General features: G+C 37.0%; 2 protein-coding genes and 1 long non-coding RNA gene across 3 annotated transcripts; all 3 read left to right on the forward strand.

The window, feature by feature from the left end:
- The first annotated feature begins 9,013 nt into the window (after positions 1 to 9,013).
- Positions 9,014 to 28,795, forward strand: LOC121386282. The gene is made up of 3 exons (XR_005959624.1): positions 9,014 to 9,362; positions 22,307 to 22,421; positions 23,449 to 28,795. It is a non-coding gene; the product is annotated as an uncharacterized LOC121386282 (long non-coding RNA).
- Positions 28,796 to 30,924: 2,129 nt separating this feature from the next.
- LOC121386088 lies at positions 30,925 to 34,986 on the forward strand. The gene is made up of 3 exons (XM_041516887.1): positions 30,925 to 31,250; positions 31,730 to 33,442; positions 34,954 to 34,986. Exons 1-3 carry the CDS (start codon positions 31,236 to 31,238, stop codon positions 34,984 to 34,986), a joined length of 1,761 nt encoding a protein of 586 aa, XP_041372821.1. The 5' UTR covers positions 30,925 to 31,235.
- Positions 34,987 to 36,489: 1,503 nt separating this feature from the next.
- LOC121386280 lies at positions 36,490 to 45,919 on the forward strand. Its single transcript, XM_041517133.1, has 4 exons — positions 36,490 to 36,578; positions 39,915 to 40,238; positions 42,511 to 42,622; positions 43,286 to 45,919. The coding sequence occupies exons 1-4, from the start codon at positions 36,491 to 36,493 to the stop codon at positions 43,392 to 43,394; spliced, it is 633 nt and encodes a 210-aa protein (XP_041373067.1). The 5' UTR covers position 36,490; the 3' UTR covers positions 43,395 to 45,919.
- The last annotated feature ends 26,170 nt before the right edge of the window (positions 45,920 to 72,089 follow it).

Raw genomic sequence — 72,089 nt, forward strand, 5'->3', positions numbered from 1 at the left:
GAGACATTTTGCTCAGACGTAAAGCTTTATTCCCCTTGTATTCAAGGTGTAAACCGTTAAGTGTGAATTGTAAAACAATGTTGGATCTTTTCGATACATATGTCAGTAGTAGTTTATGTTATTCAAGTGAAGTGTGGGGTTTTTGTAAAGGATGTGAGATCGAAAAATTGCATTTAGAATTTTGTAAAAGGCTTCTTTGTGTTAAAATTTCTTTTTGTAATATAATGGTATATTTCGAACTTCATAAGCGTATGAGACATGAGGAAGGGAGTGGGGAAAGTGCTGGAGCAAAACCTCAAATTCGGGCAAAAATTACAGATAATCGGGAATATGTGCTAAACTGATACCTTTTTACCATGTATTTCCATCATTCTACACTCAAAATTAAATGTAATCCATGTAGAAATGCGTAGAGTTTCGTTTGCATCCCTATATAGCTGTTTGGTAGTAATGCTAATATGTATAAATGTTGTGCAGATTCTGGCATTTTCGTTTAATTCGGAGAAAAGTCAGCCTGCCCCTGTAGAAAAATGGGAGCCCGTACTCCTATGTCAAAGTTAGGTTTGTCTCCATTAAGATATTATCTAGTCCAGAACTAGTTTTTGCTACACAGTTAACATGGAACCTGATTCTTCTTCTTTTTTGAAAGCTCAAACCGGATCCAGAATCTAGATGGCCTTAGGTTGCCTAATACTAAATTAATGATTACCATACTCGAGACAAAACTAGCATGGGGCAGGATGTAGCCCAGTGGTAAAGTGTTGGCCTGATGTGTGGTCGGTCTAGGGTAGATCCCTGTCGATGGGCCCATTGGGCTATTTCTCATTCCAGAAAATGCACCATGACTGGTATATCAAGAATTTGTTTTGTTTAATGACACCACTGGAAATGTCAAACATTTGGTAGTTTTGACGTGTGGTCTCAGACCTATCTAGATTGGGTTTTGGGTTTTAGGGGACAATATTTCAAAATTGTAGGTAACAAAAATTGGTTCACTTGAATTTTACCTTGGTGACGTATATTTGGTTACGTGAATTATATTTGCATAACCTATAGTCCTTCTCAGCCTCTATAAACATTGCTTTTTTTTGTAAACAATTTCAGTTGAATTTTTTATAAGAAAAAAAAGTAAGTGGTTTGGAAAACTCCCCAAACAAAACCCCCACTATATTTGTGTGCAACTTAAAAAAAACAATCGTCTTAGAACTAAATAACGTGTGGCACAGACCATAGTAAGAAAACGATGTTCCCTGGTGTGAAGAACTATAATAAATTTTCTCGTTGAAAATTAGGAAACTTCTGAAATTCGCAGAATATGTAATGTTCACAAAATAACCGACTGGCAGTTCATGTTTTAAAATTTAAAGATGTGACACCGACACGAAAGAATTGTAGCTAAGTTTAACTGTAGTGACTTAAGGTGAGTTTTACAACTGGCACCGTACATTTTTCAGCCATCCACAAAGCAACCTTACGGTAGTCGTAAGTGCCCCTTTAATGAGTAAAATCTTTGCAAAGAATGCGAATTAGTTAAATAATAAATTGGTTACCGACTTTTTGGAAAATCTTGGGTGTATTCATTGGTATCGGACATCCATGAATTAACTTTATCAGTTTGTGTCCTAAGCGAAAATTGCCGAATGCATAAGACATGAGAGTTATATCCCGTATTTTCGTGTGAATGTCGTATGGCCTAGAATGTGTTTCTTGGAACGCCGAGTTTCATAAAAGGTATTTCGTATTTATTAGATCTATTTTACACAATAACTTCGTATATTTCTTAGAAAATTATCAAATCATCATCTAACTGCCATTTGACATCTACCTTAGTGGCTTACAACTGCCTCGTACCTATTTACGGTGATAGTACTGCTAAGATAGCTTCGTGGAACGGGCCCCTGGTGTTTCCAAGAAACTGTCCTGTATACATACGTCTGTAACCCAAAGAGAGTTCTCCATCTTCTCGCAGAGAACGTTGTACTTTCCTATCACAAGACATATTTATAATTATGACTTATTGCTCCAGCTAGCAGATAAATGTGATCCTGGCTTAGACATATAATGTTTTTATAATCAATCTCTTTCCACAGCCTTATCTGCAGAATGGCTCTTCTTTTTTCAATCCACAGGTTTATTGGTTGTATATTTTCATACATATGATTATTTGGCTTGTCTTTTCATGTTGATAGTGGAATTGGACACCTCACTACCTAATAAGGCGTCAGTATGGCTTTTTTTTTTTTTAGGTTCTAGATAAATAATGTGTCATCTCTATGTTAATAGAGCATCTTTTGTAAGCTAATTGGTGATAATAATTGTAAAAATAAGCTTTGTAAGGAATGAAGGAAGGAAGAAATGTATTTAACGATGCACTCAACACATTTTAATTTGTAGTCCTTATATGTTGTCAGACATATGGTTAACAACTACACAGATAACGAGAGAGGAAACCCGTTGCTACCATGCAGTGTGCTACTCGTTCCGATTAGCAGCAAGGGATCAGATATATGCATCAACCAACAGGCAGGATAGTACATACCGTGCACCCTTTATAACACCACTTACCGACCACTGGCTGAAATAGTTCAATGGGCTCACTGATGGTGATCTATCCTAGACCGACTGTGCAATAGGCGAGCGCTTTAATACTGGACTATGTTCCATCCCTTAATAAGCTACATGTATGTGAGCACTCTACTTAAAGCCTGGTTAATATTGCTCTTTATTAAACAAATGTGATAGGTACTATTATTGATTATTTGGGTAGTATATCAAAGGCTGCATTATGTGCTGCCCTGTCTGTGGGATGGTGCACATATAAGATCCCTGTGTGTTGGAATTGACAGATGCTTCACATCCAATGCATGGTTGATGATTAGTGGGTCGGTGTACTCTGGTGGTGTCGTTAACCAAAACAAACTTTTATATGTTTTAGAAGAATAATAAGGTGCTGTCTTAAGACATGTGGCTACTTTAGCAGCTTTAACTATACAAAACAATATCTATGCCTGCCAGAAAAAGATAGTTACGACAATATATATATATATATATATATATATATATATATATTATGACTCATTTGTATTACAATGTAGGCCTTTACCCATGGGGCTGTAATGAGTGCATTCAGTGATCCTCATGGGAAATTAACAAATAAAACAAAACGAAACGAAACCACTACCAAAAAAGATCCACTTGACATTTGTTTTATTGCTATTGAACTTCTCAAAAAACAAACAAAACAACAACAACAACAACAAAACACAAAAAAACAAAAAAACACAACACACCCAGTGTCTTGCCTACAATAGACATGCAGTAATAGTATTAAAAAGTTTTGAGTTAAACATGACATTTTTAAAGCCCATGTGGTGCGTTCCCTGAATTATATATTTCCTCATATAAATTTAGTTAAGTTGCGTAATAAGTAATATCCTGCTGGAATGGTTTTATGTTGTATGCCTTTAATTGACAGACGGTCATTTTTGCTTTATGCTTTTCCTTGGGACTCATGCAAGGTCTCTGTTGGAAGGGCAATTATTCAATGACACTGTGGGGGTGTGGGGGAACGTATGTGTCAAAAAAAGAAAAAAAAAAGAAAGAAAAAAGAGAAATACATTTTTGGCAGGGTTTATTTCTCGTGGAATTTCACTGTAACTGTTATTGTTTGTGATAACAAGGAATTATTGCTTCTAGAAAAGAAATTTAAAAAGGAAACTGAAAAACATGTTGAAGACGAATATCATGTCCTACTTATGATCACATTAGAAGAAAATATATTAAAATGTATTATTGGAAGGAGCCATCTCTACCTATAAATTAATAACATTATTTAGGGTACAGTATCTTAAAGAACTAAATAAACAAACTAAATACATCTTTGCATGTTATAAACTAAGATCCACTTTATTGGTACAATAAAACAATGTATTTAACAAATGTTTTGTATTTGAAAATTTATGTATGCCATTTTAACTATGTTTCTGTTCTTCTGCACTATAATGTACTGTTAAAAGTGTGCAGCCTTCTATACATTATATCCTATGTATGTTGCGCTGATGAGCCATAAGGCTCAAGGCAAATAAAGAATTGAAATTAAAAAGACTGAAAGATGTTGGATCATAGAACTCGATGAGCCAAGTACTGAGCTAGTTTGCTTGCGACTTTCAGACTGACGTCACTCTGACGCAATGTTCGGCTTTCCATTGGTCAGTTGGTAAATTCAGCCCAGCTCATAGCTCACGCACACAGTGATATTTTTGCAGTGATATTTGGCCTCAGTCAGAACAAGTTACGCCCATGGGCAACTGAAAGTTTTACTTACATTCTGCACTGTAGTAGCTGTCTGTCACTGACCTTTGTGGAAATTAACAAGTAATTCGTGCAAATTAATTTCTGCTTGGGAGTAATCGAGAGTGTTCTTCTTTTTAACATCCACTTTAATTAACAAAGAAAGCGATTCAGCACTTTTTAGCAAATCACTTTTGAGAAACCTTTTCATCAACAATGGAATCATGGCATGGTCTGTCTGATAGAGTGTGAGATATGGTTCTATTTGTTTGACAATGGAAACAAGAATATGGAAGCATGGAACAAGCAAGATATCACTTGTAGCATCAGGGACCATATTGTTTTCAAACTTTTGATTAGCGACAGTTGCTAATCAATCTGAAAATTGATTAGCGATTACTAATTTTACGTAGCAATGTTTTTTTTAAACATATAGCATGATAAATTAAATAAGAACACAGCACCATAAATAATTTTTATATCATTTATTTATTGTAATTTTATTTAGTAGCTACAAAGAACCAATAATTCCAGGTACAGTCATGTTTGATGTACATAATTTAGTAAGTTATAATCGCAGGGCTCAAACTTAATGGTGGCAGTGACAGCAATTGCAGTCAGTGAGATATAAACTGCCGTCAGTTGGGGGCATCAACGATGGCACTTTTGTGACACCAGGTAATAATTACTTACGTCGGTAAAGCTCCACACTGACAGCAAAATGTATACACGTGTATTAACATTATCTGCCAGTATTTAATACCGCTTATTAAAACAACGGAAGAGGTAGTGTGCAATATTAAAACCACCCTGATTTCATTTTTGCCCAGCGAGAACACTGGATACAATTTAGTGTCATCTATAGAACAATTTGCATGTCATATTCAGCGAAAACTTGGGCAATTTTATCTCAGAACCACCAGGTTCTGTTAAATTTTAGCTTATGCTAGTAGTCCATGATTTCATTTATAATAAATTCTTATTTATTGAAATTTATTGACATATGTTGAAGAAATGTATCTACATGTACATACAGAAAAATGAACTTTAAGTCAAGTTTATTTGCTGCAAAAGTCAGTTTAATAAAATTGCTGTTAGCATACTCAAAATTGCTGTTGGTGGGCCCTTTCACTGACGGCAATGGGTTTTTTTAATTGCCGGGAATGTTAAATTTTTAAGTTCGAGCCTTACTGTTTATCTAAAATATTGGATAAAGCTACAATTAAGCATTAACTTATTTGAAACAGCATGTTCTTACTTCATTGAACCATGCCAAGTGGGTTGATAATAAGGACTGTGATGAAATTGCCAATCGGTTTGATGATTTTGTTGATAAACATGCCTCTAGTTCGTACTCTCGTGTTTTTACCGAGTCGCCCTTATACACAAGCTGTGTTATCAAACACCGACCACTCAGGTTTACAAATCACTCAGTTACCAAGGTAACCAGCTTTGACATATTGAGGAAGGGTAGGGATGTTAAATGTGAAGATGAAGTATTCGTCGGTAACAAGTCATCGTTGCGATGAACCTTTATCCTCCTCACGGCAGTAATACCCTGTGAGCTAAGATTTTGACATTTCTTCTTCACTGACTCCTTCCAGAGTGCTTCTGGTCACTTGAGGGAGGTATGAGCAGTTACCTTAATTACAACATTGCAAAAACACCTGTTGCTTCGAGAAGACAGGCTGAGTGTTTTTCGGTTAAACACACAACCAGCAACCCATTCTTGATTTTCTTGACAGATTTTGGTTCACCAGCCAAGCCAATAATTGCCTTTTGATTGGCAAAAGGAGAAAGTCTATTCAAGGCCCCGTCATCAGTGGAACCGATGACGAAACCTTGGACCATTTTGTGAAGAAATCACTTTGAATTTCTTCACATTTGTTCTTGATTTCATGGACTCCTTGTCTGAAGACAAGAAGTCCGAAACTTCGGTGTGGACCCCTTTTCAGGGTCTCATCAGAATATGGAATTACATTTTTGATTTGATCCATATTAAACAAAACAAAAAATGTATGGTCTCGAACTTGTCGTGACCAGCCAATTGATCAGGTCGGGCCAAAGTGATGTATTGTCAGAAGTCATACATGCTGGTATGCCCCAACTTAATAACCAGGATCCCATCATCCATTTGTACGGGTTGCACCTCACGGCAAAGAAGGCACCCCAAAAGGGTGTACTGTATTAGCTATTCTCAAGGAGAATGTTTCACCCCTGCACCACGATGAGGTTACAGTACAAGCAGGGGTAACAGGTTCAAACTGATACGGCATTATTTGTTGTTTTGCACAAATATTAGTCATCGAAAGGAGAAAAATCACATGATAATTGAGCCTGGCAGTCGCTGTCGGTCCCGCTTTTGCTTGTGCTGGAAGTCGTTTTGTGGTAAGTTTCGTGAAGCGAGTTCCCTTTATGGCGTCACAGCTATTTACAGCCAAACGTAATTAATAATATGTCTTAAATGCAGGAAATATGGGTTTTGGAAAACACTTCGACCAACTATTTGTGAAGAATAAATCCCACGTCCCAAAACAAAACAAAAAGAACAACACTTCTGAAACTTTCATGAATAATAAAAAAGTATGCACTTTGTCGTTTAAAATCGTGTAATAACACAATGGAAGAGTTATTATTATTTTATTATCAATGGTCAAACTACAAGTAGCTATAAACAAAGCAAAAAGTCGTGGCATGTTATATCTACGTAATCAACTAACTGGTGGGAGAATTTTCCAACAGTAGTAACAGCCGAAATTACCATAACTCTAGGCTAAATAACATTCAAAATTTATTTTTGCAAAACCATGTGTGATGCTCAATGAAATAGGAGTTAACTGTCCAACGTGACCTTTACAATTGACTATTCATTATTCTTATAAAAAGAAATAAAAATCTTTTAACATAATTTTGGAGATTTTACTATTTGTTTATTAAATGTTTTGGTTTAGCCGATATCTATCTTCGAATAGTTACATAATCTATCTGACTCCTTAAATATATGCTAGCTAACATTCAGTTTGTGATCTTGCAAATGGTAACGATTAGAAAACAATGACATCCAGTTATTAATTAACGACGTGATTTCAACATGTATAGGAACAAAGATCTGCAGTTTGTTATTGAAACTTTATCTGAACCATAGTAAAACAAATTGGCAGAAAATTAACCGTTTTTCACATGACCTATCCGTTTCAAAACATGTGCTTGTTTAAGGCTGATAGCAACTGTCCCAAGCTGGGTATATGTCACGCTCCATGATAATCTCAGAATGCACGTATAGTCGCACAGATTAAACACCATATGATCGCAGGCAAGTAAATCTGGATGTAAATTTGTGAAAAAGAATGGAAACTAAACTGCAGTTTTGTGTACCCATTTCAATATTTGTTGATTTTGTGCATGTTGTCAAGTGCACACGTGCATTTCAGTCATGTGAAATGAACAGTATGTGTATGTTGGCAAACTGCAGTTAAACATATATACTGAATAAAGTTAGTTTGCAATGATCATGAGATAAAATATTATATTCATAAGACTGACATCACAGATCTGTCAAAGCTAGTTGATGTTAAATATACTGTGAATTTCAATTTCATTATCCATAATATACGTAACAAGTGTTACCGGTGTAAATGGAATGGTTCTAATACAATGTGTAGCCAGAATCAAGAAGCTAAAATCACAGCTATCATTGATAATCATGTATGGCTGAATAAAATGAATGAAAATCACAAAATTGGTGGGTGTGCAATACATCACCACAAGAAGGTACAGTGCAGGTTCGACTCTCATAGGGGTGTCTGGTTTCTTCGTGTAGCGTTGGTACTGGTTAACAACATGTAAGTTTAAAGGGACATTCCCGAGTTTGCTGCATTGTAAGATGTTTCCGATTAATAAAATATTTCTACGATTAAACTTACATATTAAATATATTTTCTTGTTTAGAATATCAGTGTCTGTATATTCAATGTGTTTCTGGTCGTCTTAATATTTGTAAGAAACCCAAACTGGAGTTTGTCTACAAATAATTTCGTACGTACAAAAAAATAGATTTTTAGGAAATAAAATGAAATTTAACCTAGTACAAATATTATAACGATCAGAAACACGTTTAATATACAGCCACTAATAGTTTATGCAGAAAAATATATTTGATATGTAATTACAATCATTAAAAAGTATCTGTTAGTCGACAACTTCTTAAACATTGCAGCAAACTCAGGAATGTCCCTTTAATGTCATGACTGGATTCGAGAATAATCAAACTGTGGTATCAGACTTAGGGAAAACAATGTGTATTTTAGACACAGTAGCTTGCGACCATTTTGGTTGTCGGCGATTGCCAAAACATTATATAGAGTTTTCTCTAGCCTTCTCATATATATCAGTATCAATAAGGGGAGGGCTGGATATGACTTGTGCTATCTTTCATCAAGTGTTGTATCTATGACGTAGTTACTAGATAGTTAAATTTTGTGTCATTTAACCCTACCTACAGGTACAATGTACATGTAGTCCCAAATACACCCATAATTTTGACTGCATCTATCCCGTACCTCAACTATTTGGAATTGAGGGCACTTTGTTCTACTACTAGGCATATTTGTAGAATTTTTTTTTATTATTATTATTAAATCCGAAGTCACCTAAGAGCCACTAGTCAAGTTAGCATTTAATGACCCTCATGTGAGGTAATAACATTGTGATTTAAAATTTTATTTAAAGGTGCATCACTGACGTTGATTGGCTCTTCAGAATATGCTGTTCTTGGCAGGCCCTTTACACTAACATGTACAGTGACAGAGGCTGATTATTTAGATGATAGAGTAATATTTTCAAGAACGATCTTGAGCACTCCACTTGCAGCACTTTGGCAAAATCTGGCTTCATGTTCTATGTTCAGTGATGCACCAGGTTACACTGTATCATGTGGAAATGGAACAGACAGCAGCTCGTCCATCTCTAAGACGTATACTCTGCGGATTCACAATGTTGCACAAATTGATGTCACAGTTTGGGCATGTTGGCTTCAAACACCCAAGATATACAGCAACAATATTACTGTACAAGTAAGTGGTTACATGCATAGTATACAGTGTATTTATTTGCAGTGCTATATATTTTTTTTTAATACTACTGAAGTCACTTCATACCTATAATCTATTTCATACTACAGTTATTTCTTGCCATTATACTTTTTTTTATATCCTCCGATTACTAGTTTCCGAACAGATAAGCTTAGATCGCAGATTTCGTGAAATATACAAAACAAAACTTACCTGTAAATTGAGTATTTAATCCATGAAAACAAACCAGCCTCGGTGGCGCAGTGGTTAAGCCATCGGACTACAGGCTAGTAGGTACTGGGTTCAGATCCCAGTCGAGGCATGGAATTTTTAATCCAGATACCGACTCCAAACCCTGAGTGAGTGCTTCGCAAGGCTCAATGGGTAGATGTAAACCACTTGCACCGACCAGTGATCCATAACTGGTTCAACAAAGGCCATGGTTTGTGCTATCCTGCCTATGGGAAGCACAAATAAACAGATTCCTTGCTGCCTATCGTAACAGAGTAGCCTATGTGGCGACAGCGGGTTTCCTAAATAAAAATCAGAATGACCATATGTTTGATGTCCAATAGCCGATGATAAGATAAAGAAAAAAAAATCAATGTGCTCTAGTAGCGTGGTTAAATAAAACAAACGTTACTCTTTTTTTTTTATGAAAACAAAGTCGTCGGTAAAACATATAGCCGTCATTACATAGCTTGTCAACATCCCCTAGCCAAATGTTACGTCATTAGTTTACGAACACCTGATTGGCTAGCACACATGGAGCTTTCCTGGAATGTCACAACCGTGTATGGTGCTCTGTTCACGCCAGAAATAGGGCAGTTAACTATCAAACGGAGTCAAATGTATTTAACTATAAACAAATTGTTGTGAAATCGGATCGAAGTTGTTAAGATGCACATAGTAGATTTTATTGTCACAATCTAGATCCACTCTTCCTTTTCATTATGACAAGGGCACCAAAATTCAGAATTTCAGCGGACAACTCGTACAGGTGTGCAAAACTTTAAGTGTGTCCAGTGTTGGCACGTGGGATGTGTACATTGTGTCCAAGTGACAAAGATAATCGATTTTGATTTCAACAGGTTGGAAGAGATTGCAGTGGCAACACATCTCATTATCATCAGTGTTTGAATCTGAGTCTGTATCCACCTGTGTGGGTGGTACTTTGCAGTACCAGATGTTGATGGTTTGGGAGAATCTTTGGACGATCTTTTCACCATAGATGACTTTCTCTCATTCTGTTTCTTTGGGGGCGGATGTGATTTCTGGTGGTCCTTCATCTTTTCGAGGGTACTGTCATCGGTTATTGCTCTACCACCTACAATAGCACACATCACTTTTTTTTCTTTTTTTTTTGTTGGATTTGCAACCCCGAACATAGTCTCATCAAGTTGCGAGAAGAATCCTGTTGCAGACGATGGCAAAGTGACATTGGTGACTTCTCATGATTTCCTTTTGTTCGTGTTGTTGGATTCTTCTGGTAATATTGCCGGATCTTCAGAAGACTTGAACAACTGAGCTGGCACAAAGTGCGATTAGTTTACCGAATGTCTGTCAAAAGGGAAACTTCTGCACTTTCTAAAAGACGCCTGCAGATTGGCTTGTATCAAATGCCCTTGTGTATGCCTGACAACCCAATCGACATATACAATGCTTCTTGATGCCCTTTGTTGAATGCTCGTGCATGTACTTGTGTCTAAGGTTGCAATTGATTTTCTCAAACGGCCCAAAGCAACCAACATCCATTAGTTGAAGTACATGCGAGGTATGTGCTGGAAGCACAAACAGGATGATGTGTCTCTCTCTCGCCCATTCACTCAGTGCTATGGAGATTTGAGACTTGTGACCGTCGTACAAGATCATCACTGGTTTCTCTGCTGTTGGCTGGACAGAGTACCTAAAAAGTGCTCTGCAAGATACTTCTGGAAGATTTCACTGTTGGACCAGCCCGAATCACTGACTCTTCCATTAGCTCCTGGCAAACAACCTTCCAATAGTCGTCTCGCATTCGCTTCCCTTTGAAAATGAAATATGGAGGGATGGCATGTCCAGTGGCATTGCCACATCCGTTCACTATCACCGTGCTCGACCTCGGCAGTGTTACTGCAACTGGCACCAATTTACTGGAGGCAACAACGTTTGGAGGCTTGTGATTCTCCATTTCTCCTTTTTCATCTTTGTTGTATATATGCTCAGGACTGTTCTTCAAGTTGTTGTCACCCAAAATCTTTTCCAAGTGGGAATATTAGCACGAAACTGTTTCCTTGGACGTTGCTTTTGGCCCTCTGGATATCCAGAGATCTCGGCTTCTGTACCTTTAACTCAGGGTATCTTCTCATAAGACCATGAAACCAACCTAAGGACACTGGCTTATCGGCTCTTGTTTTCTTCCCTAAACAGATGGCAAGATCAGTTGCAATGGTCAGCACGTCTTGTCTGGTGTAGTCATAACCGGAGGCTGCCATGCTCTGTACATGCGACACCAGTTTTTTCTCTTCATGGGTAGACAAGAATGGTTCAGATCCGGATTTATGGCAGGCCGCATCAACTTTCCTACTGCATCGATCATGCAGTATACTAAGGGGAATACCGAATGTTCTTGAAGTTTTCCGGATGCCCATGCCATCTTCCACAACAGCTACATATGCCTTGGACACTGTCTCATCCGACTATGATCTGTATCTTGACTACAGTGAAATACTCTAAAACACAAAAATAAAAATATATTAAAAATCACAAACTACATACATCATAATTCTACATAAGAAATGGCCCTAATGGGCTTCCATACTTCTAAAAATTTGACAGCAGTTCCCTCCCTTTGGTATTGTAAACCACTAGTATAGATAGTAAAAAAGGTAGACGATGCTTACTTGTGAGTACTGAACTTTGTGTGTGTGTGTTATTGGTGACTTTGTAATGATGTTGTATTTACAAAAAGTGTCACAAAGCAAAATGGCATACGATTACAAGATATAGATGTCATACTTACGCATGAGAGTTTTACCCGAAGCATTTTTGTAGGGCTAGCGAAAATAGGTTGGCTGTCAACTTGCGACCCTTGATGATGTCACATCTCTATTTGTATCACGAGAAATCACAAACGAAATGGCCGTTTGAAAACTAATGATGTTCGAAAATTAATAGACGGACGATATATATATATATATATATAGGTTATTACCAGAGTGTTTTCCGGTATCGTCAATATCATATATTAGGAATACATTTTTTATTTTTATTCCTAATATAAGATATTGACGATACCGAAATACACGAGGGTAATAATCTCTTTATCATATAAGCTCAAGCTTAATACAACATGTTTTTGTAAACTGAACAGGCAACTTTAATTCCAGTCCGCCATTACTAGATATTCAAATGACGTAAGAATATGTGTCGCGGTGTATTTTTGAATGGAAATGACGTCAAACTCAAATGACGTCATTTTGGATGTCCTTACATCAAAATAAAGTTATGCCTAACGTTTTTTGTTTTCTGAACGCTGGAAAGCTTTCAGTGTCAAATTGCCATTGGAATTGTTTTGTTTGATGACTATGAATGCACACGTCAATCATGGAGTGTCACCCAAGTACGTTTGCTTAAATGTCAATAAACCTAGTGCCGAGACCGCGACTAATTTACATCTAATTTGCAAAGTTATCAAATCCTTAAAGTATGTGATCTGAAAAATATGACATACTTTGATTCCACTGAAAATGTAAGATATTATATGATAAATAAATATATATATATATATATATATATATATATATATATATATATATATATATATATATATATATATATATATATATATATACAAAACTACATATATGTGGTTTTCTGATTTCTGTATTCCACAAGTGTATTTCCTGCAGGAATCCCCGATGGAATTTTTTTTCCAACTAATAATTCAAAAATTGTAACACTGCTAGCTAATGACGGGGATTTCAAAATTTACACAACTAGGTCAGCTGTGTTACTACGCGGACCGAATAACCACCAATTATTACACATAGGAATATAGTTCTATTAAACAATGAACAGAAATAAGAAAGAACGAGTGAAAAGTTACCTATAATTTTAATGACAATGTAATAGCTAAAATTCACGAACAATATAATATTTAATTTCCTCGTAATACGTCAGAAAACCTTCAGCGTGCCAGTTTTATCAACGAAGAAAAATGTCAAGAATTGTTCACTCATTGTCCGAGTCGTCATCGGTTTGTTTTCTTTTATTGATGTTCATGGAATTATTTGTTGCTGAACATTTTAAGTTTATATTAAATGTGCCTCCATAAATCATCGCTCCACTGAATAATCCGGTTGACAGTTCATTCAAGTTTTCTACTTGAGGAGACGGTGCATGCGACGGCATTGTTGCTAAAGTCGACGACAGTCACTTTTCGCACCATTGTTTTGGCTTTGTACACACTAAATATAGCATATATTACCGTAATTTCACTAGAAAACCAATTTTCGTAAAAGGTAAAAAAAAAAAATCACTAGATTTTGTTCAAACACACTCAGGTGCATTAGTAATGTTAAAAAATAAATAAATTCCATAGCAATTTTACACTGGAATTTTTCCAAAAAGGAAACGTCATGCACCCCGTTTATGGTTAATGTAAGGAGATGCAAAGTGACGTCATTGGAATACTGACGTCATTTAAATTCAAAATTAGCTGTATTATTACAATGCTGCGCCACATTAAAATAAAAACTAATCTACTAACCTTGACCCCTGTCAAATTCCTATAACAAGCAGACAACGCTGTTTACAGGTCAGTACTTTTTTTTTATTTATTTTTTTATAATTCTTGACAAAATATTAATTTGAAGTTTTGAAAGATGAAATAAATGAAAGGTACCTTTTGTCAAATATATCATATCACAAAATTACGGTTGGAGACCTTTTATTTATTGAATAAGAATAAGAACTGTGTACGAAGCCAAAACAAGGGTCCAAAAAGTGACTGTCGTCGACCTTAACTATCGTGGATTAAAAGCTCGTTGGTTAGTAGTGTTCCCGTCTCAAGTTTTGGTATCGCGCTTGTCACGGGGATCGTATAATACCCGTAACTAAATGAAACACGATTATCCAAATATCTCTCCTAACTGTATATCTATTAGATCTCTCTGTAACAGGCGGTATATACCCGCTTTGGCTTGTCTAGGTATGATCAGAGATAAGATCTTATATAAAGTATATATTATTATAGCACGTTTAGTTCACTAGAAAACACAACAAAAACACAATACACTTTGGAATCTGTATTAACCTACACTGACAAATGTACTGCCACAGTAGTTAATTAATAACAACAATAATAACAACCCAGAACTTATCACTTAATTAGTTAATCTCTAGGTGTCTAGTTTACACAATATGATAATCACTGCACCGTGACACAACACCCACACGTGTGATAATTGAGAAACGCTGCCAGGGGAACTTAATTAATAAAGGAATTACAGCTCTATTCCTAACTGGTTAATTTTTAATTAACCCTTACTACTCGTTCAGTAACCTTGTAACACAGAATTAATACTGGTACCTATCACAATAAAGACAATAACCTACAGTTTACCTAGGTCTTCTAGGATGACTGGCTAAGCTTTATATTACCAAATACTCGTATAAATATAGAACAGTAAGACTACGATTTACTTCGTCAGATGACCGAAGACACTGTCTAAAGATTATTGGTATAATACAGTATTAAAATATTTAAAGCCACATCAATCACATCAAGGTTATACAACAGAGCAGAAATAATATATTTACCAAAGTCCAAACGGACTAACGTTCCCATGGGAGCTCTCCTTTTTGGTTCTCCTAGATATCTCTAAACCCTAGCTATTTATTCAAAACTCTCAGACAGCGAATATCGCCTGGGGGCACAACGCAGTACCTCACCTATCATCCGATATTCCACCTCTCCCAGAGTCGGTATATTTTTCTCTGATCGTCAGACTGGCTGACGCCGATCGTCGCCAAATCACGGCTGTAAAAACCGCACTCGCGGAGGTATTACGTAACTACTCGCCACATGGCCTCCACACCTGGCTGGGTGTGTATTAGAATGTACAGCTCGACCGTCGCGCAGATGTATTACTTAACAAAGTTGCCCACCTGGGCTAAGTGCAATTGGAACTGCACACGGCCTTCTAAAACAATTAATATCGCCACAGGCGAAAACAAAATTAAGAGCATGTTCCGTCACAGCGCTCATTAAATTGTAAATATTTGTCACCGTTTTCGTCTGTTTTTAGTTCAAATGTTCCACAAAATAGCATTTTAAACAAACCAAGCACAAACTTTGTTTACATATCGCGAAGGGCATTCCCGGTAACCATGTGCTATAAATAGTAGCGTTGAATACGGTATAGTTCCGGAAGTTGAGTTGAATACGGAAAAGTGTATTTCATTTTTGTATTTAGGGCTGTATTTATATAGTAAGATTTAATGGGTATGTAATAAATAAATAAATAGATATATGTTTTTTTAACATTTCAGTCAAGTGCTGCTGTAGAATAATTTTACAATAAACATTGTGATAGCCGTTAAAAAGGTCCCTGTCAGTATTAAAAGTGACCTTTCGATTTTGAATTAAAATGGTCTGTTCCCCTCATCCAAGCATATTTTCTTGTTATATGTACCAGGTTTTTACCATTTCAGTCAAGTACTGATTAATGCAAAATAATTTTACCACAACACACTATATCTTGTGTTTGACCTTGAAATAAAATGGTGTTCAGTCCTCATCCATTAGAAAATTCCACCCTCATCCAACCATTCGTAAAATGTGCACCACGACTGGTATATCAAAGGCCATGGTATGTGGTATCCTGTCTATGGGACACAGTATATATATATATATATATATATATATATATATATATATATATATATATATATATATATATATATATATATATTGTGCATATAAAATATTTTTGCTACTAATGGGAACATGTTGCAGATTTCCTTTCTTAGACTATAAGCAAAAACATTTTATATCCAATACCTAATGAATAATGTAACAGAAATTTTCGAAGTTGTTAGTTATGTTAATTGTTGTGTTGATTGTGTTTAGTTAAAGTGTACTGATTACAAAAATGTCACAACTTCTTCTAGAGTATTAGTTTTAGTCACATAATCTCACTTTCACTATTTTTAGGAACGTTTTAAAAATTTGTGAGATTTTTCATTTCGAGTCATCTCATACTAACCCCACAGATAGTCACCCATCATGTTGCAGTCCCATTTCCCTTGATATATTCTTTCCATAGTTGATATACCTTGGTGTAATTTTTCGCTGTGTTCTTCACCCATATTTTCAGTGAAGGAATTTAGTTGGGAATGTAGGAAATGCAATTTCAAAGACATCAGGCGTCCAGGTTTTTCATAAGTCTTTATCAACTTTTCTATTAACTGTTCGTAATTCCCACTTTTGTTTCTCCCAAGGAAATTTTCAACAACGACCTCCAAGTGTTTCGTTCCTTTGATGTAATTGTTTCTTCAAATTCTTGTGACTGAAGCATGATGCGAACATTTGGCAGGGCTAAAAATTCTGCTTTTTTTTTCACGAAAATCCATGTGGATTCTTTTTCACAGAACGTTATCAAGTGTTAGTATATAGAATTCTGTGTCATATGCTACTAACTGTATATGGATTGAAAAATACAACAAAAAAACTTACTATTTACTGAAAATAATAACTAATTTGTCAGTAACAGTTTATCCAATCTTAAAGCAAAATCTTGCAGTCAGTGTTTTTTTAGGTTTCTGTCCAGCCCCAAGTTGAGCCAGCATACGTTTTATAATGTTCACAAACTATTTGATTGGTTTCCAATGTGGCCTTTTGGTTTACTGTGAACCGCACAAAGCAGTTTTTCCGCTCGGTCTGGCTGAACGCAGCCTATTACTTTTCGAAGATTGCTTATTTATAAACAGCACATGGAATACTTTTTCCGATGTATTTTTCGCATTGGTTCAATGTTTGTATGGATATTACTGAAGGACATTTCCACAACCGACAAAAAGATGTATTGATTAAAAGAGCAGATAATTTAAGGTTAATAATATACATGTGATATCAGCGAACTAACATAGAAATGTTTGATGTATTACTAAATTAGGGAACACTTTATTACTGTCTATTGTTATTATGTATGAACGTAACAATCATGTTCCTTTCGGTTCTCTTCATTGGCAATTTGGTTCATAGAAATGAGCCAACCACCGCTTGGCTCCAGGCCAGACTAGTCTTGATAAACCACTATGTTTCGAACATGCACAGATTCAAATGTATGCTATGCTTTTGAAGCCAGTTTAAACTGAAGCTTGATGACCTGACTATTTTTTTATTTTTTTATTTTGTTAATTCGGTAACGTTTTACTCACTGATTATTCAATTTAATAATCTTTTTGGAAATATTTCACGCGAATCCACATAGATTCAAATATTTAGCCCTGTCTGGTCTGGTGAAAATAGCACCTTTGATTTTTTGCTTTTGACAGATGTGGAAACATGTTAGAAATGTATTTGAAAGCTTCGCGTTCTTTGTTCAGTGCTTTCACAAACTGTTTGACAACCCCAAGTTTGATATGCAGTGGAGGCATAAGGACTTTCTCTGATTCTACTTCACATTCTGTGTGCCTGGAATAATGTTCTCTCTGAATGGTTCTGCAGGTAGCAGTTCTCATTTATGGCAGAATATTACCTTGGACGAGTCTCCGGGTTAGTTCAATAGTTGTCAGCAAGGTACCTTCACTTCAGCTTGTGTTGCGTTTTTGACAAATGCCAATTAAGCAACCAAAATTAAAAGGATACTTTTATTTTAAAGTAAGTAAAGTACACCGTATTCATTATATTTATCACTAGCTTTGTTATTATAAAGCTATTTGAGTTGTGAACGTGATTGAAATTCGTTTACATCTCCTAGGCCTTTCCGCAGTGACCGGACAATCATGAATTTTATGTTTTAGTTGTTACATTTTTAACGTGTCTTTAACAAAGTAAATTCTTTGGCTTGGATTCATGAAAAGATATCGACTGTATTTCATTTTTAACTTATCTGATGATGAAAACGCAAGTGCTTATAAAGTGAATAAATTTATTCACATTTGATTGTAGTACTTATTTGACAGTTTTATTACTTTTTCCATATTTAATAGTGAACAGAATACAACAATGATTTTTACCTCAATTCCCCTGTAAACTGGATACCCATCGAACTTACTTGGGCCCAATTTGGCACATAGGTTTAGGCTACTGTTTAGAAGAGATTCACTGCACATGTAAACTTGTTCGTGAGATCTACTAGTATATGTAACAGTACATGGATAATAAAGGACAGCAGTAACATTATTTTAACATGTATTGACAGGCACATTTTCATTTATAACAGGTCATTTCGTCAAGCACCGCCAAACAATTAATTCCAGGCCTTCAGCTGAAAGTGAAAGTTGAAAACCAGTGACGTGTTCTGAAGGGAATGTGCTCGAGAACAATTTAATTGGCTTTCACTGAATCCTAAACAAAAACACAGTTTGTTTATAACTTTTGTTTCACGTTAATATTATCTCGACTGTAAAACATTCTACAATTTGTTCCAATCACCTGAGTCACGGAATTACATGCAATCTGAAGTGAAAAAGAAAAGGTAAAAGGGTTTAACTTGTCCTTCTGCATCCACCTCCTGCCCCACATAGATGGACAAGTGGAAATATTGGCGGACAAGTAGATTTTGTGGTATACCTTTTTTTCTAATTTGTATCACTGTAGACCAACCTAAATTAAAGTTATTCTATGCATTGCATCAGCATTAGTATGCTTAGTTCCACAACGATGTTCAATTTGAAACTGAAAAGTGTTCAAGTTCTCTATCCACCTGGTTATTTGTCCTTCTGGATTTTGAAGTTTGTTAACCATTTTTAGGAAATATGATCAGAAAAACATACATCCAAGTAATATTTGAAATGTTTGAGGACCTTAATCACAGCTAATAATTCCTTACATGTTATACTGTAATTTCTCTCTGGTACTGAATGAGTGGTATTAAAGTAAGCAATGAATTTTTCTTTTCATTCATGAATTTGAGATAATATCACTCTTGTACTATGTTCACTAGAATCTGTGTCCAGTACACCATATTCACAAATATGTTTGCAAATAAAATATACCGCGAAAATCGCGAAGACGTTGATAGCATCGTGAACTTAATTAAGTATTTCAGATTTGGTATCATTTTCATTGATACAAAAAACGTTAAGGTACATCACCCTTCAGTATGTACAGAACACTGTATTACGTTAAGACAGTCAGAGGTACCTGTTAAATTTATACCGAGTTTCGTATGCACTTTGTCTTTACTGTCAAGTTATTCACAAAATCACGTGGTCCTGTAAACCTGCATGGTTCGTGGATTTGATCGAAGTGACAAACAGTTGGGTGTAAGTCTTTTGTTACGTAATGTCAGTTTTGTTTGTTTTTTGTTCATAACCTTGAATGGAAGTTTGTTTTTTGTTCATAACCTTGAATCGAAGTTTGAGGGTACCACCAATAATTAAAAGCTATTTCTTCTGATATTTGCGTTTTTCAATTTTCTGTATCACATGTGCGTGTTCCATCCATAACATCTCTTATCAGACATACATACAACACTGACATCTTGCTGACAGCATGGTGAACATGTCCAAGTGTGTGCATGAAATCGTCATTGAAAAGAGGTTGGCAAATGAAATATGGGTAATTTTGATTTTATTATATGGGAAAAGTCGCGAAAATATTTCCTCACGCAAATGTAAAATGAAAGCCATATCGCATAATATTTTAGCCGACCGGCCTCGGTTGCGTCGTGGTTAGGCCAATGGTCTACAGGCTGGTAGGTACTGGGTTCGGATCCCAGTCGAGGCATGGGATTTTTAATCCAGATACCGACTCCAAACCCTGAGTGAGTGCTTCGCAAGGCTCAGTGGGTAGGTATAAACCACATGCACCGACCAGTGATCCATAACTGGTTCAACAAAGGTCATGGTTTGTGCTATCCTGCATGTGGGAAGCGCTAATAAAATATCCCTTGCTGCCTGTCGTAAAAGAGTAGCCTATGTGCTGACAGCGGGTTTCCTCTAAAAAAAACAGTGTCAGAATGACCATATGTTTGACATCCAATAGCCGATGATGAGATACAAAAATCAATGTACTCTAGTGGCGTCGTTAAATAAAACCATCTTTACTCTTTTTTTTTTTTTTAACCGCGAACATATTTGGGTATATGGTAAAGGGCTTAGAAAAATCTGGATATGCGAATATAGGAGATTGCTGCAAAGCTAACTTCAGTTTATCAAAAGCTTCCTGGCATTCAATACTCCAACTAAATTTAACATTTTCCTTCGTAAGCTCAAACACTTCCTACGATAGGAGCATAACCCAATGAAACTTCTAACATAGGTAACACTTTTTGGAATTGTTCAATACCTTAACTTTCCTGATCTTTTCAGAGTCTGACTTTACTCCCTCTTTTTCAACCATAAATCCTAAAATCAAGTCAAGTAGAGTCTGGTAACACAAGGGAGCTAACTGTGCACTGGAATCTTTATTAAGGTAGCCATGGTAACCACCATGTTTTTTAAAGTCCTGGTTTTTAAAACATTACTACATTAGGAATGCATTGGCACCAACCATTTCCGCATTAATTAATAATTTTTTGTCCAGTTGATTCAGCAAATGACACAGGTGAAGCTAAACAGAGCAGTGGAAATCACTACAGATGCAAAAGTGGTACTGTAGGCCTACCTTTAAGAGGTTCCTCCCATTAACTATATACATGGGAAGTGGTACCTAATGTCCTGTTTTATTGATAACAGTCTGTGGGTGTTGTTGGATTTAAAAATAAAAAGTGGAATCAAAGCATACTCAGAACAAAAAATATCTAAACACCATAAGGTAGCAGACCACAGTTATTTGTGAATCTTCACCGACCTCGATGGCGCAGTAGCTAAGGAACCGAAGTTAAGGCTGGTAAGTACAGCCTGTCAGGGTTCGCAGACCGTTACGGGGGCAAACCCAGAACGAGTTCTTAAGGGTTCAATGGGTAGGGGTAAGGCAACTAAACATGAACAAAATGTGAATATTGAGCTGAGATTTATGCATACCAACCCATGGCATCCTAAATGCACATCTATGGTTTAAAAACAGAAACATACAGGATTTTTAGTTGCAAAGAAATTAGAAAAAGGGTCATAATTATAAAGGGGACTTTAATTTTGCTCAGCTGACCAATAGCTCTCGTGTGCCAGTGGTTGAAATCTAATTTGTTTTACCACTTTCCCAAAGGAATAGTGAATTTCAAAAAACACTATTCCGTCTACAAATGTACTATCTCTTCAATTATTAATGTACCACTAGTTTTCCTGACTGTGCTACGTCGCCCTGTACAAAATTGCGAACGAACAATTGTTTATATACAAGTCTATGCATTACTGCGTACTAGCTGGAATTACAAACGAACTCACTCCAAACATTAGTCTCGATCAAAAAGACGTGTATTTTGTACCGGTAAGTGCATGAGAAAGGTCATAGTAGCGCGAGGATTTGTTCTGCAGAAAAATGTTGCTGAAGACAAAGCGTAAGAGGAATAGTCGCAGGCGATTTTTCGTATTCTGTGCTTTATTTTCACTTTCATGACGGAATATTGGAAGAATTGTTCTACTATTCCGTTTCGAAATTTACTATTTGCGGAATAGCGTAAAATTCGACCCCTGTGAGCGGTAGGATTTACGGATGTAATTATGTAATAGAAATGCATTGACCGTCATTCAGGGCAATATCAGGTTTTATTGACCAAAGAAATTGATACTGACCTGATATTGCCCTCAACGACGGTCAATAATTAATAAGTATTACTTGTGTTTCTTTTTAAAAGCTTCTCCAGTTCCCAGTCCAGAGAGTCAGGTTTCAGAATCGACCATTAGCATAATCGTAGTGGTTGCTGTTCTACTGGTCGTCGCCATTGCAGTATCTTGGTTCTGTTACAAGAGGTAATCCAATCTCTTCAATATTGTTGATGATAGCCTTTAAAACTGTGGGGTTGTATTTCTTTTCTTTGTTTTATCTATATTCAGGCCCCTCCCCCTTCACTACCCTTAAACCAGCCAGAAAACATGACAATTTAAATATAACTACATTGTGGAAGGAGATAATACGGTTTTAAAGGGACATTCATGAGTTTGCTGCAATGTTTAAGATGTTATTGACTAGCAGAGACTTTTTAACGATTATATTTACATATCAAATATATTTTTCTACTTAAAATATCAGTGGCTGTATATTAAACATGTTTCTGATCATTCTAATATTTGCACTAGGTTAAGTTTCATTTTATTTCCTAAGAAGTGTTTTTTTTTTCGTACATACAAAATTATTTGAAGACAAAATCCAGTTTCGGCTTCTTATAAATATTAAAACGATCAGAAACACATTGAATATACAGACACTGATATTCTAAACAAAAACAGATACTTAATATGTTAGTTTAATCCTAGAACTATTTTATTAGTTAGAAACATTTTACAATGCAGCAAACTCAGGAATGTCCCATTAACACGTTTTCAATAATATTTACTCGTAAACACAAAACAAAAACGTTTAGAATACAAAACAAAACCAAAACATTAATTATATAGTTATTATACAGAGGTGTTGGTACAGGGTAATATTACTTAAGGCTGTGTAAAGAAACAAAATCTACTTTCAAGGTTTATCTTGTGCACGTTTGGATTCTTTAAGAGCCTTGGGAGTGGCAGTCCTCCAACAGGCGGTGCAAGAGGGAGGAATCATCCTGTGACTTTGCCTAACATGCTTTCGACTGCCTTGTGCAGAGATACGATTTTGATATGGGAATACGGTTTTGTCGTCTAGATTCACAGAAGAACAATAGCTTTCCGCAGTGTTTGATTTTGTTGTCCTGCATATAATATGTCTTTATTGAGTTGAAACAAAAATGAAATAAACATTTTACTATTCAATAATTGCTGTCTAATAAACTTAATAATTTAATCTTAACAGAATGAAGCAGCAACCAAAATCTGAGGAAGAGCAAACTGAAAAACCCCCTCAAGAGGCTGAAGATGAAAAGGGCCAATAGATTAATTAATTGTGACATTACTTTCATGGATTTCATCAACCATTTGACCGATTAATTGAGTACACGTTTTATGATCGAGTATAGTTTTCCATCATTAATGATTTTCTGATTAATGGATCCATCAACAGTTTGACCGATAAATTACGTACATGTTTGGTAATCGAGTACAGTCTGTCATACTAGTAACTATTGTTGTACTGATTAATGGCGCACACGGAACACTGCCCCCACGTGATCCATTTACCTAACTGATCGAGTACAGTCTGTCATACTAGTAACTATTGATCTACTGATTAATGGCGCACACGGAACACTGCCCCCACGTGATCCATTTACCTAACTGATCGAGTACACTTTTCATGATCAAGTACAACACAGACTATTTCAAGTTGTTTCTCTTCTGGTTCTCTGGTGGTCAATGCACTAACAAATATGTTCAGTGTTTGTTTAAATTACTCATTATTCCAACATTGCAATTAACAATGTCTTTAAAACATAGCTGGGGTTGAAATACTATTATAGAGAATCAGGTGCCAACTGGTGACCATGATGAGTTACATTGGGGCCTAGTTAGGAACTATAGCATAATAGGTGATTAACTAATTAATTGTCAACTATAATCGATCATTGGCAGGGGCAGAATCTCGATCTTGTAAATATGATATCACAATCCCAAAAAGGGTATATTTGTGTGTCACGAAGACAAATGAGCCCAGCTCACAAAGGTAGCGAAATCTATAATTGTTCAGGGACATGCTCCCCAGAGATTTTAAAATAAATATGCTTTCAGGGCAATTTAGTGTTGTATATTGTGGATGATTTTTGAAAAATGTTACTGAAAAGGGTAGTAAAAATGCGAGGGTGGTGGTCATGGGACTCCCTTCTGGAGCCTTCTGACTGGAACATCACTAACTAATAGTAATAAAATACTGTAGCCACATTATGTAGTATCCAGACATCATTACTGGGGTTTTTTGTTACGAATCTTATGCAGTGTTGACTGAATTATTCTTAAACTTGACACAGAGAAGCTTTAAGGTGGTCCGTACAAATGAATGGATTATCATCTACTATTATGGTCTTGTAGTAATACAATGCAATCATGTATGTGGTGTACTGTCAGGGTTCGTATGGCCATGGAAAGTCGTGGAATTTGATAACTAATTTTCTCAGGCCTGGAAAGTCATGAAATTTGAAACATGCTTAAAACGCTTAAAATCGAGGATATACATTTTCGAAGCTATCTTAGAGCTACGGTATTGTAAAACCGTCCTAAGCTATGACCATAAACGTACTCCCATTTTTCTAGGGGTAGAGGAGGGGGGCACGCCGATTTTTGCCCAAATTGAACGAAAATGCCAGAATCTGGATAACAACATTTATTCATATTAGCATTACGGCTGCAAAGGAATCACTGCACACTTGTATCTGGATTATAACCAATATTGTGGGTAGAATGTTACAAATACATGGTGAAATTTTCTCAGGCCAGCTGATTTTGCCCAAATTAATATCTTAATCAGGTGTTTTTTTCTGAATCTAAATATTTATTCAAACGGGGTGGGGGTGGGGGGGGGGGGGGGGGCAATCTCGTACGCTTATGGTTATGATGTCACAACGGTTTTACGATACCGTAGAGCTATTTTCGCTTCACAAATCTGGCCTTTATTTTTAATGATGAGCCACTATTGTTTGAGATAGCGAATAGAATAAGGTGGAGAGTGGTTCAGAACCCTTACATTATATATATAATTTTGTTATTTTAGAGTTCACATATAACTTTAAACTTACATGTGTCTGACTAGTACAAACGCTACAACCTTTTTTTTCAATCGGACACCACTACCCTGAACACGGGGATAGGGCCTGGGGTGTCGGGTTTCTTCTTGTAGGTTTTGTACTAATCACTAACATGTTAGTTTAATGTGAGGAAACTGAGACCAGATTTGTAAAAATGTGTGTATTTAAGATACAGTACGGGTAGGTGGCTACCATTTGGTTGTTGAAAATTGATGATCTGTTACATAGAGTTCGCTCTAGCTCTGGCCCACATATAAACAGGGTAAGAGGACACTCGAGCTAATCAGATATCTGGATTGGTCTTTGTTTTGTTTGTTTTTGTTTGCTTTTTCTTAATTAAATTCTTGTTTATTGGCAGAATAAATTATATATATATATAGTCTTTATTCCTCTAAACAGAGAGTTGTAACATATAAATACATTTCATCACATGCATACAAACATACAATAGGTTAATAAATTAAACTATGATAAATGTGGGTAAGTTGATCATGCATCGAACCATGAGTACATAGTGATTCAAATACGAGCATATAAAGTTTATGGGGTAATACAATTATTGCTTGCTATTGGTAGCTTCAAAGTATTGTTTGCTTAGTAGATGAATATAATAGATAACGGTTTCACAGTAAGTACTTTCTATCGAGTCATCAACATTAATTGGAGGTTCACAAGATAATATCTTAGTAATAAAAACAGAATTGGGAAGATTGTGAAGAACGACACTGCGTTCCACTGGTCCGATGTCTAGAAGAGATGTCCAGAATTCGTCTCTAATTTCAGATATAGATTGACAATGACATATAACATGTATAATCAGAATAGTTTAAGTGACAGAGGGGACACACTCCTTCACATAACATAGGTCGCCACGAAGCGCATACATTAATTACATGATGTGCGTGTTCTTTTAACAATGGGTTCACATGAGACATTTGCCATGCTTTGTGGATATTTAAATTGGGATGAAGTTGCAGAAAATGGCTAATGTCTGGCGAAGACGAGATTTGTGTTTGCCACTTTAATTCCTCAAAATCAAACACGCTTTTCTTAACTAGTCGTTTCCATATATGTTTCGATGGAAATATTGACGTATTATAGAAATCAATCAGGTGATTTCAAAGTTTGTATTTACACATAATCTTGTGTATATCTGTTATAAAACCTAAATGAGTTGTAACACATTTATTTTTAAAACATAGCAGCCTACTGGTTATAACTTTATGTACCAAGGTCCAAGTTGGGGCCCGTAGGAGGTGACCCAGAAAATATAACTTGTGCGTGTCTATTATTGCTTCAATAGAAGTGATACCAATCAGTCCCAGGCAGATGTCTGTTCGAGTTCGTTTGGGCAAACCCTAAATATTCTTAATAGAGAACCTAAATGCACGTTCTAATGCTAACAGTTCATTCCTTGAAATATCGTTCCATAATTCGCATCCATATAGAGATGTTCCCAGACATAGTACCTTTACGAGTTTTACACTTGTGATTGGGCTGAGACCAGATGGATGACAGCCGGATTGCAGGAGGGCCATGCTTGTAGATTTTATTGTTTTACATGATTCCACGTGATAGGGTCGACTTTGAATCAGGAGGAACTCGTGTGGAGGGCGTAATCAACGGATGAAATGGGGGTCATCCCTCAGAACAAAATTGGAATATTGATCCTTCTTAAGCGCTATTCTAGCCTGTTTTCTGCTGCTTTCGATGGATTTTTAAAATCTTGCTTTTTCTATTACTTTAATATGAATTTATTTGATCCAGCCTGTGGAATACGCTGAAAACAGCGTAACTTTAAACAAAAGTGTTTTCTTTAACAACACCACTAGAGTACATTGATTTATTATTATTATCTATTGGATGTGTTCAAACTGAGGACACTAAGACAATTCAAGTAAACTACAAAGGTCGAGTATACAATTCTCGCCTAGGGTGTACTTCAATGAGCCTTCTCTTATATTATTTCTCTATAAGATTTTAATCCGAACTGAGGGCAAGCCATGCCATACACGTATGAGACCGCGGATGGAGAAACTCCCTGGTAACGCAAAAAAGACACAATGTGAGTTTTAAGGATTTGATTGATATATCGAAAGCCGTGACACAGTTATGTCTGCCTGGGCTAATATTCTGAAAGACGACATGTTCAACTTTCCCGTTCATACTGATTCCTCACAAGCCATGATACTTTGCCTACCCGCATGGGTCTCTCTCCATCATGTAACGTTCTCCCCTTAATCGCCAGAGGTCAATTTCAATAAACATCGCAAGTTCACGTCTGCGACTAGCATGCCAGGCAAACATATACAAGTGTTTAGGATCAATTATACGAAGACAATTACATCACTACAAAAAACAAAAAAAGCATTCCAAGGAGAAAAGAAAATTAAATATGTGTATATTTGTTTTACTGTAACAATAATGAGACTTGTGGTTTAGTCGTATATGTACGTGTAAACCTAGGCTACGATGTTTTGTATATTTGGGTCTAGGCCCTTACTTTGCCCTGCGCTGTGGCAAACTGTGGGACATTGCCGTCGTTCCTACCGGGAACCCAACAGGACATCGATATGAGAGGTTGTTGGAATCGAACGGACCGCACCAGCGCTAATGAGTTATTCCTAGGTTCCAATATGTGTTTACCAGTATAATTTTATAAAATATAATACTGTAAAAAAAAAAAAAAAAACCCAGCAACATAAAAACAAAAACACGTTTGATGGGGAGGGATTTTAGCACAGGGAACCCTAAACTCAACATTTTCACTCTTTGTTCCATCACAAATCTTGCAGGTTACTTTATTATATGATCTATACCAAACGTGTTCGTCCTTCAGAAGCTTTGGGCTGGGTATTTGATACACATCGTGCGTTATCGTAATAAAACTATTCAAAAATAAATTAACGCCAACATTAACGCTGTATTTCGCCATGATAGTCGTCGATAATTTAGGAATTAGTGTTTAGGAAATACCGAGGTAAATAGAAATCATTGTTTTTACTCATTATTCTGTCTTTGAGAAGATTTTGTATTTATTTTGATAAATTTCTAGAGCAATGTTATGGTGTAAGGGGAATAACTCTTATTTATGTTTTAGCCAATAACATGGAAAGATTGAGTTACCACTTACATTGTGTATATAATTGTTAACTGCAAATATGCAATTTTACTCAATATTTAATTTATGTTGAAAAAAAAGTGTTTTAAACAGAAAATAGAAAGCCATATTACAACATTCCATAACAATTATGGTCGTTTACTGATACTGCCCGAATAGCCTGCGTTGTATCTTAGGGCCTAAATATTGTTACCACAATGTGGAACTACCATATCTGTTTCATTCTGCAGATGTGAGATTTTTAAATTGTTGCCAATGCTGGGGTTTATTAAAAACAAAATATGGTGCTATTTTTGGATATTGACTGTGTAATAAAATATATTAAAATAAACATAGTATTACACGTTTTACTTTTTTGTTGTTATTTTTTTGTGGTATAAAAAACCTTAAAAAACTCAACAGCCTCCACACCACACCACCCTGCAAAGAATTGTTCATACGTATTCCTGGCATGTCGGGGAGGGTTATAGTTCCAATGCTAAAGTTACGGTTTTTATATATGTGTATAAGAATACGTAGACATGTGAGATGAGGACTTGATGTGCCTCTCAAGAGCACGGATTTGAGCATGTCTTCCTCTACAGGCTTTCTGCCAGAAAACAGACTATAAATGTCCCTACTATGTGCTTATATGTTTAAACTGTTTTCAAATTGGACACTACATTTCATGCGTAGTGACAAATTTTAAACAGCTGTTCTCTTACAATCATCTATGTAAAATTAAAATATATATCCATTAATTTCCAAGAGTTTAGGGTAGGTAATTTTACTGTTCGTTCCCTATGGCAGTAACCCAGATAGGGAAAGGACTTTGTTGTATAGATCCCTCTTATACCTTGTCCGGCGCCTGTCCAGGAATTTTACAGTCGAGGGGATGAGGTTTAAGCTGTAACGAAGACTATTTATAAGGGGGTCAAGTAATTCACTGCCAGAAAACATTTTAAAAAAAAGAAGAGGAACATTGTCTCGAGTAGGGACCCCCAAAACCCACCCTTGCACACGTGCCTGCTTGAATTGTCTGGTGGGAGTGTTTTGGTTGAATTATAGATAGTCACGGAGAACTGGTTAGAAAAGGGGGGGGGGGGGGGGGGGGATTTAAGTATTTAGCGCATTAAGTGGGATCGATCCTTTATCCCATTGTCCTTCAGATGAGTACTCAACCAGCAAGTTGAAACAGGATGTAGCTCAGTAGTAGAGTGCTTGCCTGAGGATCACCCTTGATTTAATGAACTTGGGCGGTTTTCCCCGTCTCAATCAGTACCCATGACTTGTACATCAACGACCGCGCTGTTTTGTCCTGACAATGAGAAGGTGTGAATAAAAGATCCCTTTCTATTTTATCAGCAGGAGTAGCCCATATAGCAGTAGCCGGTTTCCTCTTCTCTCTCTCTATTGACCAAATGTAAAAATAACCATGCCAGGCACCAAATAGCCACAAGGGGGAAGACGTAGCCCGGTGGTAAAGCGATCGCCTGATGTGCAGTTGGTCTAGGGTCAAACCTCAGCAGTTGGCTCATTCCATTTGTTTCTTGTTCCAGCCAGTGCTCCATAAGTGGTATAACAAAGGCAATGGTACGTACTGTCCTGTCTGTGGGATGTTATAGCCCATGAAGTAGTAACAGCGAGTTTTTTCTCTCATTACACGTGTGGTCCTTAGCCATATGTCTGACACCTTATTGTAGTTTAAAATGTGTCAAGTGTTTAATTAATATTTAAAACCCCCAAATCTTACTGTCTTTTCAAATAGCAATAGTTAAAATTGTATTCAGGTGTCGTAAAACAAACATTCCTTTCCTTTGCTTTTAACCAGCAATCTAGGCCTGCAGCACTCTCAAGTGGACCACAGTGTAATTCTCCAAGTCAACAATGAAACGAATATTTGGGTAACACCCAGACGATATATCTAATGCGTGGCGCACACCTACCGATTTATTCCGACTCGACTGTTGAGTCAGCACTAGTCTGAAAATGTTCACCAGCACACACCTACCGATTAACGCCGATGTGACTGTCGAATCGGGGTTAATCGGTAGGTGTGTGCGAAGCATTAAGCTGGCTGGTTGATGGCTTATTTAACATTTAATCTTTTTAATCAATTTATATGTCTCTACCAGCTCCACCAAACGTTTATGGTAGCTGGATGGGGACATTTCTTTTGGCTCTGTATATATGTTATATGTTTGTGGTATGCAAGTGTGTGAGTGTAAGTGTATTGCTCGGTATTGGGTTGGGGCTTATCTGGCAGTAATCCCCTCCCCCTTCCGGAAAATTGCATGTTATAAATATGTGTGTCTTTTAATTTTGGCTTTGGTTGTGTGGTTTTTTGGGTGTTTTATTTTTTTATTTTTTTTTATTTTCCCTTTTTTTTTTTTTTTTTTTTATTATTTTTTTTTTTTTGTATTATTATTATTTTTTTAAAATTATTATTACTATTATTATTTATTATTTATTATTATTATTATTATTTTTTTTTTTTTTTTTTTTTTTTTTGGGGGGGTAAATTAATTTGATAGGTTTATGTATATTTTATCCATATTTTAATCATTATTTTATATTTTTAATAAAAAAAAAAAAAATGTAATTTAACAGGGCAGGTGTCTAGTCTGTGCCTTTGGTAGTTATTCCCCTTAAATCGTATGGTATGGTACTCAATATTCGTGCCTCATGTCTTTTCGTGCCCAAACAGGAAATGATGAAATCTCGCGTGCTCACGCGCTGCGCGTGATTTGCAGCTGTCAAAAATAAAGGGTAAATACTAATCTATTTTAAGCAGCAGTTACAAAAAGAATGCGACACAAAAAGGTAAATGATAGCATAATGAATTATGTACTTGATATTTTATCACTTTTCACTAATACCAAAATGTCCGCTTCCAAAAATAGCCACTAATTTTTAATAAAATCCCTAAATTATCGTGACCGACGTACTTGTGGATTGCCAACCTTCTCTACCAGGATATGACGTCGGCAAAACATTTATTTAAGGCCAAATATAATTTTTTATTTGTGTTTCGGCGAAGTGGAAAAATTAGCTTAATTTTTTAACAAATAATTTTTCTCTCTCTTAGTTTGGACCTTAAAACTATTTTTTAAGCTATATATAATCATGTTTCATGACAGAAATGGTTGTGTTTGGGAACCTAGTATTTACTTGATGACTTTCATATTTTTTTCCAGCAATTCAGTCACTAATATATTTGTAAAACGCTTTTTTTATCCATCTATGAGTAAAACTTTTTTTTTTTTTTTTTTTTTTTTTTTTTTTTTTTTTTTTTTTTTTAGTTAAATCAAAGAGAAGGTAGAAAATACCGATCGTACAGTACCAATACCCTCACAGAAGCTTACTTTGCAGTAAAAGATGGCAAAATTACAGTTAAAGGGGCATCTAGACAATTTGGTATTCCTGAGCAAACACTCAGAGATCGTGCGCTTGGAAAAATTGACATTGACTGTGTTAGTTCAGGTTGTTTGCCAGTACTTACCTTGGATGAAGAGACCAAGATTGTGGAACATTTGAAGAGGATGGCATCGTATGGGTACGGTTACACCAGGCAGGAGGTGATTGATATAGCCACAGACTATGCTGTCAAACTGGGAAAAAGAATTTCTGAGAAACCTTTTACATTAGGTTGGCTCTATCTCTTCATCCGTAGATGGCCTGAACTGCGACTTATCAAACCACGTGCCCTTGAACAGTTTAGAGCAAAGTGTACCTCGTCTACAGTTGTCTGTTCATACTTTGATGAGCTTGAAAATATCATCACTAAGTACAGTCTTTACGATAAGCCACACCTGATCTTCAATGTCGACGAAAAAGGTATCACCCAGAACCACAGTCCCCCACGTGTTGTTGCTGGAAGGGACCAACATCCCCAGGCTGTTACCTCAGGAAAGTCACTGACAACAACCATTATTGGATGTGGAAGTGCTAGTGGTATAGCAATACCACCATTCTTCGTTTTTGCCGGAAAGAGGAAGATGCCAGAACTGATGCATGGAGCGTCTCCAGGTGCAGATTGCGAAATGTCAGATACAGGATGGTCAAATTCTGACATCTTCCGACATTACCTGCAAGATCATTTTATAAAGTTTATACCCCAAAGACAGCCAGATCAGCACTTACTTCTTCTACTCGATGGTCACAAATCACACGTGTCTTTAGATTTGGTGGAGTGGGCAAAAGAAAAGAAAATAATCCTGTTTATTTTGCCTGCACATACATCCCATATTTTACAACCCTTGGATGTTGCATGCTACGGTCCTTTACAAAAATTCTACAGTTATGAGTGTCACAAAATAATGAGGCAAACATCGACAGGTATAACTCGATACAATATCTGCGAGTTGTCCTGTAAGGTTTACTCCCGAGCCTTGTCAGCCGAGAACCTTCATGCTGCATTCCGTAAGACTGGAATCTTTCCTTTATGCAGAAACGTGATCAGCAATGAAAGTGTAATGCCAGCTGAAATTTATCACAATGGTCAAGACAATGCCGAAGCCAACGATATTCAAACAGAGATACCAGATGGCCTGGACAATCAAACTGTTCCTACTGAAAATATTTGCACCACAACAAACAAGGAAACAGAAGTTTGTCTTTCTGAGTCACCAAGTGCATTTTTATGCCCAAAATTTGCTAATCTAAGAAACACAAAGCAGCTAGATAACAACAAAAAGCCACGGAGATCTCTCAGTAAAGTCGTATCAGGTCGACCTATAACGGAAAGCCATATTACTCAGAAAGTTGACGACTACATGCATGCCAGTGGAACAACCAAACCTACTATCAAAAACAGTAGGAACTCCAAGAACAAGTCAGGGAAAACTGCAAAGAAACAAAAAAGATTTGAAAACTGCAAAAATACAAGCTCTCCTCAACCTGGACCGTCAACTTACAACAATCCTGACTCGTATTCACCTTCATCAGACAACAGCGATATCGATATCGAAGAGAGTGAAAAATGCTGTGTTTGTCACATGTTTACACCCACGCAAGTACGACAGAGCATTTCAGTGGTGTTTACAAAATGGGTCCAATGTGACGGGTGCCCTCATTGGGTGCATTTGGGCTATTGCACCAAAGAAAGGGTGATACGCCTTGGTGATAATTTCTTTTGTCATCACTGTGTTACAAATCAAAGCAATGAGCAATAAGTATGCACTTATTCTGTCGTTTGTGTGCACTTTAAATTGTTGGAATTTTAAATTGTTATGGTGTTGCAGTTATTTCCCTTTGGATATTGATATAATAGAACTTCTACAGTGTTAAATGTGAAAACAATCAAACAGCAATCCAATTTTAAAAGTACTGAAAATCCCTTAATTTTTGGCGTGGCCTAAAAATGGTTATTTCCGGTTTTGGAACAGGGCACGAAAATAGCTGTCGTTCGATTTGTCGGGGTGGATTTCACTTGGTCCTTTCAAAAATATCTCAACATTACGTGCAGCTTTGTGTTTTCTTTGTGGATTGTGCAAACAAAGGATAAAAGGACACTGTTCGAGGTTAGTAAATCTTTTTTTATTTATTATTTCATTTCCAGAAGTTATCGTCGCGTGCTTGCTTAGGGGCACGAATATTAATGTCGCTAGTATAACTAAATTCGTCACAAATTTGGTGGAAAATTCCATCAAACTGCGTAGTGAAACGAAACACAAAATACGCAGATCATTGCACAATACCAAAGGCTATTCCACAACTGATAACACTGCAAAGGAGCGGCGGGGAATTTTAAATAATGGTTTAAATTAAAACGGTGCATACTTGTTCATGGCTAATGACGTCACACAAACTTGGGGTTCAACGAATAGTGAAGTACACCAGCACCAAGTTCAGTCGTTAAACGTTTCGCTAACGTTAGAGAACTATTTGAGTGGTTCCTCCGTGGCCATTTGATTTACCGTGAAGCGCACAAACCAGTCTAGCGGAAATTTGTTTCTGCTCGGTGTAGCTGAACTCAGATCAGATTGTTGTATTTCATTGGTCAGAACACACTGATGAGTTCGAACCATTGTCTGCTAAGAAATGTAAATTGTAGTCCGTCTTTCTACTGGTTTTAATTTAGTCATGTATAAGTGACATGTAAAGTCCGAACCACGTTGTTAACAAGTACAATACATTACTCTCCTACAATTAATTAACATTAGATTCTCTCTAGTCCGAACGGCTGTAGTAAGTGTGGTTAAAAAAGAGTATTCAGTTAACGTGCCCCGCGCACTAGATTCTCCCCGCACTTTGTCCAAACACATTTTATTGTGGGAACATCCATTAAAATGACACAGATTTCACTCGCTTGATTACAACTATGTCACCTAAATTGACTTCGCTGAGATGTAGGACAAAACATAGGCTGTCATTTAATGATTTTGCGTTTGATGGAATGCTTCTCAAGAGGGGTGTTAGATTAATTACGTCACATAATTTGGGGGCTTCCGCCCTTTTTCAGGAGTATTCCGTAAACGAAACAAAATGGCAGATGGTGAATAAACTGCATGTGTTTTGTTTATAGGAGATACAGAAGGTATGGGCTTCGTTCAGATAGACAGACCAGAAAAACGTCCGCTAGACTGGTTTATGCGCTTCACGAAAACCAAATGGCCATTTCGGGAACCAATCAAATAGTATATATTCAATCTGTCTACTTATTTAGTGTACGGTTTGGGCTGGAAAGCTGAACAAAAATGTGCTAAATAGAGGGAAGCAACTCGCCGTGCACATTAAGAACAGTATTGGCTCAATGTGCGCCGTGCACTAACTCGGTACATATCTCATTTAAGATATTCCAAACACTGAAACATATTTTTGAAACACTGCCTGTAGTTACAACGTAATACATTCGTGTGTAACACAACGCTCATTTGTCAATTTACTTCCCTGCTACCAGAGTGAGTGAGTAACTCGTTTAACGTGTGCATATACCACGAAGGTTTCGCACACGCCCAACTCGGATTTAATCTCTGAGATTGCCACTGTGGCCAGTGACTAAGTCCGGACCAGAAGGGGAGGGGTAAGTTTGAGGTGGGCGGAATTTGAAATAGGAATTTAGTATTTAGGTCAAAAACCTAAAGCCAAAATGAGATAGCTGATCCATCCTAACATGTCTGGCAAAAAAACATGCTCGGCCGAAAACAGTTTTAAGCTGATTTGAGCAATTTAGACAGGCATCCAAAAATAAAATGCGTCGGACTGTTTACAAAAAAAAAAAAAACATAACATTTCGAAGGACAGCCAAAAATATTTAAAATCCGACTAAGCCCTTACCTGGAGGCAAAGACTCATGACCAGTGGGCTGGCTGGTGGTGCTGAGATTACCAAATGTCCAGTCTCCATCGCAGCTGGTGCTGGTTTAGAAGGGACCGCCGCTGTCAGTGGAGCTAACAGTTTTGGTTCCCATTAGCCGCTTCTGGCGTGGGCCGCAATCGAGTAGTAGGGAGCGATGAAGCAGAAGGGACCTCCCTCGGCAGTTAAACCGCCGGATTTGGTCCCCCCCCTCCCTCCGTGCTGCCCCTTGGGACACCTTCTCCTCCTACTTGTCGAACAACGCGGCTTATTGTCACCGTATATAAGGGTGACAAATAGCCGCGTTGCCGTCATGCTGAATAGGATACTTGGCCAGGTGGCCAAGCACGTTCAACACAGCCCCATTGTGGGGGGGGGGGGGGGGGGGGGGGGGGGGGGGGGCAGCTACGGGGACGATTTCGGAAACCAATTTCATTCTTCAGCGCTCAGAGTAGGAATGCTGCTACCAGAACATCCAGACGATTAACTTTTGAACTTGATGCAAGTGCGTTTTTAAAATGATGGAATATGCATTTTGGGGTAGGCCTATTACAAAATTAGGCCCCGTGCTTATAAACCTTAAAGTCTTGACTTTAATAAAGTCCAGACTTTAACGTCACGGCAACGCCATTCAAAAAGTAGTACGTTCAAGTCTAGACTTTAAGTTTTATAAGCACGGGCCCTGATCGGAGACACGTGAAACAGTTTGCGAACGTTAGCGTCGCTCGCTGTCGTTGAACGCGGACCACTTCATTACATTCCGGAAGATGGCGTCAAACTGGAAGTTGTTGACAGTCTCATATGGCAGGAAAATTATTCTTTTGGCGCTTCTGTTGAACATTGACGTTTGTGTAGGTTAGTTCACTACCGCGGCTTCTTTATTACAGGGACTGCTATAAGATGTTTGCGACCAATATAGCCATTTTACAACTAAAATTACTATTAATGTAGACGGCAGTCACTTTTTGCACCCTTGTTTTGGCTTCGTACACAATAAATATAGCATATCTCATTGTAATTTCACTTGAAATCTATATTTCGTAAAAGGTACAATACAATTTTCTTCAAACACAGTTAGGTGCATTAGTAATGTTCAAATAAAAACATGTGAATAGCAATTTTGTTTTGGAATTTTCCCAGCATTCTTAAAACGGAAAGGTCCATGGTAATTGTCGTGTAAAAGAAATCCATGAAAATGAAGTCACCAATAACATAACACGGGTAATCACAGTTTACTACTAGAATCTAAATTCATATTGGTCATTACCAACAAGACTAATGCATTTGATTTGTACAGAAAAGCAGTTAACTTTTAAAGATGGCGGACTGCACTGTCGGTTAACGAAGTCGTAAACGAAGTAGGACGATCTGGTCTCCGGTCGAGACACGGGCGAGATCGCCAAAAATTATATTTAGTTGAATAAATAGGAAGCGAAAACAACGGGGGGGGGGGGGGGGGGGGGGGGTGTTGAGGATGAAAAAGTACATGGTAGTTTTTTTAATCTTGATTATGCAGCCAACCCTCCCAACCCGACACTGTGGACCCAGCACTAGCGATTTCGTCCCTACGGTCCCGGTTCAGCCAGTCTATAGTAGGTAGTGCTTGTACTTATATAAAACTATTTCGCCCGAATTTGGAGATGATTACCAATTTTTATTTTTTATTTTTGGGGGTTTCTTTTTTTTACTATATCTTAGGTATTTATAATCATAAATGATTAATTAGGGAACCATTTCAAACTTCCAACACATCGCTCTGTACGAACAATATTCGTGGGAGGGATCCGATGTGGGATGTAACATCTGTACCTTTTGGATCTTGATAATATTTTTGTTTGTTTTTAAAGCCAGGTCTAAACATACTTATTTGAAAGGAATATTCGCCATGACATTTCATTTCAACTTATTTTGGTGCTTATATCTAATTAAGGATCAAGCACGCTGTCCCGGCACACACCTCAGCTATCTGGGCTGGCTGTCCAGGACAGTGGTTTATTGTTAGTTGATTAGTGGTTAGTAAAAGAGAAGAGGGCGTAGTGGCCTTACACCTACCCAGTGAGTCCTTATGACTCGCTCTGGGTTGGAGCCGGTACCGGGCTGGAAACCTTGTACTTGCCAGCCTGTAGTCCGATGGCTTAACAACTGCGCCACCGAGGCCGGTTCGCCATGACAATTAGAACGATCGAAAGACATTATGCCGTAGTTATTTTAATTATGGGTAGACCTATCAGTCAACTGAATTCAATTACAAAACATCTTCCTTTTCAGAGTAGGCCTATATTATAAAATGTAAGCAGTTTGAAACTTTAATTTATAAGAATGACTGATACAATTGTAACCAAATATCCCAGGAGACGCAATACGTTTTACACCTCCCCTAAATAAACATAACCAGTTGCAAACAGACGATACGTCATAATCATTATGAATAACGGCTGGTGGTATCTGAACAGCTGTATAACCACTGTAAGTGGTGGTCCTAATCGGAGGAGGAACGTAGAAAGAAAGAACAGATGGCGGGCAAAACTTAGAAAATGGGAATTTGGCAGTATGGGGGTATCTATTCCCAGATCTATTTAACATGTTCTTGGTTGTTAAAGACGACCTTCAAAATTTAATAATGTCAAAAATATGGATCGCAAAATTGCAGTGCTCGACTGTGTGTGTGTGTGTGTGTGTGTGTGTGTGTGTGTGTGTGTGTGTTATAATACCAGGTTACTACGTTTTGATATCGTCGTTGTTTGGCGATGTTTAGATAACGGTGTAAGAGCGAGCTTCAGCACCGTTATGGAACCGAGCTAAATCACCACGGTATCAACACGTAGTGACCTGATATTTTGTTTATCATGCAACTCCTTTCAAGTTATATTTTTGTAATATGTTTCAGTGAAAAGCGATATACAAACTATATCGGACAATAGCAGTTGCCAGAAAGCATCTTGGGAATGGCATAGCCAACCTAAAAGTTATGTGTTTCTTTTATTATATTTCAAAGTCTGTTTCATAACATTACAATTTTTTTACCTTTTCCTTTGAAAATAAACTCAAATTTATGTTTGACCCGAAGAAGATCTACATCACTGGCTGTTAGTGACTGTGACTTCAGATGCTGTTCCAATGTAAACATTCTTTGCAGGAATCTACTTGCTTTTTTGTTTCAAAATGTGTCATTCCTAATGCTGGCTAGTTCCGAATGGGATCGAATAATGGAGAATTGAAAAATAAGAGGTAATTTGACGTTACATGAAGATTCAAGTGTAAATGTTATATTTGTTTATGCAGTTCAACAATTATTGCTGTAAATGGATGTTTGAAATATGAGAAAACAACATTACCTGAAAATTTAGCAAACATCCGTCATGCGCACAACTCATTTCCTAATAACATAATAACACTTCATATTATCAGGTAGGGGTTATCAGGTCAATAGGAAGCATGATATATATATATATATATATATATATATATATATATATATATATATATATATATATATTGGAGGTAGAGTCACACAACGGGTAAATACACACAGAAATCTGAGTTCTGCAATGCTAATATAATTTTTCCATTTCTAGGGATGTAAGCCTTAAGAAAAATGTCTATTCGTCCACGAACCCATGATACCGCCCAAACCATCTGGCTCATGGACTGAAAAGGGTATTGACAAATGTAGCATATCTATGTGAGTCAATGGTGTAGGCAGGATTTTATAAAAGTTCTATAAAGTGGGGGTGTATTTGCGTGTGTGTGGGGGGGGGGGGGGAGGGGGGATGTATGAGTGGTGTTATGAGGCGAGGGACAAATATAAAATATGTTGGGGGAAAGAGATGTGATTGGAGAGGGGTTGGAATGGTCTCATGCCCCTTCCTGGTAAATCCAGTGTTATGAGTGGGTCAAGTTAAATTTTGAGTTCTTTGCTTGATTTAACCTCATTTTATGACATGTTTGTGCATGTGACAACATTCCGCTGTCTATTAACATAGATACAAGAACATAGGAACGGGCATGACCGTGTGTGTGAAATGAAGATAAAAAACCTAAAAACCTCCAATAGATAACGTGCCTCCCATCCCAACCCGATATGGTTGATATCGGCCTGAGATATATTTGCTGAAATGTCATCCCTGTGAATGTGACTCTGCTAATTAATGTGAAGCACTGTAAGTCTTGTTCCTAATTATTTTCTTCCAGGCATAGCCTCGACTTCTATTGACTGCACGAATGGTGGAATTCCTGGACAAAATAAAACAATAGTCTGCACAATAACTGATACTATAACTCATGGAATCCAGTGGATGCGACCAAATGGTGGAATGCGATATGAGATCGTACTGTGTAACACTGCTAACACTACTTGCTCATCGTTTACAGCTGGCTACACTGGTCATATTGACTCACCTACACAACACACTCTTACGATAGAATCATTTGACACCACAAAAGATATTGGACAATGGATTTGCCGTGATGGACCAAACGGAAATGGTCCGATGTCATGTAACATGACTCTCTTTAGTAAGTTAGCTAGGTCTTGTGCATACATAACATCGTATTCCAATGCCTCTGAACACATTATGTTTCGCAATCGTATGTAAGTTCCTAGCAAGTGTTACACGTGCAATTGGAATAGGTCTATTGGTCTCTTCTCTAACCTGCCTTGACATTTCATTCCGTTTTCAGGGTATGAATTACATTGTCAGAGGGGCACTGCAATTAGGAGAGCACCCCACAAATGTTAAGGAAACACTAGAGGCACAATGAGAAATTAAGAAATGTTTTATGTGGCATGGAGGTAGAAAAAAAAGAAGAATAAATACAAAATAATAGTCTTATTCAATTTACTGTCCTAGCCAAACAAATGTACTACACAACCTGAGTGGTAACTTCCACTGCAGAATTGGCTTCACTTTCCGGATGTATATTAGTACAACCGCTCATGGGGAGACCATCAACCTCATCATCAATTCTACAGTCGTCCATGAGTTAGACATGTTTCACACTGTTCACTACAATGTTACGTGTTTGTAAAATTTGATTTAGGAGAATAATAAGGTGATCTCTTAAGACATGTGGCTACTTTGGCAGCTTTAACTATACAAAACAATATCTATGCCTGCCAGAAAAAAAAAAAAAAAAGTTTATAACTCATTTGTATTACCATGTAGGCATTTACCCATGGGGCTGTAAAAAGTGCATTCAGTGATCCTCATGGGAAATTAACAAATGAAACAAAACAAAACGAAACCACTACCAAATGCGATCCACTTGACATTTGTTTTATTGCTATTGAATATCTAAATAGGAAATTTAAAAAAAAAAAAAAAAAAAAAAAAATATATATATATTATTACTCTTCAAAAGAAAAAAAAAAAAAAAAAAAAAAAAAAAAAAAAAAATATATATATATATATATATCGGAGAGAGAGAGAGAGAGAGAGAGAGAGAGAGGAGAGAGAGAGAGAGAGAGAGAGAGAGAGAGAGAGAGAGAGAGATTTGTAATGTGCCTACAATTGATAGCAGTACTAACATTTAAAAGTTTTGAGTTAAACATGACACATTTTTAAAGCCCATGTGGTGCATACCCTGAGTTATATATTCCCTCGTATAAATGTAGTTAAGTTACGTAACATGTAATATCCTGCAGAAATGGTTTTATGTTGTATGTCTTGAATTGACAGACAGTCATTTTTACTTTATGCTTTTCCTTAGGACTCATGCACGGTCTCTGTTGGAAAGGCAATGATTCACTGACACTGAGGGGGGACGTATCTGCCCCCCCCCCCAAAAAAAAAAAATATAAAAAATAAAAAAGAGGAAGAAAAAAGAGAAATATATTTTTGGCAGGTTTTATTCCTCGTGGGATTTCACTGTGTAACTTATTATTTGTGATAACAAGGAATTATTGCTTCCTGAAAAGAAATTTAAAAATGAGACTGAAAAAAAAAAGTTGAAGACGATTATCATTTAGAATGTCCTACTTATGATCACATTAGAAAGAAATATATTAAAATTTATTTTTGGAAGAAGCCATCTAACTTTAAATTAATAACATTATTTAGTGTACAGTACATTAAAGAACTAAATAAACTAACTAAATACCTCTCTGAATGATGTAAACTAAGATCCACTTTCTTGGTACAATGTATTTAACAGATGTTTTGTATTTGCATATTTATGTATGCTATTTTAAATATGTTCTTGTTCTCCTGCACTATAATGCACTTTTAAAAGTGTGCAGCCTTCTATACATTATATCCTATGTATGTTGCGCTGATGAGCCGTAAACTCAAGGCAAATAAAGAATTGAAATTGAAAAGACTGAAAGATGTTGGATCATAGAACACGATGAGCAAAGTACTGAGCTAGTTTGCTTGCGACTGTCAGACTGACGCAATGTTCGGCTTTCCATTGGTCAGTTGGTAAATTCAGCGAAGCTGATAGCTCACGTAGGCCGCACATGGTGAAAATTTTGCTGCACCATAGATATTTTCCTCAGAATCACGAGAGGCGAAACCTCGCACCCACATGAGTAAAGGTTTCAAGTAAAATTTTACTTTTGATCAGCTGATCAATAGCTCTCGTGTGCGGTAGGATTTTCGGATGTCATTATGCAATAAAAATGTATTGACTGTCATTGAGGGCAATATCAGGTTTTATGAACAGAACAAAAGTAATATTGATCTTTGGCCTCAGTTAGTTTCAGTTTCTTCGGTCCATAAAACCTGATATTGCCCTCAATGACGGAATATAATTAATAAGTATTGTTTGTGTTTGTTTTTGAAAACAGTTCCAGTTCCCAATCCAGAGAATCAGGTTTCGGAATCCACCATTAGCATAATAGTAGTGGTTGCTGTTCTACTGGTCGTCGCTGTTGCAGTATCTTGGTTCTATTACAAGAGGTAATCCAATCTCTTCAATAATGTTGATGATAGCCTTTAAAACTGTGTGGCTGTATTATTATTATTTATTTATCTATATTTAGGCCCCTCCCCCTTCACTACCCTTAAATCAGCCAGAAAACATGACAGTTTAAACAGAACTAAATGGTGGAAGGAGATATAACACAATAATAAGGTTTTAACATGTTTCCAATAATATTTACTCGTATACACAAAATGGAAAACCTCTAGAAAACAAAAACATCTATTACATAGTTATTATAGAGAGGTGTGGTTACAGAAACAAAATCTTCTTTCATGCTTCATCCTGTGCACGTTTGGGTTTTTTTTAAGAGCTCAGCCTTGGAGTGGCTGTCCTCAAACAGTATGAATCATGATTTTACGTATCTCCTAAGGGTGACTTTGTTTAACATTCTTCTGACTGCCTTGTGCAGAGATACGATTTTCATATTGGAATACGGTTTTGTTCTTCAGATTCACAGAAGAATGATAGCTATACCATGGCATATTTACAGGGATGGGAATACTGTACAGTTTCTGTAATCCTCGATTTTTTTATACTACATATAATATGTCTTTATTCAGTTGAAAAAGAAAGTGATTTTTGTTTATATACTATTCAGCAACCGCTGTCTAATAAACTTAATACTTTAACCGTAACAGAATGAAGCGGCAACCGAAAGCTGAGGAAGAGAAAACTAAAAACAAACAACAAGAGGCTCAAGATCAAACGAGTCAACATGACAATCCTGCTTTGGAAATGATAGATTAATTAGTGTTATGGAGTACAACAACCATTTGATCGATAAATTGACTACACGTTTTATGATCGAGTATAGTTTTCCATCACTAGTGATTTTCTGATTAATGGATCCATCAACCATTTGACGGATAAATTACATGTTTGATAATCTAGTACAATCTGTCATATTAGTAACTAGTGTTGTACTGATTAATGGAGCTCACCGACCACTGTCCACGTGATCCATTTGCGTAACTGATCGAGTACACTTTTCAAGATCAAGTACAGCACAGAATATTTCAAGTTCTCTGGTGGCCAATGCACTAACAAATATGTTTAATGTCTGTTTAAATTACTCTTTATTCTAACATTGCAATAAACAATGTCTTTAAAACACAGCAGGGGTTGAAATACTATTATAGAGAATCAGGTGCCAACTGTTAACCATGATGAGTTAAGTTGGGGCCTAGTTAGGAACCACAGGTGATTAACATAATATTATACAGAATCAGGTGCCAACTGTTAACCATGATGAGTTAAGTCGGGGCCTAGTTAGGAACCACAGGTGATTAACATAATATTATAGCGAATCGGGTACCAACTGGTGACCATGATGAGTTATGTTGAGGCCTAGTTAGGAACCATACGTGATTACGACTACTATGGGGTCTAATAAAAAACCTGTATATTATTTCAACACCTGCACAGATCACACATTTTCTATAATTCTTATATTATTTATATGAACAGATAAATAGTTGCGCGCACGTGTTTGTGTGTGCGTCTGTGTGTGTGAGAGATAGTGTGTGTGTGTGGTGTGTGTGTGTGTGTGTGTGTGTGTGTGTCCCAATCGATTAATTGTCAACTATAATCGTCCATGGGTGGTTCACGTATATGCTATTCAGAGATTAAAAAAAAATATATATATACTATAATATACAAGTTAAACGTTTAGCTTTGTTATCTTAGAGTTCATGTTACTGATGATACCACTGTTTTTCGTTTCTAATCGGACACCACTACCCTGAACACCGGGATAGGATCTGAGATGTCGGGTTTCTTCTTGTAGTTTTTGTACTAATCGATAACATGTTAGTTTAATTAGACGATCTTACATAAGAGATCGCTCTAGCTCTGACCCAACTTATAAGCAAGCCTAGAGGACACTCGAATTAATCAGATATATGGATGGGGTTTTGTTTTGTTAGGGTTTTTTGTTAATTAAATTCTTGTTCATTGGCAGAATAAATTTTGTATCTGGTTATGACCTTAGAGATGTTTCATCACCAATATTTGTTTGTTGTTGGTGGGTTGATGGGTTTTTGGGGAGGACGGTAGGTTTAGGTTGTTGGGTTTTTTGTTTGTTTGTTTGTTGTTGTTGGTTTTTTTTTTTGGGGGGGAGGGTTGAGTTTTTTTTAGGAGTTTCTCTCATTGCGACTATAAGAGGAAAAAGTGGTAACTCAATAGTTCAATAATATTTTCTTTGACAGAAACAAGAGTTTGAAGCTAAAAATTCGGCATCAATTCAGTGAACTTGTTAATTTAATATTGCAGGCCTGTAACCAGCATGCTTTGTAAGGGGGGTCGACTTTGAATCAGGAGGAACTCATGCGGAGGGCGTAATCAACGGATGGAATGGGGGTCATCCCTCAGAAATAAATTAGAATATTGATCCTTCTTAAGCGCTATTCTAGCGTGTTTTCAGCTGCTTTCGATGGATTTTTAAAATCGTGCTTTATTATTTTGTTTGATCCAGCCCGTGGAATAGACTGCAGACAGCATAACCTTTAAAAAAGTGTGTCTTGTTTAACAACACCACTAGAGAACATTGATTTACTAAATCATCGGCTATTGGGTGTACCTAATCATTTAGTAATCGTTTAGTAACGTAATTGAGCTAGTACTATATTGTCCAACTAAAGTGGACACACACACACACCACATATCAGGTTACGGGCCAGTATTGTGTCATGAAATAAAACAGAAATATGCAGATCAGTACACAATACTACAAAGTGAATTTTAAATAATGGCTTTAAAATCAAACGACACACTCGAATTCATGGTACCTGACATTATATATGTACCGGTATAATTTTATAAAATTTAATACTCTCTCTCTCTCTCTCTCTCTCTCACACACACACACACACACACACAAACACTACGCCACTTGTATCTGGCGCACCTGCATGAACATGAATTTTAGCAGAGGGAAACTTAACCTTAATACTAAACCAGGGCCGTAGCTAGCGGGGGGGGGGGGGAGGGAGCAGAAAAACATTAGGAAAGCATTATAGAAACTTAAAGATAATTCTCTTTTTAACCGTGTAAGGAGGTTTAGACTATTAAATATTCAGTTGCACACACCCCGACAAAAGATCCTAGCTACGGCCCTACAAACGTGTTCGTCCTTGGAAAGCTTCGGGCTGGGTATATGGTAGTTATCCAAGGTAAACTTCTGCGGTCCGGTTTTTTTTTTAACATTTTGACATTTATTGGACCTCCGATCAGCATTAAAGGCATACTGTCACGGATTTAAGGACCTGATTTCTCTAAAATAAATTTTTGTTCAGTAATACTTTTGGACATTATGGATAACAAATAACATCGAAAGATTGAGTTGCCACTTAACTGGTGTATATAAATGTAAACTGTATATATGCAATTTTACTCAGTATTAAATTTATCTTGAAAAAGAAAGAAAGAGAAGTTTTAAATAGAAAACAGAAAGTGATATTGCAACATTCCTAAAAAAAATATGGTCGTTTACATGTTATATTTATTATAAGGTGCAAAGATGATACTGCCCGAATAGCCTGCGTTGGACCTTAGGGCCTAAATGTTGTTACCACAAGGTCGAATTACAATGTCGCTTTCATTCTGCAGATGTGAGCAGATTTTTGAATGGACATTCTGCGTTTCCTGTAATTTTAAAGATTTTATCGACTAACAGACATTTTAACGATTGTAATTACATCATATTTTTTCTGCATAAAATATTAGTGGCTGTATATTAAAAGTGTTTCTGATCGTTTAATATTTGTAAAAGGTTAAATTTCATTTTATTTCCTAAAATATAATTTGTTCGTACGTATGGAATTATTTGAAGACAAAATCCAGTTTGGGCTTAGTTTGTTAAAAAAAGAGTAATATATGCGTAATGAAATACATTGAAATAAACAGTATTGCACGTTTTACTTCTTAGTTGTTGTTTTTTTTTTTTTTTTTTTTTTTTTTTTGAGGGGGGGGGGGGGTGTGTTTCATTTAAAAAATCAACAGCCTCCAACCCACATCACCTTCCAAAGAATGGTTCATACGTATCACTGGTATGTCGGGGAGGGTTATAGTTCCAATGTGAAAGTTACGGTATTAATGTATATGTATCTGTATCTCAAGAGCACGGATGGGAGCATGTCTTCCTCTGCAAACTTTCTGCCAGAAAAGGACTATAAATGCCCCTACTAGGTGGTTATATGTTTATTTCATTTGATTTGATCTTATTTTCGTGCTTATATCCGATTAAGTTTCAAGCACACTGTACTGGGCACAAACCTCAGCTCTCTGTGCTGTTAGTCTAGGACAATGGGTTGAGTGGTAATTGTTCGTGGTTACAGAGAGAAGAAGGTGTAGTGGCCTTACACCTACCCACTGAGCCCTTAAGAACTCGCTCTGGGTTGGAGCCGATACCGGGCTGTTAACCCTGTACCTACCAGCCTGTGGTCCGATCGCTTAATCACTGCGCTACAGAGGCCTGTTTATGTGTTTAAAAAATTTCAAACTGGACACTACATTTCATGCGTTGAGACATATTTTCATCAGCTGTTCTCTTACAGTTATCAATGTAAAAAAAAAAAAATGTCCATTAATTTCCAGGAATTTTACCCTTCGTACACTCTGGCAGTAAACCTGGTAGGAAAAGGACTCCTACCTTATGCGGCGCCTGTCCAGGACGTGTACAGGGGACAGGGGGAGGTTTCGACTGTAGCGAAGGAAGTTTATAAGGGCATCAAGTAATTCATACCCAGAACATATTTTGAAAAACAAAAGAAGGAAAAAATTTGCGGGAATTCAGTGTTCAGCCGTCTCAATCAGTACACATGACTTGTACATCAACGACCATGAACATAACCACGTCAGGCACCAAATAGCCATCGCCTGATGTGCAATAAGTCTAGGATCAAACCTCATCAGTGGGCTCATTTCATTTTTTCTCGTTCCAGCCAGTGTTCCACAAGTGGTATAACAAAGCCAATAGTATGTACTATCCTGTATATGGGATGTAGCCCATGAAGTAGTAACAGCGAGGGTTTTCTCTAATTATGTGTGTGGTCCTTAACCATATGTCTGACACCATATATTTGTAGTTAACAATGTTTCAAATGTTTGTTTGGTGGTTGGTTTGTAGTTTTTTTTTGTGGTTTTTTTTAAATCTTCCTTTCTTTACAAATAGCTATAGTTAAAAGTGTTGACCTGTGATGTATCGTTAAACACACATTCACTTCCTTTGCTTTTTACCAGCAATGTAAGCAGACCACAATGTAATTCTCCAAGTCAACAATGAAAGGAATATTTGGTTAACACCAACACGACATATCTAATGCTTGGCACACACCCATCGATTAATTCGAATCGAGTGTTGAGTCGATAATAGTCTGAAAATGTGCAGCTTCACAAACCAGCCGACGCGACAGTCTAATCGGGACCAAACTGGAGATAAGACGCGTCTGTCCTGCACACACCTACCGATTAACGCCGATGCGACTCTCGAGTCGCAGTTAATTGGTAGGTGTGTGCCAAGCATTAAGCTGGCTGTTTGGTGGCTAATGCTTAGCACACACCTACCGATTAATGCCGACTAGAAAAGTCATGTTAGCGTTAATTGATAGGTGTGTGCAGGAAAAATCATAACGGTTGCATTTTTTCGGCATTAATCGGTATACCATGATCAAACCAGGTGACTATCAACTTCGCCTATTCATAGCAAAAGGCACTTCAATGTTACTTAATAATTATGACATAAACTCATAGTGGAAACCTAATAGCAGAAAGTGATCTTTTATATGCACTTTCCCACAAACAGGACAGGACGGAGAAAATCCTCAATCTGATTAAAATCTCCACTGGTCTATAACTATTACCAGTAGAGCTGATTTCAATCAGACTAGGAAAAAAATAAACGCCACTTGAGGCTCAAAGTGTATAAAAGAAGACAGGACCAAACTGAAGTAAGACTTGCAGTACAAGATGTAAGGTTCTTGGGGAAGCAGCCTCTTGGAGATGATACTCTTTTAAATGTTCAATGTCTATTTAATATTCAAACATTTCTAAATTTTAAAACTATCTCTCTCATTGTATTTGTGAAGATAGCCCCAGAGAATCATAGTACCAAGTTTCAGAACTATTCAATCAAAACACAAGACGATAGACTTTCAATTTTCAAAAAAACTAAAATTGTTTATTTAAAAATCTGAAATTCAATATGTCCTGACTATCTCTGAATTAATTTGTGAAGGGTACCCCCATAGGAGCATTGTAACAAGCTTCAGAACAATTCAGTCAAAACTGTAGAAAATGGACTTTAAAGGAAATGTTGACGCATGAATACACAGATGACGGACACATGACAAATTGATATCGTGTTAGAAATGTTCCGCTAACGAAAGTCATAGCAAGGCTAACAAGAATTAATTTTGTTCTTATTCAAATAATCTATAGAAAATGAATGTCTGTCTTTATAAACATTGTTTAGTGGGGAGCGAGACGTAGCCCAAAGCGCTCGCTTGATGCGCGGTCGGTTTGGGATCGATCCCCGTCAGTGGGCACATTGGGCTATTTCTCGTTCTAGCTAGTGCACCACGACTAGTACATCAAAGGTCGTGGTATGTGCTAGCCTGTCTATGGGGTGGTGCATATAGAAGATCCCTTGCTGCTAATCGAAAAGAGTAACCCATGAAGTGGCGACAGCGGGTTTCCTCCCTCAATATCTGTGTGGTCCTTAACCATATTTCCGACGCCATATAACCGAAATAAAATGTGTTGAGTGCGTCGTTAAATAAACCATTTCATTCCTTCTTCTTGCTGGGAAGCCAACAGGACGTCGACATAAGAAGTTGCCGTGCCGGCGCTAATGGGTCGTTCCTAGGTTCTAATAATAATGTTATTATTTATATAGTTCAAGATATATAGGAACATATTTATAACCAGTGTGACACGTGTGTTATAATGATTCCACATGCGCAATGCGGCTTCCCCAGCCGAATCTCCCTATAATCGCTCACCAAAATGATATGACTTGATATTCAGCATTTTTTATTTTGTTGGGGCGAAACACCAGTATAATTTTATAAAATATAATACAGTAAAAAAAAAAAAAAAAAAAAAAAAAAAAAAAAAAAACCTTTTGATGGTAGGGGTTGCACCCACGGCACACACACACACACATACACACACACACTAACACTACACTATTATCCTGTTCAATTATTTAGACCCAAAGTTTTTTGCAAATGTTACGTTTATTTCCTATTCCATATTTGTTTTCTTTGCATTTACATGAAAACAAGCCCAAACCCCGACAGGTTTTATATACAAATCATCATATGAAATGCACGAAGTTGACTTAATTCCACTTTTTAAAAATCTCTGTGTCTTTTGAATGCACGTTATTTCTCCTATAAATAACTAAGGACATTTGCATATCAAAACCATCATTCTATAGTGCGTTTCAAACTAATGTTCGGTTCTATCGTCCTATCCGCACAAATCGTAGTATGACCTATATTTAACAAAATATCTGTAAACATGAAGCAGGCGCGGATTCAGGTGAGGAGTTCAAGTGACAAAACCTCAGTTTGAAAAAAAAATATGTATCAAATATTATAATTATATTGTGGAATACACAAGCGCGCGCGCTGAAGGAAGAGACAGATAGAGAGAGAGAGAGAGAGAGAGAGAGAGAGAGAGAGAGAGAGAGAGAGAGAGAGAGAGAGAGAGACGTCATTTATGTAACGACGCACTCAACATATTTTAATCTATGGTTATATGGTTATAGGGAGAGAGAGAGAGAGAAGAATATGGTATGCATGCGATTGGTGGAGGTGTGACCCTCTGCACAACCCCAACCCCACTTAAGGCTTCTTTTGTATATGGAGCGGGACGTAGCTCAGAGGTAAAGCGTTCGCTCATGGTAGGTCGACTGATCGATCCCACATGGTGGACCCATTGGGTTGTGTCTAGTTCCAGCCTGTGCACCACAGCTGATGTATAAAGGCTGTGGTATGTGCTATCCTGTCTATGGGATGGTGCATATAAAACGTCCCTTATTGCTTATCAAAATTGCTTATCGGAAACAGTGGCCCATGTGGCGGTAGCGAGTTTCTTTCTCACTGTCATAATGCTCCTCAACCGTTTTGTCTGACGCCACATAAACGTATATCAAATGCGTTGAGTGTGTCGTTAAATAAACATTTCTCTCGTATGTATGTGTAGTCTATATGCATTTCTAGTCGATTAGTTTATAGGTTGTTAGGTTGTTTGATAGTGAATGATATGGAAATAAATTGTTTTTAGTGTTAAAGAGTTCATGCATACATTAAAGTAATACTCTTGATGGGTATGGAGAAATAACTTAATCAGTCGACGAACTCATTTCTTCATCACTATCTTCGTAAAGGGGGACTATCACAGGGGGTATTTTATTTCTTATAAAACTATTTTGTTTTCTAAAATCTTCTTCGATCTTTATTACATGTTTAACTGCGTCAGAGAAGTGTGTAGGTGTGACAGAGTTCAATGCATGTGCAAGTTCTCTCCGCACCGTGGTCATTTTACCATCATTATGGCGAGCTATGTGCCCTTTGACTTGACTCCAGATCAGTTCTATCGGATTGAGTTCAGAATGTCTTGGCGGCAGTCTTAGACACAAGTGCCCATGGCGTTCAGCAATATCATCAGTAACAAATTGCTTTGCACATTTGTTACTTTTCACAAGTTCACAAAGAACTGGCTTTGTCATGTTACTCTCAAAAGGTATATTTTGTTTCGTAGCCACGACTGAATTTCTTCCTTTTTAGCGTTTAGTGCAGGACATCGTGTAATCTCCGTTAATTTGTTGTGATAGCCTGCGTTATCCATGACGATAACAGAAGGTTCTAGTAGAGAAGGCATAAGTTGTTCTTCAAACCATTTGATGAAATGTTCATGATTCATATCACCATGATAGTCTCCGTCTGGTTTTTTAGCCTCAAAGATCAATTCACAGCCATCTATCAATCCATATTTATCACAGCCAGCATGACAAATAATAAGTCTTTTTCCCTTCCCAGTCACCGAACAGAGTTTAGGAACTCGATCAGCAGCGTCTGATTTCGGCAGGTGATTGGCGGTACTTGTGCCCGGGTGGATATCTGTCCAGTGGTGGGATGTTGTGTGGTTGACATTCACCCAGGTCTCATCTTGATACACTATTAAATACCCCTGTTCTCGTAAACTGGATATTTCATGGAGATAGGACAGTCTCCTGTCTGATATATTGGCGTCCTCAAAAATCACTTTTCCGGCTGTAGACATATGTTGGTATTTAAAATCGAGGTCATGGAGTGTTCTTCGTAAAGTTGATATGGATATGTTGATTCCACATTGCTCCCTTAAAGCCACGTTAATCTTATGTAATGTAGGTAATTCGCCCTCTCTATAAAATCTGTATACTCGTCGTCTAATAACATCTTTATCAAATAAATCGATGAGTTTTCGGTCGCGTTTTTTAACAGTGATTTCTGTGCTTGGATTCGTAGAGCTTAGATTTTTCACAGTTCTTTTTACTGTTGAAACCGAAACTTTAAGTGCAGCGGCAACTCGATCGACAATTCGATAAGAAGCATACCTAGGTCTACCGCGCTGATATTCATCTTCAAAATAATCGAAAACGTTCTTAATACACGATTTTACATCAACTGAAGTGTTTTTCGATGTACCCATATTTTTCCTCAAATAACAATAACAAGAATGTCGACTAATACATTTCCAATGAATTTATATACCCTACCTAACTTGTATTTTACGTGGTTTACACATTGCTACATTAGCACGTGCAGTCATAGATCGAAATAATGATGTTATTGACCAAGCAATGCTATCGTATTTTGAACATTCAGGGCTGTGTCTGCGGGATGAACAAGTGGTTGAACCCATACGAATCCGAACAATAGCCCTTTGGTTTTTCGCATTACAAATGTAACACCCAACCCCCAAACCCCAGCCCCTAGCACCACCCTAAATACTATATATATATATATATACGTATGAGTTCCCAATTTAGAGGCAAATTAAATAACATTTTTATTATTATTTGATGTTGGTGGCCTTTGACATTTTATCCCCCCCCCCCCCCTGGTCTTCTGGGTCCGGCCCTGCATTAAATTTATTTATAAATTTGAAAAGCACATTCCTGCGGTGTGTGAGGTGATTTGTGTTTATTACTGTGCTACACCTCAGTTGTGTTAGGTTAGGTATGGTATGCTAATATATAATTGATATAATAAAATAAAAATACATAATACATTAGCTAAATTGATTAAATATAATGCACCTACAAGATAGGGTTACATGTTCTGTTTGTTTACATCTATGTTTAACGGAAAGATTAGACAATGCTTTTACACACTGCAAAACAATAATAACCTTGATTTAGTGAAACAAGCTATAATGGCCTTCACGTAGCCTCAGATCCCAATGTTTTGATATGCAAATGACCTTAGTTATTTATAGGAGAAATAACGTGCATTCAAAAGACACAGAGATTTTTAAAAAGTGGAATTAAGTCAACTTCGTGCATTTTATATGATGATTTGTATATAAAACCTGTCGGGGGTTTGGGTTTGTTTTCATGTAAATGCAAAGAAAACAAATACCGAATAGGAAATAAACGTAACATTTGCAAAAAAAATTGGGTTTAAATAATTGAACAGGATAATAGTATCTGACGCAGCCTAATGAGTAGGAATTTTAGCAGATGTCATGTCATGTCATGTCATAGGGTTTTACGTGCACATTCAGAACAAGCTGTTGTAGCGCACGCCTGTCGTGGGCACAAGAGCCGGCTTTGGGCGGCTCCTCCGTCCATGACAGGAATGGTGGGGGGGGGGGGGGAGAGGAGGGACCGCCTGCACTGGCAGGTGCGAGGGAGCACCAGCAGCCCGATCAAATCGGTAGCAGGCGGGTGGGGGTGGTGGTGGTGCTATGGAATTTGAATGGAGCAGTTAAATGCCAAAGAGAAAAGGGTGCGCAATTTTGATTGAGGGAATTTGGCGCAATTTTGAACGGTCGGTCGAAAGGTAAATGGCCGAGCTAATATAGGTTTTGATATTAGTGAATCGAGAGTAGCTCGTTAATTTTAGACGTTTACAATGTTGTGGTGTCTTCCTAGAGGGAACCCTAACCTTAATACCAAACGTCCTTCAGGCTTCGGGCTGGGTGTTTGGAACACTCCGTGTGTTATCGTAAAACTATTTCAAAATAAATTAATCAACGTTCTCTGTATTTAGCCTTGATAGTCATCGATAATTTAGGAATGAGTGTTTAGAAAATACTGTAATTGGGAAGATTTTTTTTTTAATTCCTTTTTATTGGACCTTTATGGTGTAAGGTGGATAACTCTTATTTGTGTTTGAGCAAATAACATCGAAACATTCACCTTGTGTATTTAATAGTAAACTGCAAATATGCAATTTCACTCAATATTAAATTTATCTTGGGGGAAAAAAAGAGAGTTTTAAACAGAAACTAGAAAGTCATATTACAATATTCTACATAAAAAGTATGTTCGTTTAAGGTGGAAACATGATACTGCCCGAATAGCCTGCATTGGATCTTAGGGTGTAGATGTTGTTACCACAAGGTGCAACTACCATGTCAGTTTCATTCTGCAGATTTTTAAATTGTTGCCAATGTTGAGGCTAATTAAAAAAAACAAAATATGGTGCTTTGGATACTGACAACAAATTGTGTAGGCCTACCTTAATTATGCTTTGTTGTATTTCAGAATATTTCATAAAATATGGTTTCAAAGCTTAGTTTGTTAAAAATGTGTGTAATAAAATATATTGAAATAAACATAGTATTGCACGTTTTACTTCTTAGTGGGGGTTTTTGTGGGGAAGTTTTTCTTCAGTTTTAAACAGCCTCCACCACCCCCACCCCAAAGAACGGTTCGTACGTATTACTGGTATGTCGGGGAGGGTTATAGTTCCAATGTGTATATGAATACGAAGGCATGTAAGACGAGGGCTTGATGTGCCTCCCACGAACATGGATTTGAGCATGTCTTCCTTACTATGTTATATGTTTAAACTATTTTCAAATTGGACACTACATTCCATGAGTTGTGACAAATTTTAAACAGCTTTTCTTTTACAGTCATCTATGTAAAACATTAACGATATATATCCATTCATTTCCAAGAGTTTAGGGTAGGTAATTTTACTCTTCGTATCCTCTGACATAATCTAATTAAAATTAGCTCCACTATTACATGTGGACCTAGCCCGTTGGAGCTCATGTCCAGTTGACCTTTCATTCGACCAATCAAAACCGTACTTGCAAAATCATGCCAGTGATTTGAAAATAATTTGAAAACATTCGGGATTATGCCGAGGATATACGAAATGATTCGGGTGAATTACGAAGTATGCCGTAAACTAAATTCAATATAAAATTTTATATAAAATTCGTTTCAACATGAAAAAAACCCGTGATGGTATATCCATAAAATTAGCTTATACTAGTATACAATCCAGAGTTTATTACTGCACTTTTCCCCCTGATTTTGCAATGTTGAAATAGACCAAACAGTTTGCCTATTGCATAAATAGTCTAGGCGATAATTTTTAATTTGCATGCTCCCTAATAACGCAATAAAAGGCGAAGTGTAATTGGTCGATATTTAAATTGTTTTTATAGATGAAATGTCACCTGGACATGGAAGTCAACGCAATGCTGTTAGATCTACTGGTAGACCAGTAGAGCTAATTTTAATCAGATTGCCTCTGACAGTAACCCTGATAGGAAAAGGACTGAGTATTTGTTGTATAGATCCCTCTTATACCTTGTGCGGCGCCTGTCCAGGAATTCTACAGGCGAGGCATGGGGAGGGGGAGGGGGCGGTCGAGGTTTAAACTGCAGCGAAGAAAGTTTTTAAGGGGGTCGAGTAATTCACTCCCAGTAAATGTTTTGAAAAAAAAAAAGGTGGAAAATTTGCTCGAGTAGGGACCCCCAAAACCCACCCTTGCACATGTTCTTTCTTGAATTGTCTGGTAGGAGTGCTTTGGATGATCCATACATAAAGTCATGGAGAACTGGTTAGAATGGGGAGAAATTCAGTGTTCAGCCCATTGAGGGGGATCGATCCTATATCCCATTGTCCTTCAGGTGAGCACTCAACCAGCAAGCTGAGACAGGATGTAGCTCAGTAGTAGAGTGCTCGGCTGAGAAGCATCCTTGATTTAATGAACTTAGGCGGTTTTCCCCGTCTCAATCAGTACACATGACTTGTACATCAACGACCGCGGTATGTATTTTCCTGACAATGCGAAAGTGCAAATAAAAGATCCCGTTCTGTTTTATCAGCAGGAGTAGCCTATATAGCAGTAGCATGTTTCCTCTTCTCTCTGCATTGACCAAATACAAAAACCCCCACAACCATGTTTAGCACCCATTAGCCATAAGGGGAAGACGTAGGCCGGTGGTAAGGCGATCGCTTGATGTGCAATCGGTCTAGGATCAAACCTCAGCAGTGGGCTCATTCCATTTTTCCTCGTTCCAGCCAGTGCTCCACACGCGGTGTATAACAAAGCCACTGGTATATACTATCCTGTATGGGGTGTTGTAGCCCACGAAGTAGTAAAAGCCAGCGTTTTCTCTAATTATATGTGTGGTCCTTAACCATATATCTGACACCATATATTTCTATTTAAAAATGTGTCAAATGTTTTGTTAATTTAAAAAAAAAATCTTCCTTTCTTTACAAATAGCAATAGTTAAAAGTGTGTTGAGATGTTGTAAAACAAACATTCCTTTCCTTTGCGTTTAACCAGCAATCTAGGCCTGCAGCACTCCCAAGTAGACCACAATGCAATTCTCCAAGTCAACAATGGAACGAATATTTAGTTAACACCAACAGGACATATCTAATGATTGGCGCACACCTAACGATTAATTCCGACACGACTGTCGAGTCAGCACTAGTCTGAAAATGTGCACCTGCACACATCTACCGATTAACGCCGATGCGACTATCGAAACTGTTTTATACACAATTTGTGACTGTTATACATCGATAAATTCACAACAAAATGAAAAACAATTCTTATAATTACAAACAGCACAACTTATTATTTAGTTAAAACTAGACATACCGTAATTCATCAATCAGTTTCTAATGGCTACGCAGTTTGTAACAGTTGTAGATCAATAAATTCATTTTCAAAATGACAAACGGTTCTTATATAATTACAAACTCAAAAGCATAAGCAGAGGGTTTTCCCGTTGATCAAGAAAATGTTCTCTTTTTTTCAATACTTTTTCCGGGGAAGTATGTCTAAACCCCTAATAAATTTCGCTAGCCACAGTTTACTTGTCGGTATGTTTTTATTTTTCATAATTTTAGACAGAATATTAAGTTTAAGTTTTAAAATATGAAATAAATAATTCGTCAAGGAAGGAAATGTTTTATTTGACGACGCACTCAACACATTTTATTTCCGGTTATATGGCGTCAGACATATGGGCAAGGTCCAGACATATATTGAGAGAGGAAACGCGCTATCACCATATCATGGGCTACTCTTTTCGATTAGCAGCAGGGTATATTTTACATGCACCATCCCACATACAGGACAGTACATACCGCGGCCTTTGTTACACCAGCTGTGGTGCACTGGCTGGACCGAGCAATAACTCAATGGGCCCAACGACGGGGACGCTTTATCACTGGGCTACGTCCCGCCCCCGTACCATTCGTCAAATGCATGTGTATCACATCAAACAATTCACGTTAGATGTTACATTTATTGTGTACGAAGACAAAACAAGGATGCAACAAGACACTGTCGTCGACCTTAATGGGCATGCTCATGACGTTTACCAAAAACCAGGCACGGCAGAGCGTGAGGTGGGGGATGGGAGTGGGGATGGATTGGGGGCTAGGGGGATTCTAGTCCCCGCAAATAATTCTGAATCAAACATATTATTGGTAGTAAACCTTAAAGGAATGCTTCAGCAAGGCTTTTGGACTGGTATGCATATTCAATGGTATATAATGTTTCTTATTGCTTACTATCAACAAATATAATCTTATATTTAATTAATAAATGCGACGGCATAACGCGTGCAGCCATTTTGTATCATCCCAGTGACTACACTCTCTGACGAGTCGGAGGTTACATAATACTTAATGTGTCACGTCAGGAATTAGTCTTAGAACTGAAGACACAAACGTACTTGATTTTTGCGGTGTTCTGTAATAATATCCATCCCAGTAAGCCAGCAATAAGTACATATTATTGTTCAATATAAAATAAACCACCAGTGTCGATATAGCTGTATCATGTTTTGTCCAGACATGAACCCAAGTACTGAAATGATAATCGGAGTGTTTTCTCAGTTAATTGGTATTTTCTTTCCGAGGCCTGTACCTGTGGTTCCTGATCGGCAGGTGTATATTGATATGGTCACCAGTCAAGATAATTACTTCCCGCCGTCTAGACACACTAAAAAGTACGTGCCTCTTTTTAATAAGATCACAGGGTGTTGTGGATTAACCTGCCAACCCTAAAATGATAATGGACAGTATCAGCCGTCCTGCTTTATTAATGTAAATCATTATGTAAAACCCTTGATTAAGTAGACTTTCCTAACTAAAAACAAAACACTGACCAATTACGTAGTCCCAAAGAAAAGAAAATCATTACATGGGTAGTGTGAGTGGTCGTTTGTGCTCCGCCGTACCCTATCAATTGGCCTAATAATATGCATTTTTTCTTTAGAATTTTTAAGAGAGAAACATACTATAACTCAATTCGTTCTACTGATGAAATATATTGAGTTAAATAGTTTATTATACTATCAAGTCATTTATGCTGTTTTACAAGTCGTGTTGATGAAAGCGAAGCTCCTTGTCGTAAATTACTGCTTTTGTTTACACTGTGCATACAGGAGTTGGCCGGAGCTGATGTCACTTCGCGCCAAGATAAAGTACCGGACGCAACGAAAACGAAAGAAAATGGCTACCCCCAGTTAGCAGGAATAATGACGGTTTTTATTAATTATAATATTACTCGTTTTTCATTTATTATAGTGTCAGTATGTGTTAGTGGTCCGGGTATGCATATTTCCAACACACAATGCTTATTACTCGTTTTTCATTTATTATAGTGTCAGTATGTATTAGTGGTCCGGGTATGCATATTTCCAAAACACAAGGCTCATGTTTGAGTTTACTCTCCCCTTAAGGCAGAGATGAACTGTACTTGTAGAATGTAGGAAATTGCATTTTAGGACATCTAGTTTTCAAAATTGTAAAGGGGAGTGTACCCCGAACCCCATAGAAGCACTGTTAAGTTAAAGATTATTGGCGAAGCGAGTGCCTGTAAAAGGAATACAGGTCCTCGGTTCCTAGGAAGCGTTGTGCTATCGGAACTGCATTCCTTGGGAATCTTAGTCTTGCCCAGACTTGCATTCCGGATTTATTGTGTGTACCGTTTTTTTATAGTACACCTAGGACTTGTATTCCTACCGGACTTAGATTCCTTCTGCAGCAGTGAGAGAAATACTAGACCACCGCCAAAGATACAAGTCCGCTATATAAATACATGGCCCTTTATTACCCTATGAAATCTGCACGTGTTGTCTGCACGTGTTATCCGCAAGGCATGAAAAATGCGATTCTGACAGCCTTCTCTCATAGTGTAGTGGATAAGCGTACCATCAAAATGCATTGTAACTGTTGGTTCAAATCCCTATGGCGCAGTTTTTTTTTTATATTTATGATTCAGTAGGCTCAATAATTAACACATGAGTGAATGCATGTAATCGTGTTACATTTTGATTGGAAGATGAACCCAGAACATGCATCTTGCTTTTTCAGAACCTATATAATGCAACTATTGTACAAAGACATGGTGGCCCATTCAGTATGATGGACGAAACAAATAAAACGCGCGTCAATCCACAAGTGTCGGACATATTTTTGTATTTGCAAAACGGACAAACACGTAAAAACCCACTAAGCAAAACATTTATGAGGAATGCTATAAAAATAATTCACAATGATATAAAAATAAACATGTATTTTAAATATTTTGTTTGTAAAGCACATTTTAATTTTAAGATTTAATATATTTTGCAGATTGGAATATATCTGATTGGCCCTCTGAGAGGAACTGCTAATGGAAAGAAATACACATGCACAGTCACTTGCTATTCTACAAAGTGGGCAAAGGTCAAGGCTATACCAACAAGAGGCATCAGGCGTCGCCCAGTTTTAATTGGAACTGTTTTTATGGTATAATGTATTCATAAATTATATTGTTTTACATAGTGCATCATATTTACAACACATTAATTTTAGAAACATTTTTATTGTTAACTTGCATTACTCCATATTAGATACAGAACCAGCTGTTATGCCTAAACGTTGACTGTGTATATGTTAAACCACTTCAAAATTAAGATGTATGGAAATTATTTTATGAAATGTATGTTTCGTTTTCTTTTACACACACATTTTTTCAGTTAGCTTATTAGTTGAAGAAACATTTGCGGCAGCAAGATCGCAAAGGAGGTAAAGCCGAGGAGCCTTGGTTAGGCCCATATGTGATATGAGGGACCACAGAACGTGGTGCCTACTTGTTGGCCACTGTTGATGGACTGTCACTAAAAAGTGCAATTAACGGTGCAAATGTATAGGAGTGGATAGAGGCGCCAGTCACAAAAATGTGTAAACCTTCTGAATAATTAAAAAAAGAATCTGAAAATGTTACTTGTTGTTTTTATTTTGTGTATTACCGTTACATTGTGATATCCATGTTGGCCATCGTTCGGACCTGTATTTTGATTGTCCAGGAATGCACGTCCGGCCAGGACTTGAAATCCGGGACGCCAGACCAGCATTCCTAAGTGTGTAGCACTACATAAAGTGCGAATAAAAGATCCCTTGCTGTTTTATCAGTAGTAGCCTATTTAGCAGTAGCAGGTTTCCTCTTCTCTCTATTTTGACGAAATGTAAAAATAACCATTTCAAGCACCAAGTAGCCACCAGGGGGAAGACGTAGCCCAGTGGTAAATAGCTTACTTGATGTGCAATCGGTCTATGATCGAACATCATCGGTGGGCTCATTCCATTTTTTTCTTGTTCCAGCCAGTGCTCCACAAGTCTGTGGGATCTAGCTCATGAAGTAAAAACAGCGAAGGTTTTCTCTCATTATATGTGTGGTCCTTAACCATATGTCTGACATCATATATTTGTACATGAAATGTGTTAAGTGTTTTGTTAATATATATTTGTTTTAAATCTTCCTTTCTTTTCAAATAGCAATAGTTAAACATGTGTTGAGATATTTTTAAACAAACATTACTTTCCTTTGCTTTTAATATAGGCCTGCAGCACTCTCAAGTAGACCACAATGTAATTCTCCAATCCAATCCAATATTTATTTACATTCTCATATACCACTAGAGTTTCGAGCATGTCTGTCCTGGGTCCGGTCTCTGGATAGCCAGTAATTCTCCAAGTCAACAATGAAACGAATATTTGGGTAACACCCAGACAAGATATCTAATGCGTGGCGCACACCTACCGATTAATTCCAACTCTACTGTCAAGTCGGCACTGAAGTACTGTCGGAAATAGAATAAAACTGATTTTCGTCGATTATGTCTTTCATATTAAAATGACAAGTAAATATTTTGTAAATATCTATTTAATGATGCTCTACCTAATTTAGCATTTACTTGTTTGGGTTCTCATTGGTGGTGGTGTTTCCTCTTGAAATTAAAAGAAAGATGTCAATTATAGGTGATTTGTGCTCTTTATTGGAGCAGACTATAAAACAAATTGATCGACATGTGTTAATTTCATTGCTGTTGCAATATGTGAGTGACTGTCTCTGGTGACGGTTTACCCCTATCTCTCGCCAAAACTAAATAGTTGTAGACATTTCTTGGTAACTTTTGAGCAAAACTGTCAAGAACCATTCTGAGTGTGTGATCTATTATACCGGTATTAAAGGTGCTATATACATGTATTAAAGGTGCTATCTCCAGGTTGCATAATCACAGCTATTGCAAATACATTTAAAAAAATTAAATTTTGCTTTAAAATTTAAAGCCCATAAATGATTCTAACAATATAATTTTATCTACTAATAGAAAATACATTTTTATTGGAGAATCTTTATCACAAACAAATGCTCACACATAACTATGATATAGCACCTTTAAGTGGTTGCAATATTGTGTAATTTTCTAATGTACTTATATTTAATATATATTCACTAAATATCATAATTAATAACTCATGCTGCAATTAAAAATATTCAGTTAACTTGCAGTTTTAAAATAAAAGTGTTTTTTTTAAAGATAAATGAAATTGACACATTTCGATCAAAATTTGTTATAGTCAGTTCCAATAAAGTACACAAAATCACCTGTTTATTGACATCTTTCTTTTAATTTCAAGAGTAAACACCACATTGTACATCAACGAGAATCCAAACAAGTAAATGCTAAATTAGGTAGATCATCATTAAATAGATATTTACAAAATATTTACTTGTCAGTTTAATATGAAAGACATAATCGACGAAAATCAGTTTTATTCTATTTCCGACAGTACTTTAGTCTGAAAACGTGCACCAGCACACCCCAGCCGAAAGTCGTGTCTAATCTCCAGTTTTGTCCCGATCAGACAGCCGCGTCTGCCCTGCACACACCTACCGATTAATGTCGAGACGGCGTTAATCGGTAAGTGTGTGCCAAACATTAAGCTGGCTGTTTGGTGGCTAATGCTTGGCACACACATACTGATTAATGCCGACTCGACAGTCATGCTGGCGTTATTTGATGGATGTGTGCAGGAAAAACACAACTGTTGCATTTGTTCCCTGATTAAACTATCGCCGGCTGGTGTGTGCACGTGCACTACTGCAGATTCGAGTCGGCATTAATCGGTATTAGTGTTGAAGCCAAGTGAGATTTAATTGTTCCAAAAGGTCTGAGGTGATTGAGGTGTACAGGGATCCCAGCTGACCACAAACACACAATTCTTAAGTAAATCTAGTGCGGGAGTAAATAGGGGGCGCTACTGAAATTAACCCCAAAATGGGATTTACTTGTTGTGAAAGTTCCATCCAAAATTCCTTTGCTACTTGTTGGAGAACATCTCACTGAGCTCAAATGCACTACTTAAGAAAAAATACTTTGCGGGAAAGGCTACTTAAGAAAGACTCTAATTAGTACTAATTAGAGATTTAATTATTGTGAAAGTATCATCCTTATTTGAGGCCCGTCGCTTATTAGAGTAAATGCGGTATATTTAGTTTGTCTACTTATTTAGTGAACGCTTTGGGCTGCAAAGCGGAACGAATATTTGCTAAATAGAGGGAAGCAACTCGCTGTGGACATAAAGGAAATTATTGACTTAATATGCGCCGTGCACCAACTCGATACATACTATCTCATTTAACAAACTTGTGAGCAACATATACGGGTGCCATCCTGCAAACTATCACATTTCGTATGTACTTGCCAAACACTAAATTTATTACATGTCACCTACGAACGGCATGCTTCTCATTTGTTTGATGGGCTTTTTTTTATTGTTTTTGTTTTGTTTTGTTTTGTTTATAAACGAGTGTAACTAATAGATCAGAAACAACATAACTCGGCCATTCTCTTTATATGAACTAATTTGCTTACTAATAGTAGTGACGGCACTTGCTTGGGCCGTCCCTACTACTCTTACTTATTAATTGTTGTGTCATCTACGTAACTGTCATCTACGTCACTTTTGTATCGTGACAGAGATGACACTGATAGCCAATAACCGATGACTAATAAATCAGTGTGATCTAGTGGTGTCGTTAAACACAGAAGACTTTAGCTTTTTGAGCGTCGTAGATGAAACAATTTTAGTGTCCACCATATAACAAAGATACATGTATAGTCACTGATTTTAACATGGAAACAGTTAAGCACCTCGAACACCATCCCGCAGTCATTTAAGAGAGAGAGAGAGAGAGAGAGAGAGAGAGAGAGAGAGAGAGAGAGAGAGAGAGAGAGAGAGAGAGAGAGAGAGAGAGAGAGAGAGAGAGAGAGAGCACCTCAACAACCCAGACTTTTCCTCCAAAACGCATCCCTCTAATTCAGTCCAACATGCCTGCTATTAATTAACATTCCCAGGACATGTATTCCCAAAACAACAAACCTCCAACAATTTATTATCACCCAATTGATGAAATACTCAATGATTTAGGTCACACACACACACACACACACACACACACACACACACACATTCTATTTATCGGGATACATTTAATAGAGGATACTCCCCGAGTGTCTTGTGATATCATAATTTATCAGAACGAGTTAATGAGCAAGCCTCGGATTTCATACTGTTATCAACGATTGCTGATAAATTATGATATCACAAGACACGAGGGGAGGGGGGGGGGGGGGGGGGGGGGGGGGGGGGTGTTATTCTTTTTATCATCCATTATCATCCTTTTTTATTTGCGGCAGTTGTAAACAATGTCACTAATGTGGGTTGAATGCCAGCCGTAGACTCGTTAAGTAGCAGAACGGCAGTGGCGTGACGTCACTAATGGTAGGTTTAGCGCTGAAACAAACACAGTGACGTAACAAAACATTGTCTTGTAATTAAAATTTGACCAATCAAGATTATAAGAAGCGATATCTCCTGCGGAGATATCGCAAATTATAGTGCCAGCGATATCTCCTACAAAAGCCTTTAATAGATGATAAATGAAAATAACACCCGGATAGCTAATGACGTCATTGGAAAGTGACGTCGTTAGCAATTGGAAGAGGCCATGTTAACGGTATAAGGGTCTCCAGTTTGATTGCACCCAGGCATTTGTTTTCAAGAAATACAAAATATACAGTTAGTTCCGTAGATAAACGATTCAGTTTACACTGGCCATAACCATATGGAGGGTGTTTTTTGGAGGGGTTTATTAAAATATAGATTTGTGGGCGTTTTTGTCCATTTGATGACCGCAAATGTTTCATTTTTAACCTCAGGCTAACGTCTTCGGACAAAAATGACATTTGCTGGATCAAATACACAATAACACCCGCAAATCTAAAATATTCATTGGGTTATATCTTCAGTTTTGAGTTGTTTCTGTTCAGTATTCCAGAAACACATGGATGGGGGGTTAGAGGGGGAAGATAGGGAGAGTGGGAGTGGTGCAGTGGGAGATATATATATATATATATAGATATATATATATATATATATATATATATATATAGAGAGAGAGAGAGAGAGAGAGAGAGAGAGAGAGAGAGAGAGAGAGAGAGAGAGAGTATGATTATTTTATTTGGGGGGGGGGGGGGCATCTGGAGTCTGTCACACGCATTAACTAGTGACGTTACTGTTTTATGGTAAGTGTTTTCTATAATCCTTTGCAGACAACTGACAAAGAAACAAATATAGTGACCATGCTATATTTTGCTATAAATTATTCGCGGAAACCCTCTTATCCACTACAAGACTTTAAAAAAATAATAATACAAAAAAACACAAAAAAACAACAACAACAAACAAACAAAACAATTGTTGAGTTAATTATTGAAAGATTATGCGTGGAATCGATATCATTACTTTCTAGTTATTTATTACAAATAAATGTGAAAATAACAAAATAAGACCTTCAAGAATGAGTTTCGAGTTTCCTCTGTTTTGAAGACTTCACTAATTCTGATCAAGATTCGGGTCTACTACATTCCGTCAGTACTGGTAAAGATCTCGAACAATGGTGATGCTAGTTTATTAAAAGATGAAACTGAACAGTTGTGTTATTACTTTTCCCATGAGTCCTAAGGTTATCCTATGCATACAAATGTCATAAACGTCACGATGTGTCATCTACGTCACGGTGAGTCATCTACGACGTAACGGATAGTTTTGCATAATACGTATAAACTGTTGAAACTAATCTAATTGAAAGATAGTGGTGTCCAGAGGGAATGCACTTGTTTAACTTCACACAAGTTTCCGCACTAATAAAATTTAAAAGTATCTAACTAATGAATGAATGAATGAATGAATGAGTGAATGAATGTTTAACTACACCCCCAGCACAAAAATACACATCGTATATTACGTGTCACAGGGTTCCCTCACTAATAAAATGTAAAAGTATCTTGATAAAGCGATTATTTACATCTGGTTACGGTGAATGTGTGACATAGACTGTCACAGTTCGAGGGCCTGAACACTGTTCAGTTATGTCCAAGATATCAAACAAAATGTGAATATTGGTTTTACAAAGTAATTCAAATATACTGGGATTCACATTATTAGGTTAAATCATATGGGAAACAAAATAAAAGGAAGTTCCAGAAAGGCTACATGTCGTGACGTACGTGACACTGCGATGGGACGCCATGCAGATTTCAATAAATTTTAAATTGAAATGGGCCAGATAGATCATTGCTGTCATTACGATTATTTACTACTGATACTAATCTACCTAGCTGGCAAAGGAAAATACAGACAAAAAAGTAGTCAAAAGTTTATTTTATTTGGACCTGAAATCTGCCCGTTACTGCAGAATGACTCATGCAAACACATTTAGATAAGACTGTAACAGAGATAAGCTAGTTTGTGGTGTTTAAATGGGGAAATACCGTCTAAAAATAACTAGATCTTGTTTCAATAGCCATCACTTCTTAGACGAACGTGTGTTTTTATAATTATGAAAAATGCTTTTAGGGGTATTACAAAAACCTGGATGACCAGAACCACTTCAGGCGTACGAATTAAAATGAATATTCTAAATAATAAAATGTAAGCATTTCTAACGTAAATTATTAAAACGGCTCTAATAGTGAAAAATACGTCGTAGTGTTTAAACACTATAGGTCTATCCCATTTAAAAACCAAATGATCAGTGATCCTCTACAAAATATTATATTAATCGTTGTAGTTCCACCTATTTTTCTTGTATTATTTTTGTTTTCTACAGGTAATGTCAATATGTATATAATGTAAAGACACGTATTTTATAAACTGAAACTACGATGTTAAGTGTTTGTCCACTTGTCTCTCACGTTATATTTGTAGGCCTACATGTAATTAGCCATTCGTACGAATAACAGCCGCAGTCATTCACAAATATGGCTAATAAAAATAAAATGTAGTTTTTTAAAATTTCATTTTCGTTTAATTCAGGCAAAAATCTGTCTGCCATGTAGTCAAGAAATCGTGCCACAAAATGCTTAAATTTCATTGCATGCGATGAAATCTGATTGCAACGAATCGCAACGCTCCTTATAGATTCCCTTGTTATCGTAAACAAAGATGGCAGCAACAGCGTCCGGCGGTTAATTTTTTATATTGCTTTGAAGATTGTCACATATTACCGATGCTGTGATTGGTCAGCGATGTCATCGTGTAAGGGACATAATCGGTGTTACAAATTTTCTTCCAGTAGAGGGTGCTAGTAGTGGATATCAGTAATCTTGACTACATGTATCAAGGCTGAATACGAGGAACGAATATTAGCCTTGATTTATTAAGATGGCCCCCTACAAAAATAAGAGCCCGTATGTCCTGTTAGATCGCCAGTCTAGAATCGCTCAAATCGCTGCACACGTGTCTTGTATTTGCCCCATACGACTATTCAGTAATGTTGCCCGCCCCCCACAGTGTGAGAGCCGTCAACCCCATTGCTTGCTTGCTTGATTGATTGAAAAAAAAAAGTTTACTGGTCAAAGAAAAGAATCGGCCAGTGGTCTGTTTCGCATGGGCCATTGCACGTGCTTTTCGCATACTCGACTGCTCGATTTTGGGAGAGAGGGGGGAGGCGTCCTCTATTTGGTTTTGTCAACGAAGTGAAAATCTCTTATTCGGCTTAATTATAATTCGCATTTAAACAGTCTGTGCTACTATAGGGTGGATTATGTTTTTTCAGTGGAATTTTTGTTTTACACAATCGCATTCTGATGGCCTCAGACCACAATTAATTTCGCTATATGTTTCTATATAGCCTTAGTGGCTATAACATTTTTATTAATATCAGCAGGCCCATGCATTTTTGTATGTACCTTTGCCTGCCTGGAAAGTACAACCCCTGTTGTCCAGCTCTTTCTCCCAGCATATTGGTTTAAACAAACACACCCTCTAAACCAGGCCGGAGTACTCCCATTTTACACAAAAAACACTACTTTTGCATGGGCCGGAATTACCACAAACAAGTCTTCAATGTCAACAAGATACACATGTTTACAAACTACATGATCTCCCCTGTCACTTCAGTCAAATAGTTGCCACTTCATAGCTGTCTGCCATGAAATAATCACAGTCAAACAGCAGACTACTTGCGCGGTCAAATTTCCGGATGGACAACCAAATGGGAAGATAACTGTAATCTGAGGCCTGATGCAGGAGAGTCAGTCGGCCCCTGATCTGTGTATTAACACGGTCAATCTGAGCTAGCCCTAGCCTTTAGACCGTCGTTGAAAATAATTCTGTATTCAGGAGTAGATCCCGGAATTATTTTGCGGGGGGTGGGAGACTAACCAGAAAAGGGCAAATGGAACAACACGTCAAAAATAATAATTAATAATCCACTTTTGTGACTGTTTAGTGTGTATTACTATATTAATATTTATCATTATTAACAAGGGGTCTAACCGTCCTGCTTCAAAATTATTTGCTTAATTCTAATATTTAAACAGGGGCGGATTATATCCGGCTAAAAAAACACCCCACCACCACCACGTAGATAACCTGTAAAATTGATAATTTCGGACCCCCCCCCCCCCACACACACACACACACACGCACACACACCTAAAGCATAATCCGCCCCTGTATTATGATGAATACTAAACAGTCCCAAAGTTGATATTTTGCTGTCATTTCTTTCTATTTTCAAGCCTTTGTTCCTTTCACAAAGAAAATGTGACTTTTAAGTCATCAATATATTAAAAATAATAATAATAATAATAATTATTATTATTATTATTATCATTATTGATATAGGCTATACGATAATAAATGAAAACAATTATTTATTATTAGTAATAATAATATTAATTATTATTATTATATACTAGAATGCCAGAAATAAAAAATAATTCAACTTGTTGAAAGTACACAACGAAAATAATAATGATCGCGCACCTTTACTTTTGACACACGCCCCGTATATCTGACGTCATGGGACGCCATCGTTGATTTTCAATCGATTTTAGAAATTGCTAATTAGGGGGGTGGGAACCCTATGGAGTTGCAAATGATCATAACATATGTCCGACAGGATCCACGAACGTGCTGAAAGTGCTAACATGTTGGAAATAGTGTTTTTGAAGGCGTAAGCCTCTATTTTTCGAAAGTGATCCGGAACTGGACAAAGTGATCCGCAACTGGCGTAAGTACGCCAGCTCGAACAACACTGTTTTTGGTGCCAAATATTTACCTAAATTTACATTTTATATCACAGTTTATTTATATGGTTGATTATCTTTATTACCAAGATTTTTTTTTTAAAGTCATACGCGCGCATGTTGACAGAATTCACAATTTTGTTTGAAGTGATCCGTAACTGGCGCATCACCAGTATCGATTCGAAGAAATCCATAAAATTAAGTCACCAATAACATAACACGGGTAATCGTAGTTTAGTGCTAGAATCAAAAATCCTACTGATCATTACCAACACGACTAAAACATTTGATTTGTACAGAAAAACAGTTAATTTTTAAAGAATCAACATCTCAAGTCCGTTAGCAAAACTAAGATGGCGGACTGCACTGTGTCGGTTAATGAAGTAGGACGATCTTGCCCGGGTGATGTCGACACGAGAGAGATCGCCGAACATTCTATTTAGACTAAATGTTAGTGTTGGAATGGCATGGAATGGAAACTTGTTTAACGTACACATTCAGAGTAAGCTGTTGTAGCGCACGCCTGTCCTGGGCACAAGTACCGGCCTTAGCCGGTTCCTCCGTCCAGGACTTAGTGTTGGTCGAAGTCGCCGTACTTTATCATGTAACTATGGTAGCAGTATACAGTTAACTCCCTTGTGTACACCTACAAACTGTTGACATGACACAATAAACCACTTCCCATGTATATGGTTAATGGGAGGAACCTCTTAAAGGTACAATACCGCCTTTGCATATGTAGTGATTTCAACTGCTAATTTTTAGCTTCACCGGTGTCATTTGCTGAATCAACTGGACAAAAAACGTATTGCTTCATGGGGAAATGGTTGGTGCAATTGTATTCCTAAAACAATCCAGTTAACCCCCCCCCCCCCCCCCTCCAGCACTCAAAAAAACATGGTGGTTACCATGGCCACCTTAACGTAGCAGTATACAGGTTAACTCCCTTGTGTACCCGGGCACGCAAAGAGTTCTCTTGTTGATTTTGCACAGATCCATGTTTTTAGGCTAATTATTTGGAATAGGAAGTAAATTCTTAAGCTTAGTGATGGTCAAGGAGTTATTTTTAAAATGACAATTGGTTTGTAAGCAGCAGTGCAAATGGTGTAGCTGTAATGGGGCTTGGTATTCATACACCAGGTTTCCCTTGTGACAAAATTGGGGTGCGATCATTCTGGGTAATTTTAAAACGAGCTTATTTTGTGTAAAATTGAATGGCTAAAGCTTTATTCAAATGAGTGTTTTTGTAAAAACACATAATGATCAAAGTAACACAAATATTTAACTAAAGATATTGAAAATAAGTCCTCTTTATAATAATTATGACCCTTTTTGTAATTTCCTTGATATTAAAAATACCTGTATCTTTCTTTATTTTTAAACAATAGGATGCCATGAGCTGGTGTGCATAAACCTCAGCTGAAGATTCACAAATAACTGTGGTCTGCTACCTTAATTAATACTTATACGGTTACACTTTTATCTAAAACAAAAAAACAAAACGTGCTAAAATGCCCATAACAGGGTTTCTGACAGAAATAGTGTTTTGGGTATAGCGCTATGGAATTCAATATTTACAAAATGTCAAAAGGTCAACTTAAAATTGTTTTTAAAAATTGCAAAAACATTTGGGTATGGTGCCATACGGTTACCCGGTTTAGGCTACCCTCTAGCAGAAACCCTGCATAAGAAACAACGCTATTTACACAGGTTTAATTAACCCTTATCAGGCTGCATTGTTTTTTAAAAAAAATCAAGAATTTGACCTATCATACATTTTTAATGATATCTCTCTTAATTTTTGGCATATTGAAATGAAAATATACACACGTATTCTATAATGGACTGGCTACTTTACTACAATATTTTAAAATAAATTATTTTATTTATGTTACCATGGCAACAAGTACAAAGTTCAAAAGACTTGTTCTTTGATACTACTTAATAAAATAATTTTATGTTAATAAAGTTCTTGTAATATAAGACTATATCTTTATTTATTAACTATATTTATGTTTTTAATGGATTTTCCCCCAAGAAAACACCTTTATTTGATAACAAATGACATGAAATGATTAGTACTATCAGTTTTGTTTCATCATAATTTTCGGCATTAACTACAGTTTTAAAAGTGTTACTATTACATTTTTTGTTAATTATTCTTCAAATTACACACACCGTAAGAATATTAAATGTCCTTTAAATTAATATAATGTTTATAATTTTTAAAATCTGTTACCATGGTAACCACTGCAAATTGGGTAACTGCCAAAAAGGTGAACTTGAAGCAGGTTTACTTTTACCAAACTCATTGAATAGTATTATTATAATCCTCTGTCTGTTAACAGACCCTTATACAACAAGAATGCATCTGATTAATATTAAGGTCCTGAGGTCAAACGTCATGTACATAGTTAATAATGAAAACAGTAGTTTCCATTGGATTACATACTAAATCATTTAAGAAATTTCTTCAAACATCTTTCTTATGAACTACAAACTAGGCAAACTAACTAATGCACATATTACTTTGTAGGTCATAGATTATCAGGTCAAAGGTCAAGGTCACATTAAAAAAGGGGCAATTATTGGGCATTTCTAACAAAAAAGACGCAACTGTTGGGCATTTCTCACAAAACTTCTTACAAAAATAGTTAAACAAACTGACCTAAAATTTCTACTATGCATCACCAATCTATATTTTGCTTTTGGGGTGACCAGGTCAAATGTCATGGTCACAATGAATAGAAAGAATCAATTTCGATTTTCAGTCGGCCCGACTGCATTTGACACGACCGAACATGTTCAGTCGCAGACGACGGCCGTCGTATAGTGTGAACGGGTCTACGACGCGACGCGACTGTCGCGTCGTGTAGTGTGAACGGTTTACACGACGCTATACAACTGATGTCTACCGGTATCCAATGGAATGTCTACATTTCATCATGTGACATAAAAGTTACAATGGCGGAATTATTCTGGACAGAGGAATAGACCCCTTCACAGTCACCACCGTAGCGCCACCTGCAT

The sequence above is a fragment of the Gigantopelta aegis genome, chromosome 12 (genome assembly GCF_016097555.1).
Source record: "Gigantopelta aegis isolate Gae_Host chromosome 12, Gae_host_genome, whole genome shotgun sequence".
NCBI lineage: Eukaryota > Metazoa > Mollusca > Gastropoda > Neomphalida > Peltospiridae > Gigantopelta > Gigantopelta aegis.

Excerpts from the sequence above, each read along its gene's own strand:
- LOC121386088 (XM_041516887.1), top strand. Across the intron at positions 33,443-34,953 it reads ACATGTTTACACCCACGCAA|GAGATACAGAAGGTATGGGC; the intron begins GTACGACAGAGC and ends TTTTGTTTATAG.
- LOC121386280 (XM_041517133.1), top strand. The coding sequence starts at position 36,491 with ATGGCGTCAAACTGGAAGTTGTTGACAGTCTCATATGGCAGGAAAATT. Across the intron at positions 36,579-39,914 it reads GAACATTGACGTTTGTGTAG|GCATAGCCTCGACTTCTATT; the intron begins GTTAGTTCACTA and ends ATTTTCTTCCAG. Across the intron at positions 42,623-43,285 it reads TCTTGGTTCTATTACAAGAG|AATGAAGCGGCAACCGAAAG; the intron begins GTAATCCAATCT and ends TAACCGTAACAG.